The sequence below is a fragment of the Hetaerina americana genome, unplaced genomic scaffold (genome assembly GCF_022747635.1).
Source record: "Hetaerina americana unplaced genomic scaffold, ioHetAmer1.1.p SCAF_2, whole genome shotgun sequence".
Taxonomy (NCBI): Eukaryota; Metazoa; Arthropoda; class Insecta; order Odonata; family Calopterygidae; genus Hetaerina; species Hetaerina americana.
In genome coordinates this window covers 61,727,809-61,799,897 of record NW_027286763.1, presented here as the reverse complement: position 1 = coordinate 61,799,897, position 72,089 = coordinate 61,727,809, and the positions used below count along the sequence as shown (strand labels likewise).

General features: G+C 37.9%; 2 protein-coding genes and 1 long non-coding RNA gene across 4 annotated transcripts in view; 1 reads left to right on the top strand and 2 right to left on the bottom strand.

Annotated features, from left to right (window-relative positions):
- Nucleotides 1-12,739: 12,739 nt before the first annotated feature.
- On the top strand, nt 12,740-26,473 carry LOC139688005 (arylalkylamine N-acetyltransferase 1-like). 2 transcript variants are annotated; one of them, XM_071585404.1, is made up of 2 exons: nt 12,740-13,048; nt 24,294-26,473. In XM_071585404.1, exons 1-2 carry the CDS (start codon nt 13,001-13,003, stop codon nt 25,020-25,022), a joined length of 777 nt encoding a protein of 258 aa, XP_071441505.1. In that variant the 5' UTR covers nt 12,740-13,000; the 3' UTR covers nt 25,023-26,473. The 2 variants fall into 2 exon arrangements, with proteins under 2 accessions (XP_071441505.1, XP_071441504.1); XM_071585403.1 differs by having other exon boundaries at nt 24,291-26,473.
- Nucleotides 26,474-29,188: 2,715 nt separating this feature from the next.
- LOC139688027 (uncharacterized) lies at nt 29,189-37,227 on the bottom strand. The gene is made up of 3 exons (XR_011700716.1): nt 37,139-37,227; nt 31,787-31,858; nt 29,189-29,646 (listed from the first exon to the last, which is right to left on the bottom strand). It is a non-coding gene; the product is annotated as an uncharacterized lncRNA (long non-coding RNA).
- A 31,908-nt stretch (nt 37,228-69,135) lies between these two features.
- LOC139688114 (venom serine carboxypeptidase-like) overlaps nt 69,136-72,089 on the bottom strand; it is a 7,040-nt gene continuing 4,086 nt past the window's right edge. Inside the window, exons 3-6 of the mRNA XM_071585542.1 lie at nt 71,562-71,708; nt 71,396-71,470; nt 70,581-70,750; nt 69,136-69,663 (exon numbers count right to left, since the gene is read on the bottom strand). Coding sequence (XP_071441643.1) covers nt 69,136-69,663; nt 70,581-70,750; nt 71,396-71,470; nt 71,562-71,708 — 920 coding nt within the window. The remainder of the gene's footprint in view (nt 69,664-70,580; nt 70,751-71,395; nt 71,471-71,561; nt 71,709-72,089) is intronic.

Genomic DNA, 72,089 nt, shown 5'->3' with positions numbered 1-72,089 from the left:
GGCCCAGAGTTCGGACCCACATCCATCGCTCCGTTGAGGCTCTAAGGAATCAGTCACGATACTTATTGTACGGACCCTGTAGATAACACTTAAAAGGACACTCACATTGTAGATTGCTTAAGCTTTAACTTCTTACTTGAAGAAGGCCTCGGAAAAGGCCGAAAGCTCAAACAATCTACAATGTGAGTGTCCTTTTAAGTGTTCTCTTTTTTATTTGTGTTCTATTGTGCCAACCTATATATATATATATTATTATATATATATAATAATATATATATATATATATATATATATATATATATATATATATATATATAGGTTGCATATATATAGGTTGCAATATGCATACATATTCAAGGAAGCCATTCGAAAAGACTTTCGTTCCCTCTATCTATTTATCTATTTCGTCCCCTTCAAAGTAATCCCCATTAGAAATTATACACTTGTGCCAACGTTTTTTCCAATTCTCGAAGCAATTCAAAAAATCATTTTTTTTTATCTTTTTCAGCTCCTCCTTCGATGCAGTCTTTATCTCGTTAATCGTAGCGTAGCGTCGTCCTTTCATGGTCTCTTCTGTTTCGGGAGCAAGAAGAAGTCCCTAGGGGCCTCATTTGGGGAATACGGTGGCTGCGGCATCATTGGTGTGTTGTTTTTGGCCAAAATTCTGGCACAAGAAGCGATGTGTGAGCAGGGGCGTTGTCATGGTGCAAAAGCCAATTTTTTTACCTCCACCAATCCGGGCTCTTTATGGCGGATTGCTTCGTGAAAATTGCGTATAACCTGCAGGTAATACTCCTTATTTACCGTTCTACCCTGTGGCAAGAACTCATGATGCACCACGCCCCTGCAATCGAAATAACTGCAAGCAAAACTTTCACATTCGACCGAATTTGGCGCGCTTTCTTCGGTCTAGGCTCGTACTTCAGCTTCCATTGGGATGATTGATATTTAGTTAAACGTCATAACCATAAAACCATGATTCGTCACTAGTTATGACCATCTGGAGCAAATTTGGGTCGTCGCAAACAGAGTCCAACACCTCATTAGCAATGTTGATGCGTTGCTGTTTTTGGTCTAAATTGAACAGTTTTTGTACGAATTTCGCGGCGACCCGTGTCAGACCCAAATCATTGGGAATGGCGCGAGCCAATCGATATGTTTAGGTCCTCAGCAACTTTCTAACGGTAGTTCGACGATTGGTGAATACTTTTTTATTCACTCCATCAATGTTTTCATCTGTTGTTGACATGCTCGGGCGTCCGGCACGCTCTCCATTGTTCACATCTTCTCGGCCCTCTGACAAGTAAGAGTGAGTCATTAGCACTACATAACACCACAAAAATCGATAATCAAATAAACATAACGCACAAAAATTCAAAATTTGCGATACTTTTATAACAGACCTTGTATATATCTTTATTGCAGTATCTGATAATGCCACAAGCCGGTGAAACGCGTTGTACCTTCTAATAAAAGTCAGCGGAAAAGTACCAAGTCTTTTAGTATGGATAATTCATATCAGGATAGAGGTTAAACCACTACCGTATTATTGGAACTTTTAAATTCACATTGTTCAGAAACCACGTCCAGATGTGTTTCTTAATTAATATTTGTTAATAAATGAGTGAGAAAAGAGTTGAATTACCCTAAAAGAAGTTTTGGGAGTCTGAAGGCCACCTAGCAATGGGGCCATTCCAAAGTTAGCTCACCTTTCTTATACAAGTGGTTGTAAACTGGAAAGCGGAGGGTTGATAAACACTATCTTATCTAATAAAGGCAAACATTCATTTTTCTTGCTCAAGAAGATCTTGACGCAGTTGACGCTTATTTGTGTCCTACTATTCGAAATATGGAATTGTTTATGCGAGTTGTGAGGTTCCTTACCGCATTGCCTCATAAGGTAAAAGAGTGTTAGAATTATGTGAGCGTGTCCAAAAATCTTGGGTCTACTTAAAGAAGATCCAGGTGTTGACTTTTGGCACGCTGATAATATTTACGAGTACCTCATATCCAGCAGAAAAATTGCGAAATATACGTTAGGTCTCTTATACTCTCTAGTATGAAGAAAAAATTAATATTCCATATGGATTCAATGAGATTGCTTGGGAGTCACCCGAAGATTTAAGCATCTCCTCACTGGTTAGGTTATGAAAATACCTAAATATTAACATGCGATTAAAGATAATGTATATTTTACTCATGATCTACTATTATATTTTAATTCTGCTAACTCTATGGTATATTATATTGTAAATTGTGTGCTCAAGAATTCCACTATCAGCGGAAACTTTCATGGTGTGTCAAGGTATTTTCTGCGAGAAATGATCACACTATTGTCCACTTTTGAATATTGCAGAGTAAAATAGGTAGGTAAGGTAATAAGTATAGCTAAGTCCAGCTAGTTGAGTAGTAATGCTTGTTTTAAGTTTAAGCTGTGTTCAATAATTTAAAAATGGCCTCTTTGCTTCCGGCAAAGGTTGAAAACGTGATTTGATGCGGCAATTGGCTGTCGGTGGCCAATCATACAAATATATTTGAGTTTGAATGTGTGCTTGACATGGATATTATTATAATAAATCGCTTGCCACCAAGCGAAGAAAAGAGAACGCCGAGGCCCACGGACGACCGTCGATGGAAACAAGTCCGCAACAGACATCGACTGGAAAACTTTAGTAATTGTGTGTGCATACCGACTTTGCAAGATTGTCTTCGATGTAGGAGTTCTTAAGTTGGTAAAATACATTTGGAAATGGCCGCATAAATTAATATGTAAAACTATTTTCCGTCTCGTAGAGTAGATGGTACGCATGGAAATTAATCGGTTGAGCTTTTATCTGAGGACTTACATTCGAGGTCCTGTCTGAATACTTATATCTAAGGACTTATGTCTGAGGATTTAATTTATTTAACCTAATTCTTTCAGCTTACCCATCTCACTTAATTCTCTCCTCATTGAAATTTTTTGCCGATGTTGCTGCTTTTCTCTCAAGCTTTTCCAATTCCTTAGTTAACGTTTCCAAGTGCCTTAGAAGCTTGCTAAGTCTTCTAACGCTGCTTAATTGAAGTGGAGTCAGCTCGACCATTCAACCAGTTTTGAGATCAAATACTTGGGTTTAAATGCATTTTTTCCCCATTTATTTTACAATTTGCGTTTTGTTTTTCTTTTTTTATTACCAAACGTCTGTGCTGTGTGTTTAATTAAAATAATTTCAACCCCCATTTGTTACACTGTTCCGATAACTGGTCTGAATTTCTAAAGAGTAGGCCGCATTCCGCACGAATCCTTATTTCTCTTTAATTCACTGTATCGTCTGCAGAAAATCTAAGGTTACGGATAGCGTGGAATTTAATATCGCTAATGTATATCATCCAGAGTAAAACCCTTACACATGGAACCCTGCAAGTCACCCCTAGGCAGTGTTTTCCTTAGCAGGCATACAACATTATTGTCGACTAATTGAGTCAGTGTTGCTAACACATGAACAAACCATGAACCCCTTACAAGACCTACTTTAATTTAAATATATTATCAATGTCAAATCGTCAAATACATCAAAGCTAATATTAGCTTTGAAGATTTGGTGTAAGTAATCTCAAATCTGATGTGTAAGTTGTCCTCAATCTATAATGATTTTAGCGCGAGCTGTTGTCGCGGCTGGTGAATGCTTATTGATTATTCTTGTTATTTTTTGAGTAATTCATTTCTTATCCTCATTCCCTGAATGAGTCTCTTTCGAAGCCTCTCTTCATTACAACTTGAGAATATCATCATTCTCACTCCTTCCTTGACGGAGCAGCACACTGTAATACCGAACAAGGCAATAAAAAGCTCTTTTCCGAAGTGGATAATATTTTTTTTAATATCAAGAGTTTCCTTTGAGTGAAATAATGTTGTTGAAATTCAAATTTTAAATTTTGTGCGCGATGTGTAGCGTTTCATTGAGGTTTCATAGCTGCTGCGACAAAGGCCGCCTGGATTTCATGTCTCCCAAACTGGCTCTCTAAAATTTATCACAAGCATAATATTTGAAATAAGTGAATGCCCTACTCACCTCGGAGACTAATCTGGAAAATAAGATCTTTTGTTATATCGTCTGTAAAAATTCTCCCGGACAGCTGATGACCTTATATCGTGCATGTAAATATTGCAAAAAAATGCATTAATAAATAAATTAATGAATCGGATTCTCACTCAAGATGATGCCACTTATTTTTTGCCTATTCCTTCATTAAATTTGAACCTGTATTCTTCATGGTCGAATTTTAATGATTCTGAATACTTTGCTCGACGTACGTATGCATTTCTCTCTGATTTTAAATTATTTTCGTCTTCTTTTCATCAGACTGGCCGTCCGTAGGTTATCACATTCCAGACACAATCTTTTTATCTACACAAAATGGTTTTGACTGGCAAGCTGACGTAGCCATTACCTTTGGATCTCGCTCATAGTTTTATTTTTTATTTTGGGCACTTGAAATAGTCACCTTCCTATTTTCAAAAGGAAATTAAGCTCACTTTTACAAAAAAGTTATTATCTCCCAAAATAATCTAATTATAGTTTTCCACATGACACCCTTAAAGTCAGCGCAAGGGTGAGTGCCAGGGGGAGATCCACAGCAGGCATGCCATATCAAGGTTAAGTGTTGATTAATTGTCAGTTACCATTATTATGTAGAATAGAAGCAGCTACATCCTGTACGGTTCTTTTTTTTAATATTTTTTTCTGTGCATTCAACCTGCTACTTGTAACAGCTTTCACAATTAAATAAGGGTTAGATAAAAAAAATGACAATATACCTGGCTACCTACTATACTTTCATACTTTACTATCTTATTAAAAAATACTTTTCTCTGCCTTGCGTGGTTATCTGTAGGTATTTTAATCCATTATCGTACAAGGGAAAAATGGCATCTTCAGTCTTTCCAATGTACTCTGCTTGAAATCTCTAATGCTATTTTCTTTATTTCTCCTATCTAATAAACTGGAAATAATAAAATATTTTCAACATCATCGCAAGAAATACCTGATTACAATGTTTTCAAGAAATGTGTGATACAATGTGAGTTTTAGTTAATCCTATACTATTTCCTCAAAAAATCTGGATACTCTGGTAGGTTAATCATAACGAAGTTTTAAATATTAGTTCACCATCGTTGCGGTCACTCTAATTTGGCAAACTAACAGATTTCATGAGAATTTAACTTGCTAATATTATTCTACATTAGAAGTATATTCCGAATGAGGTTATTAAAAGAAAGAAAGAAATGAAACGAGTGAAAGATAGCAACGATTATTAACCCTTTCGTCGCATTTCCCCAATATCCCGCCGATAAATCTATGTAATAATAAATGGTTCGTATGGTATGAGAGGATCATTTTGGAATAAAGTTTCTCCTAGAGCGTGGATAAATTAACATAAGTAGTTAATTAATTTGGAAAAGAGTGTCGTAGTTAAGAAGACTGTTTTTCAAAATTTCACGGGATTCAGGATTACAAGTTTTTCAATTGACATTTTTATTCAAAGGACCCTAAAATGAGTGACTAAATCCTTAGTTATGGGAAATAACTAATTAAAATTTCGAATTATGAGAGACAATTCTAGAGGAAGTAATACAACGAAACGAATAGGATGAAAGTATATGATACTTTTATTACTATGAAGATATGAATCTCTGTGATGGAATAGGAAATGTTACAACATTTAGAACAGTGATTTTCAAGGTTTCCACATTCTTTCATCAGCATACCAAGGCCCCTAGAAGTCATGGACCTCCAAAACGTTTGTGAAACCATGGACTCCCGGTCTGACTCCGGAATTTTGAAGGTCGAGTGACAAAATTAATGGAAGGTGAACCGGTTGATTCATTTATACAATTCCATTTAATTCGGTGACGCACGTCTCCCATAAATTACGGTTTTTCATCTCGTATATATTACTCGAGATGTTCGGGAATTTTTCCATTGTCTGCTGATTAAGTAAGTTTTGAATTTATACAGTAGCGATAAGCATACTTAAAGCAGTTGTGCATTATTCATGAATAACCGAATAGAAGAAATTGCTTCCCATCTTATTGAACCATCAAAGGGAATATTTATATTTCTTTAAATGCTCCTGCATTTAGTTTCACTGGGGATTATTTTACAAAATGTGGCTATATTTGGCTTAAACGACAGGTTTTTCATCTTATCAGAGCCAAGAGTTATTTTTGATAAATGACTCACTGTGCTTGCTACTCTTCTCTGATTACGTCTCGGCAGAGGAGGTAGATGTGGATAAGTTTTTTTTTCGTTTTGCACTATTCGGATCAGTGTGTCCACGTAATTAATGCTCGAAGTTTTGCGTCGATGCAAATCTTCTCCCCCGAGTTTTAGTTTCCCTTTTGATTTACTCCCCATGACGGCTTGCATGAGGTTGTTCTAGTATTTACGGGAGATGTAATCAAAATACTCCAATTTCCTCGTCTCGAAAAAGCATTGGAACTCGTATGTTTTTTTTTTACTGCACGGCGAGGTACCTTCTGAATAATGTCGTGCTCTACCAAAGGGACCTTCATGATTCTGGGTTACATCCACATTTAGATCCCTTCCAAACGTTTCATCGAGGAAACCTTCAGCGTTCAACCTTCAACATCGTGTAGTAGCAGAGATAACAAGTAAGAGTTCATGATTAACCAACGAGTTTCGAATCGGAGATCACGCTTATACATGGAATGTTTGTTACTGGAGTATTCCCTTCGCATTGCAAATTCTATTCTGATTTCCACGCCTTTATTCCGCTGCTCCCTTAATCAAAATATCAGGTGACAAAATAGTGTCACACTTTCGAGTATTTTCTTTTTGAAAGGTGAATACAAATCGTGTAATTTCTGCTTGTTGGTAAACTTTATGTTATCAGAGCGTTTACTTGGAGGTCTGAGACTTGTGTCTCTTTGTCTTTGACCTAATTAGAAGTAATAGGCGGTTCTCTATATTATTCGCTGTTATCATGGCGTCGTCTACGTAGTGGATGTAATTGAGTCTCTGGTCATTGATTTAAGTCTCTGTGCCACCTTCATTGCGGGCCTTTTGCAAAATGGCTTCATAGTATGTGTTGATTTTGCTGAGGGTATAATACACCCTTGTTATACGGTTCAAGTAACTTAATCTCTTCAGTAACGTGATCTTCGATCTTGATATCAACGGTCTGATTCCAATTCAATTTTCTTCTAATATAAAAATATTTACTATCAAACTCAAGGTGTTTGATTCGAATTATTAAATTATGGGTTTTAATATTTTCAAATAATTTTTCGGAATCAGTAAAAAAAGGCAAATATTTACCTCTGTTCAGGAGATTTTTGAACGATTACTAGGATGAGGTAAAAGATATTCTTCGTACAGAGATTGTTTTTTAATGATCAAATTGAGGTTTATGGATGATTTACTTAGTTTGAGAGTTTGCAATTCGCATTGAGGTTTTCAAGTAAGCCAAAAACGTAGAACGGTCCAGTTAGTCACTTAAGTGTTTTGCATTTTACTCTCCGGCTGAAGGACTAGCAAGTATGCAGGTATATTCCAATTGTTTTAAAAGGGGTTCGAAGCTTTGAACAAAATTAATCATTATCGATTTGAGCAGCTCAATGTCTACTTCATCTGATTCTAGAATATATACAGGTTTCGATTATTTTCCGATGTTTCTCAGTTATCTCAGGAGGATTAGTGCAGTTTTATACGGTTTTTGTTAGTTCTTTCTCAAATCGTCATAAATTCAACAATCACCTCAGAATACGCCTATGATGTAATTCTTTCTCACTTCAGGTTACTCTTTCTTACTTGTGACAAGCTGCTGTCACGGTCTAGTAGTTTGTCGAGTGTTATTTTTTTATATGGTTGAATTTCTTGGCGTTTTTGTACTAGTTCAAATTGATATTTTGTCTCCAAAGTGTTCCAATTTCTTTACGGTTTTATTTAACCCTGCTTCTTTATTTCCATCTAGTAAATATATATTCGATTGCACGTATGAATTAATATTTGTGGGTGCATGTACTTGTCCTAATATCCCCGCCGTAGAGCTTTGAGGCGGCTTACAGGTATAATTTAGATTCAGATGGTACTTTTGGTAATGATAATTGGAGTTAACGTGTTTGTAATTTGAAAATTAAAAAAAAATGATATTATTTATCTTGCGAAGATAAAGAGCTTGAAATCACATTGTACACCAAGGTTTGTGAATCTTCTCGAGGTAGAAATGAAAAATCGGAATAAATGCTACAAACCAACCGTATTCACTACTGTATTTTTTCTCCTGCGTTGAACCTACAATTGCAGTCGCACCAAACACCTTGGAAGTTTATCAGTCTTTCGAAGTAAAAGAAAATATTGCTCTTACCATATGATTTACCAAGGAAGACTCGGTGAATGGGGTGAGCGACCGGAATGTTCCGTGGGACACGATTTTCCTGTTCCAGGGAAACAATTGCACGTCCATTTTAAGGAACGTTTCTCATCATGCTGCTGTGACATCGGTGATCAGCATGAAGTTTTACTTGTCGATGGATAACAGAAGTGAAACCTTTGTCGAGAGGAATAAATTTTGGGCGTGGAACAACTATTAATTATCCTCGCCTGTCTTTCATTAGGCGGAGGTAATTAATTTTCATCTCCCGACTCAGTTTGGCCACCGAGTAAGATAATGGACGTGGGCGTTGTCGATCACCTTGCACCCGCCTTCCTGCACATCTTCCTGGCTCTACTTTCCGCCAACGTGCCACTCACCGAGAGATCGATGCCGTCGACTCTTTGCCGTCTTTACGATCGTCGGATCAGAGACTCGAATGATCGGTTCCACAAACGTAAGGAGTAGGGAGCGCCGCACGTAATCTCGCTCGTGTTTCCTTCCCCCTCACGCCCTTCCATTTCCTCCTTCCCCTTCGCCCCCGCTGCGAAAACCCAGCGTCGCGCCACGATCGGCCTCCCTCCAAGTCTCCCCAATCCATCACCCAACTATTTTGAGGTCGCTGGGCAATGCCGAAGCACCCGCAAATTCCCTCTCACTGTGCTCGAGTCCCTTCCCTCCCACTCCAATGACGTTCCACACGTATCTGTAATATCACATATGCCGCCGTGAATGTTGCTTCGATCGGGAGTACAAATATTGACGGAGTCTGTCCGCCTTTTTAAATAAACATGAAATGAATTTATCCGTAAATATATCAATATTGCGAGCCCTTAAGAGAGCTGTGCGACAAATTACGAGAGTTTATTTGCAATAGGATGAACCTGCAACAAACCTCGTGTGCAAACTATGCAGCCATAGTCAGATTTGATCAGCTTTGAAAGGTTTGTTTCTAATAATTAAACATCTATTTTATATGTATTGCATGTGGAAGTCATTTGGGAAAAAGTGAAAAGAAAGTCAATGCGTGACATTTGGTGGAGAATCACTTTAAAAGAAATTTCTCTCCGATTATCCTGCATGCCAAAGAGTAAGGTTGAAAACTAATAGCATATGAGACTCGCAAAATACCTCACTTGATTTGCATTCCTATTTGATAAGCAAGTGTACCACTTTCTCCCACTTCTCACAGTGTTCAATCTTATGTGGTCCGACACGGTGCATAAGTCCTAAACAACGAGGACCGTCGAAGGACAACCCATAGATAATCAGTGGACAATGCCTCTCCCCACAGCCCACTCATACCCACACCGGTGACCGCAGTCACTCACACCTTCCATCCCATCCCCTCAACTTTCCCACTTCCTCAACTCTCGTACACACAATTATGTGTATATACAGGTATGTGCATATATATATAAATAATACACATACAAAATATATTATAAATGCAATATATATTTATATAATATATATATTTATTATTATATAATATATAAGGTCGGTTTGGTCGGTGATGGTAGAGTTTACCCCGTACTAAGCCCGGCGTGTGAAATTCACACATCAGGGTAGGGGAGCCAGTTCCATTCCCAGTGCCGGTTATGGTTCCACATGAAGATCTGGTACCCGAAAAATCACATAGCTCGGGTGAAGCTGCAGGTGCCCAGAGAGGCTTGACCGGGAATCGAACCCGGGCCCTCCGGTCAGTAGTATAATACTCTACCCCTGAACTACCGCGATCCATAATTATATATATATATATATATATATATATATATATATATATATATATATATATATATATATATATTTGTATATATATACATGCATATATATTTATTTATATATATAAAGAGCTAATAGTTTTGTAATTTGTCATCAGAAGGTGACTCAAGGGGTTGAACCTAGGCTGTAAAAATAAAAAAAAATATTAGTGGAAATCACAAGTGTTTCTTTCTGTCACTTTTTACATTTTAGGTTAATATCAAATACTTAAAAAATTAAAGAATTGGAGCAATTTAGTTGATAATTTCTTTTTTAACAATTTTCTATAGTTACATAAGCTGTAATACAATCGCGCACATTATAGTCAAGTTTTTCTGAGAACGATTGTATCTCTACACCATTAATCCATAACTCCTCTGATATTAGTTATCCAATGACATTAGGGCATGCATAAAATCTTGCATTTTTTATGCTTATTTCTATAAAAACTAATGCGGAAAAAACCCTGTTTTATCGTCGTTTTTTGTAAGAGTGAGAAAAATTAGAAAAAGGGAAGCTTAATGGGAACATGAAATTTTATCAAAATAACATACATTTGACATCTCGACGCAACGTCCTTAGCATTGCTGTTAGAGGAGGGACTTAAACATTTTAATGTTGGGAACTCTTATATCATTGTTTGTTTTACATAAGCTTGTTAATCATTTCCTACACGAGAAAAGAGGCGATGGAGATGGATAGAAGTTGCTATGTTTATCGCGAACAAATATTTATTTACTACGCCTGTTGTCTGTGTAGTTAATTCATTTCCGATCACTTGGGGTTGCGAGGATGGAAGACATCAGCTACGTGAATGTGTTAAATACTAAGTCGGATGAACTGCATTCGTCTATTTTCTCCATGGCCATTTTACCCAGCAACGATTAACGCTCTCTGCAATTCCCCCGGTGTCAAAAGCGTCGGACATGCGTGTCGCCAACGTTAAAACTGGTGTTAACGCGCGAACGCGAAACAAAGCAACCTCACCTCGCTCTCACCCTATCTCCCATCTCTCTCTCTCTCTCTTCCGTCTTCTACGCTCTTGCGCTCTTTCCACTTATTCCTCTCTCAGGTCCGGTGGGTCGCGCCATTCTGGATACGTTAGTCTCGTGGGGAGCCGAGGGGGGGAAAAACCAGATGCCAAAGCTATCGCCAGGCCGCTCGGAGAAACAACTCGGTGGGTCATTGGAGTTTCGAAGAAGTGACGTAGCGCCGACGTCACAGCTGCTGGAGTTCGGGGGAGGAGATATTTTTTTGGTCACTTGATAGAGATTTATTGCTCGTTTTTCCTGGTCGTCGCGGCTGGCGGTAGGTTGATTCGAAAACTCCCTGCTCCTCCCAAGGCCCCCTATCTCTTTAATGATCTCTCTCTTTGGGCATATCCTATTCTTCCCCTCTCCTCTCATCGCCCTCCACACTCCAGTTTTAGTCCCTCCCACACCTTCCTATCCGTCTCCCTCCACCTCTCTCTCCGCATTATACGCCTGCCAACTTGCTTTCGGAGTAGCCTCCTCCCACACTTCACGACCTCAGAGAAATACCCTTTCTCATTGAAGGAGAGGGGGACTTCTACACTCCTCCCGACCCCTCTACTCCCGCAACACAACCCCTTTCACTTCTGGTTCATGCTTGTAAATTGTGCCCCAAATAGGGCTGTTTGACTTGCCGTTGTATCGATATCGAGTTTGATACTCGGAAGGCGTCGAACAGCTGTGTTGCCAATGGTATCGACACGGATATGTTGGTATCGATACCATTCGATGTCCACCGATATCCTCCACGTCTCACGCCTGCCTCTATCAAAATCTCCCGGCATTCGATGCTCCAAAACAGGTGAATTCACGAGAGATGAATCGGCATGTCGATGACGAAATCTCACCGTATTAGTCCGTTCTCGCCATCAAAGTTTGCGCGTCCGTGTCCCGCCTTTGATTTCGGTTTAGTTTCAGCGCTGGTTGTGCGGCTCCAGCTAGCATGTTAGAAGACCATGATCTTGTCCCCTGACGCCGATAATCTAAATCGTTTATCAGAATCCCAGACGCACGCGGGTCACCAGGGGCGCCAGATAAACAAAGGAAAAAAATAAATGCATGAAGGAGATAAGATAACTCAGAAGCCAGAGTTGAGATTGAACTGGATGGGGTTTTGATAGGGGTGAAGTAGGAAGGAGAGGTAATCTCAGCTCTCTCCCTTCAGGAAACTTTCCCCGCGCGCCCCGTCGTCATCGTAGTGACGCTTTCATCTCTCTATATCGGGATCTCCGGTCGCTTTCCTTACGCCTCCGAGGCTTTCCAAGTATTTTCTTTCCTTTTCTGAGAGGGATGTGAACAACGGGCCCCACCTTTATCACCCCCCTACCAACCCCCTACCTTCCCTCCTTCACCTTTCCTCCACGGAAGACCTTCCTTCTCCCTCCCTCTTTTCCACCCACCCCTCACTCCCTACGTCCCTCTACCTCACTCCCTGCGTACGGTTTGTCCCCACTAATATTCAACCCCCCTCTTCCAGTTGTCTCCCTCTCCCCCCCACCAACCCACACCGCACGCCAGATCCTCCGCCCCGGTTGGTTTGTTGATGGCGAGACGCGTTAAATAGCCGCAATGGTTGAAGCTGGAGCACATTTGGAATCAGACCGTCGATAAGAAAGGAGAGGGTGTGTTTCATACTCTAAAGCATTAAGGAGGGTCGTGCGCGCGAAAAAAGCCACCACCAGGTCCATTGGAAGAAAAGTCGAAGCGGATAATAAAAACCTGCGAAGAAGAAGTAGCAAAGTTTTTGCGGGATAACAATCAACCCGTCTTTCAGAGCTCGCCCTTGAGCAGAGAATTCGAGGGCCAAGGTTTTGGGAAGTCGAGAGAAAATGGCGACGCAGTTTGGTGCCATCACTCAGGAGCCGTGGTTCGGGAAGGTAAGAGAAGCATCTGAATGCAAATTTTTCAAAACTGACTGAAACACCACCCATTAATAACCCCACTTTCTCGCTGTTCGCGTAATGATACGTTATCTTCACGAGTGAAGCAATCCTCATATCAAGTATCCCTGGCAACTGTCTCGCCGGAAATAAATCACATTGGCTGGTAATATGCAGTCACGTATGAGTTTTTAGGTGGCTAGGATGCTCAAGACGCTGTTTGTTTTGTGGCAAGGTTCCCAAGTATCTGAAGGGCACGAATAACTCAAATATTTTGAGCCTCAAAAATATCATGTTTGGTCAAACAGACAGAATTTACCGCGACTTTGACGTCAAACCTCGGTTCTGTCAATACTGAACATAATTTCGTGATATCTAGAAATAATCCTGAGGATGTTTAGAGAAGAATTGTTACTTTAGAGAATGATTCTCAAGTGCAAAATTCGCCTAATTACTTTTGAACAATGAAAATTTAGTAATTAAAAGTTTCCAATAAATGTATTTTTCAAGCTAAAAATATTATAATGATTAGATAACATAATATTTCAACCCATGATTTCTCGAACCAATCATCAAATTCTGTCATTCTATAAAATTAGATCTCTTAGTGATATTATGAAAACGATAATAATCCTGTTTTAAGGATAACTCTTGTAATGGATTTAAAATAAAATTTCAAAGATATAACATAGGAGCGTTTTCTCACATCATGGCAGAAAAATGTCAGATATTTAAGGTAAAACTCTCTTTACGGCAATTTTATCGAGAATAAAAGTGTAATTACCAATGACTTTTTATGTACACATCGTTCTGGGATTCATGCTACCAGGCTTTCGTGGGGCCTCATTTAGAGTATGCTTGTAGTGCATTGGATGTGACGGAAAAAAGCATAATTCGGGAAATAGAGGTTCAACACAGGATTCCCCGATTCGTAAAAACCATGGAATCTTTAGAAGAAAGGTGATTCATCGCCACATTTAACCTGTCAAATAAATTAAGAGTCACTTGTATCAGGATTGAGGTTTCGTCGATTATTCGAAATCAAACATACATTGGTAGTGTGGATAATAAATATGAAATCCGAGAAGTAGACGCCAGAACTAGCAGACTTAAGGATTCCTTCTTCTCACGGAAGAAGGAGTCCTTAACTGCCACTGAACTGCCACCTGCAGCGCCTAGGGCGGGGGTGGCAAACCTGTGGCACGCGTGCCCAAAGTGACACGCAGAGCTGGGAGGGTGCTATGGGCAATTTTAAGGCGATCACTCGTTGGCTTGAGACTCATGAGTATACTTTGAATTACGTACCGAAGCTTTGGAACTAAAACGCCAAAATTTTCGCCACCCCTTGTCTAGGGGATTAGTTTTACTAATATGCATTCATTTTACATTAATGTTGTGTGTTTTGCTGGAATATTCCTTCTCGCATGACCGAGTGGGACTGGTATACAATTAATTCAATGAATATCACCACACTCCCTTAGCGTCTTTTCTTCAAGCTCCCTCTTCCATTCCTCGTCTCTATCCGCGGGGATAATTCCTCACGAAGTCCGCTGCCAACAGCAGGGTGGTACATTTGCTACCTTTAACGTTGGGAGTGGGGACCATAATTTGCGTGGACAGGGATTAATAGAATATTCCCCTTCTTGCTTTTAGTTCTGCATGGCCTGTCATGGTATGGCGGTGTCCTATAGTGCTAGTGGTTCATTTTTATTCCCTCCTTGTTAGTAAACCCGAAAATGTGTACAGTGGGTGAAAGTAACACTAGTTTGAAACTAAGTATTCCAAGAGCATGTTTGGATCTGTACGTCTTTGCAGGGATAGCGTACATTTATTTTCCCTCTTCTTAACCCTTTAAACACCCTTCCTCTCTATTGCTCAACCCACAAGGTGATTGCACCCCATGCTGCAATAATTTTGATGAATAACGGCATACGGTTTATGTGTTCTTATGTGATTGTAGTTTCTATAAAATGAAATTATAGATTAATTTATAAGAGCCTGATGCATGTAATTATTAGCAAAAATACCATTTACTGTTTTCTTTTATCGATTCCATTGTTACATAAAATTTTTCTTATCATACCCAATTATTTTATGGCATTGTTATCTTTGAAGGGGCATTGTTATCCTGAGTAGTTGATGTATGTTCATACGAATGAAACTCACCCGTAAGAAGGCAACCTTCAATACTTGAATAGTGTTTTGCTAATTTTATAGTGTTTGAATATCATCCGTGCTTCACCTTCTCAGTTCAACTTCCTTAATGAGTTTCAGTCCTAGAACCATTTGTGAGCTTCAATGAGCTCAAATATTTTATATCGTCAAGGTGATCATTATAAATATTAGGAAAACATTCTATGAAGAACCTTTTGAACAAAATGGTTATTTAAGAAATTTTTAAAGATTATTAACGTTAAGATGGTTACAAAATGGCAGCAAAATATAAATTATACAAGTCTAGAACATTCATTTGAAAACACGTCTGCAGTGTCATTTTTTAACGGAATTATTCGTTCAAGGAGAAGTAAAAAAACACTGATACCATAAAACTTTTAGATGATTGGCAAGGAATGAGGAATGAATCATGCTTTTGAAATAGAATTAACAGATCTACTTAGATATGCTTTTTGTAATTTAAATGTAATATCGCAATGGAATCTATGAATCGATGTAAATACAGCTTGGGTTTAGGATTAGTATATATTGCAAAGAAGTTACATGTTTTACCTTCGTGAAATTCTCTCAAATTCCCGGAATATACTTTTTTTATTGCTTATTTAAGGGCGTCTTACGATTTGCCTATGATATTAGTAATATCTGTGTTAAAATTAAAAACTCTCATTGCTACCTAAAGATACATTGCTTTAGATTGACTGATTTACAGTACCTCTGCTTGCGAATCAAATTCTAGTTCATGTTTAAACTGCTTCAAAGAAATATTTTATTTGGTGAAATTTATGGGCATCAGTCAACCGTAACTGGAAATATAGTTGTCAATTACTGATTATACATATATATAAATTGCCATAAACTACGTGAACCCACGTATGAATATATTACAACTAAGGAATATTGATGCCGGTGAGGTTTTATGCTAATCAATGATTTTTCGTTATTTTGATAGTTGTGACTACAAAATTGGTACTAAATATTACATACCCAAACCAAAACGTTTCTCTGCAGAGAACTATTATTCAATCAATACCAGTTTAAGATTATTATTTTGTTTAAATTTTTCTATTATTTATGCGGTTCGTTTCAGCGGGGTATGGTTTTACTAGATTCTTGACCACCTTGTTAACCTCCGAACATTTTTCTTGTGATGGATTTCTCCTTGTATATCAATCTATCAATATCACTTAGATGAGAGAATCAATCAATTGGTAAATGAGAGAAAAATGTATTTAAACGTATTTTATTCTCTAATCAAATTCTAAACTTTAGGCGCTCACTGTACAAACACCGTTTGTAGGTGTAGAAAGAATCGACAAGCGATTTCCACAGGAGGCGGAAATACCTTGGCCTCTTTGTTTATTAACCTTCCATTGATAATGCGCCACCAGCATGTGGATAGTTTTTACGTAAAAAGATGACTTTTCTTTTGCAAGAAATCTGTCGCTCATTCCAAATCCAATGTCAAGTTTAACGATGATTAAATCTTTGTGTTCTTCGATAAAAGACTATATTTTCATATAATTTACATGTTTGTACCTAATACAGCAAAAAAGGTATTATTTCTTTTGTATGCATTTTTGAGTGATAATCATATTTTAATACATCGGTGCATCAAATAAAAAGTATTCAATTCTCAACTAATTTCTCTTTTACAAAAATAATTCTTGGCAAAATTTCAATCTGATTCAAACCATAGTGCACTTTGAACAATCAGATGTACTCGGCCGTAGTAGTCTATCTCAGTGAATTCTATGACATAGGAGTTATAAGTGCGTAACGGCAATCAGAAATTCCTAGTTGGCATCAAATGCTTTCGAATGGAAAGAAACCTAACAATCGGTAAGAAATTGAGTGCGTACACCGCTTTGTAATAATCAGAGCAGAAAGCCTGAGTTATTGCTCCTACTATCCGCCGTAATCGTTGAATAAGTTTAAATTCTAGATATAACTCTTGTGCGTTCACAACAGGCTTAAATATGTGCCAATGTACATCCCACGTCTTAGGAAGTGCTTTTTTTAAGGCAATGTGTTAGTCTCATTATCATGAAATTGACGTCAGAGCTTTCCTGGAATAGAAGTAATTAGGGAATGTTTGCAGAAATTACGTATATTCTACCATTTCCAAGTTTTTGGCCCGAGAACGCACGCTTTGAACGTTGGATACCACCTCAAACAAATCAGCACAGATGCTGACGGAAATAAAATTTTAATGAAGACTTGAGTGCAAGAGGGAAGCTTTGTGTGGCGTCACAAAACCCACTACTGTGCACTTTATTTGATTTGAAAGATGGAAGAGGTTAACTAAAATAAGCGTAGGCTAACTCTTAAATTCCGTTTCACGATTGGAAGGAGATGCACTGTGGCTGAGCATTTAATATCTCACACTCAATGGAGTCGGAACAAAAGCGATTTAAATCAATTATGCCGATGTAAAAGTTTTCAAAAATGCTCATATTTTTCAATAATTGATTTGTTACTTCTAGGCCTTATTACAGTTTATTGTTCGTTTTCGGCATTTGAGCGGGAAAAATCAAATTTATATTAGTACAAAATAGGAGTTCTTCAGGAAGTACTTCAGAATTTCAGAATAATTTTAATGGTCATTTCAGTAGTCCAACGGCCGCTGCCTCGGATACTGATATAGCATTGACCGATTGGCCTGAATATCGCTAGAACGCAAATGAAGTGATTGAATCTAAACAAAGGCTTTCATTTTTAGCTTTATTTGGTCATGGCCGTCCTTCTGATTTGAATATGGGAGAATTGAAACAATGCTGCTGAAGGAAATGCCCTTTCGATTAATTGCAACATATCAAAAGGAAAAAATGATCACTCTCGCAGATGATCTCCTGATTTATATACAAAGCAGAATCTAAGCTTCGAATTATTACATATTTGAGTAAGGCTGAAACAGTAGCATTTGGCAGCATAGGTTATGGTAGAAAAACTTGAATAATACGCTCCAATTGACAGCTTTAATCATGTTTGCTTAATGCGTCACGGAAAAGCTCTGGCTGCCTTTCGAATGTATTATCGCATCTGAGACTATTAAATTTGATCTTAATCGCCAAATGAAGACCAAGAAATTTTTTCCCTAAAATAACGTCTCCGGCTATTTTCATATTTGCTGCAAGCGTTGAAGTCTCCATGTTAGTTCAATATGGCTTTTAACATTCTCCCCGACGATTCTCTGTCATATATATTTGTATTTAGTTATTCACTCTTTTTGCATTGAATTTGGTTGTTAACTCAAACATGAATCATTTAGCATTTTCTTTCTATTCAATGGTTAGTATCCCCGATTCATGATCACATATATTGCCAGGAATATTTCTTAAAATTAATTACAAGGTTTCCGTAACTTGGTGGCTCTAATTCACTAATCGATGCGTAGATATACATTTAAGGAGTCACTGGATGAATATTTATTCGACAAAAGCTCCACGGGTGGATTTCTCATGGTAAATAAAACATGTAATCAAATTGTCCTGAAAGTAAATTTAAAAAGGGTAAACTTTTTAACGATAGTAATGGACACATTAAAATATATATGTATGTATATGTGTGTGGGTCACGGTAGTCCATGGGGCACAGCGTTGGCACAGGTCCCGGGTTCGATTCCCGGGCAAGTCTCTGGGCACCTGCAGCTACATCCAAGCTATGTGATTTTTCGAGTACCAGAACTTTCTGGGAAACCATAACAGGCACAGGGAAAGACTGGCCCCCCTACCCTGATGTGTAAATTACACACGACGTTGGGCTTAGTATTTGGTGAACTCTACCATCACCTACCAAACCGACCTTCGGGTTGATTACTGTGTATTTTATATTATACATTGTGAAATACGTACTTTTTGCAATTTTTCTAAATCTTTATGAATTGCCGATCCGGAACATTCCGGAAATTAAATTTCCCTAATATCTCCACAGGGGATTCTCCTTTGATGTCTTGAATTAGTGTGCACTTTTAAAAAACCTATCCTATAGCTACGGATTAACATGATGGGTTGAGGCATCAAAAAAGTCTTCTATTTTTGTATCACTTGCACCTGTTGGTGTTTATGTATTTTCAACTTATGGTTGTGAACTGGATTTTTTAAAAAGCTGCTGTGTAAATGCTAATTGAAAACAACCACTTGATAATTGATAATTCAATCTATCTGGTTTTATATTTTTGGAGATTGTCAAATGCGATTTTGTTTTCATTCTAAAAAACACATGAAAGCATTACGTAACTGATCGTGCGTGTTTCTCCGTACCAACACCTACCGATCTGTAAGTACGTTTCTTAATCCATATGCATATTAAAAATATTTCCAGACTTGCTCAAAGTATTTTGTGCACGCACCCTGCTATTTATATAAATCAGATAGTTCATTATACAGTCTCCTTTCATACTCGCGGTACGAAAATTGTATCAAGCCTATCCAACAAATCACGCTTATCCATCTGATTTGACAAAAAGAGTTGAAATTCCGGCATTTGATAACACGAACAGTTTAACGCCTGGCTTCTCGATTATTAGCAGCCCACACGTGGTATCCGTTCGCCACGCGTGAGTTATTGGCGATGGATCAGCCCTTGGGAGCCCGCAGCAGTTTGCGGGCCAATTCTTTTCGGACCGCCCCAATCAATCTCTCTTAAAAGCACCCATTTATATCTCAGCCAGGGGAAAGGGTTAAAAATAAAGCCTTTCACTGTGGCATAATGAAAGGAAGGTTTATGCATGGTGTCTGGCAACGAGAAGTGGGAGCAATAAAGGAGTTCTTTGTACTTCGTACTGTTCAAAACACATGAAAACAGGCTGCTCACGCCGTACTTAAATTTAAGGAACCAAATTCCAAGGAACCAAACTTTGAGGAATGCGCAAGCATTCCGTATTTGCTTGTTTCCATTGAGTCTATATTTTAAAATTCTTAAAAATATGTATATTTTTTTGAGGTTATTCAGGTTTGCGGTGAAAAAACTCCAGTATTATCCAGATATAATTGGATACAACGGAATACATTCGAGTAAAAACTGTTAAATTCGTATTTTACCAAATTTTTGCAAATTAAAATGTTTAAATATTTTTTCATTTCCTTGAAACACATGGAGTATCGTCAATGATTCTACTGATCTAATAGCACAGTAAATTTAATATCTATGTGCTCTTGTAAGTTTCTCCATCAGTCTCGTGTACAATGAAATTAATGGAATTCCCTTTAACTGCAATGCGTTTAGATTTTTATTTTTACAGGTGACCTTGCCGCATTTTGTTTTAAAATTCTTTCTCGGCCACTCACTCTTTAAAGTACGATCGTACAGCTTTGATAAAAAATATTAAAATCTAATATCATTACTTTTTCATGTAATGCCACTATTTCTTTGCAACATTTTTTGAATGCATATTTTGTAAGGAGCATAATTTTACAATTGTAGACATTCTTTGTATGAAAATAGGAATCCGCCTGCTTCCACGTTGTATATCGAATATCTCAAAATTGATTCAAAGAATAGCTAATGACAGTTTTGATCATGGAAAGGCAGTATTTCTAGCATCACTAAAATCTAGGTAATTTTGGCGCCTATGGAAATTATGTTTGGACTTGGGCACAGATGATTGGCAACTAAACTCGCAGCAAATTTCGATTTGCGGGAATTCATGCTAAGTACAAGTGCAGACTTTCAAATGGTTGTTCACATTTTTGCATAATATCGAGGAGAAGAATAGCATGCCAGTGAAAACTTTTGGTATTTGTCACACCGTCCGGACAGATATGCGGGCATTATGAGTCATAAAATTCACGTATTTCGTTGTAAAAGCGACGTGTGACATAAACTCAGACACCCATTTATGTCGGATTTATTTATAGTCAATGTTGCGCTGGATCACTTTACAGCGCTCTCTGACATTCAGAATCGGGCATGGAGCACATAGCCTCGTCCCCGGGCTGATCACGCAAGTGACGAGTGGGAAAGGTCCGGCGCGGCAATCGGGGAAGGAACACGCCCACCTTCCGCCATTCTCAAGGGCGGCCGAGCGAGCAAAGGAGATTCTGACGATCTAAAAGCCTTTACTCGATCGCGGCGTCGCCCATTTTTGAATGCCGTCCGTCATTGGGCAAGTCGGTTCAATGGCCAGCGGACCTCGTCCTCACCCGCCCTCGCCTCTTACTATTCCTTGAATGGTACGCTCTGGAGTTTGGTACTGTAGACCGCAGCGCTGCCGCCGCTTAGAGAAATAGAACGGTTACGGCATCAAGAGGCGTGGAGCTGACCTTCGGCGAAAGATGCCCGTTTGTTCCCATGTCTTCAGTGTCGTGGTCAATATTTTTCTTCCTTTCGCGTTCGTTTGTGAGTCGGGAGGCCAAACGACGTTCACTTGTTACACGTTTTCATGGTCTTGAGATGGTAATCCGTGCCATAGATCAGGTTCTATTCTCTTGAATGAGTTATATATGCCTCAAGTCGAAAAAAGTAATGCATATGGAGTTGAATCCTTGACCGTATTGCTGAAGTAAAAAATATAATAGCTCCTTTTGATCAGCACCTATGAAGAAATATAATTGGAAATGTTTGACAACGATAGGTTCTTAGATATTAATTCATAGAAAAATGACCATAATATTCCGTAGTAGAATCGGACTAAACATTATTTTCTGCTTTGTCCTCTGACGCTCAGCCTCTATTATTTGAAAATTACATCATCATTTTTACGACTAATTTTGAAAAACTATTTTCTAAATCGTTTAAACTGGAGGGCTCTAACATATATTTTTTAAATAATTCTCTGTATATTTTTCGCGTAAGGACCAGCATTTCTAAAGTTCTACTTAATTACTTAATTCAGGATGGTGAGGACAAGGAATTTAGAAAATATTAAGCGGCAGATGGAGAGAGGAAATAAATAAACAAACAAATTAATACACACACATCAGCGAGCGAGAGTTATAGGGTACTATGCAACGGAGTGGAAGAGTGCTGGCGAGAATTGGTAATAAAATTGGAATTAAGGTATGAAGAAGCTAGTGAACTTAGAGCAAATGAGTGATATAATATTATTAGATTATTAGGAGAATTAAATATGAACCAACGACCTTGGTCATTGTCCAGGTCTAAATGCGATGAGCAATCATAGGAATCGGAGGAAGAAGTCAATAGGGTATACGATCAATTTGGAGAAATAATTGCTGATGTTCCTGGCGGTAAACATTTAGAGTGATAGGGATTGGAACTCGCCGGTATGCGAAGGGAGACATAGTAGTAAGGCAGGGGACTACGGTAAAGGAATAAGGAATGCCCGAGGTGATAAAGTAATGGTGGTGCAAAATGACACTTTTCAGGTGCGCTCATCAACACACAAATGAGTGCACTTTCGGGAAGTAAGAAGGGAGAGTCCCTGCGCAATGTCGAAGATTAGTCAGAAAGAATTAAAAATAGGACGTGAACATAATCAAGAAAGATAGGAGGGTATAAGAATATATAGAGGAACAAAAGGTAAAGACTAGCTATGATGTGGCCGGAAAGCTTAAACATAGAAAAGGAAAAACTTAGGCTCAAGGACAGTTATTGGCAAGATAAAAACGACATTTAGAGATTTGAAATGAAATAAGGTCGAGAAGGTTGATAAAACTCCCGCACAATTACCTACGATTTTAGGAAAAGAATTGTTATGGAATAATTCGTTTGATTGCGCAAGCTACTAAAAGATTATGTAGGATCATCAATAAAATGTATAGGATAGCAAAAGTTGAACATTTTGGGTTCCTAAAGGGGATAGGCAAATTTAGTGCTATAGGAACAATGTGGTAACCAAGAGAGAAGAACATGAAATACAATCAGAATGTATTTGTTTGTCCTGTAGATTTCAAGAAGAAATCCGAAAGAGCATATTTTGTAGAGTTAATGATATCAGTGTTTTTCAAAAAATAGGAACAAATGGGAGGGCCACTTATGCGCAACTTGTACGCCTCAGTTTGCTCAGTAATGGATGGAGAGAAGAGCAAGGCAGAGGCGTCCATTATCACACGCGCTTTTCAAAGTATATGTGGAGGAAACTTTTAAATTATTAGGAAGAAAGAAGAGATAAAGATGAATTACCGGTAGAGAGTTCGTAAAATCAGTTAGATTTGCAAATGACCAAACTTCATTTAGCCAGCCAGACAAGCATTGCTGACAAGCTGATTGCAAGCTTTACTGAGAGCATGGATTCAGTGAGATAAGTATTGGATGAGATATAATATAAACAAACCAAAGGTTATTCAACTTTCGATAATGAGGAAAGCTAATTCAAAAATATCAAAATAAGACTTCATAAAGTAGAGCAGATGGAACAGTTTACCTTTCTCTGAAGTGGTAGTAGGAACATAAGAAGAATTGCTTTAGGTAAAGAAGCTTTCACAGGGAGGAGGAAATCAATTACAGAGTAGTTGATTAGGTTATTACGTAATAACACGTTCAATTTTGATATGAAGAGTGGTTTTGTACGGCATGGAAACATAGTCGTTGAAGAAAGGCGGTGGGCGGAAATTGGAGGCTTTTGAAATGTGGGTTTGGGGAAGGATAGAAAACGCAAAGTAATCAGAATTGAAAGCAAACGAGGAAGTGCAAGGCATGGTAGAGGAGAAGAGGTGATTTTTGGATGAATCCATGGGAGACAGAGGAGATGGACGAGGAGAATTTTTATTGGCAATGGGATATTAAAATCTATTATAGCGGGGAGAACGTTAGGCAAATGAGGGCCGGGAAGGAATAGAATAGGCATGTTCGAAGGAATGGAGGATATAGTATTCAAAATATTTTAAATGGTAGACTAGTAATCATAATAATTAACTAACTTGACTTTGATAAATTAGGATTGTTTTTTCTTTACTCAAAAAAGCTAGTTGAAAACCTATTGTGGACCTTATTATTATGAGAATGAAAAATGTATAATTTTGAGTTCAACGGTTTTTTTATTTCTCTAATTATGAAGAGAGTTCACATCACTTTAAGAGGTTGACTTTCTTTAAAATACATTTACTCGCATATTTGGACACTTAGTTTTCATGATAATTAATTCTTCTTGTAACATTTCCCGTAGAAGCTGTTGGACGCTACCAAAGAAGTTTCGTTAGCCTCCGATTCCGGATATGAAATCTTCCCTGTTGCACCCGGCGACGCTGAGAGGGTCATAGACTTCCTCCGGAGGTTTTTCTTCAGGGATGAGCCAATCAATCGCGCCGTGGACCTCGTACCAGAGGACGGCTCTGGAACCTCTCTCTTCCTCGAGGCCCACTGCCTGTCTACCCTCACCCATGGCCTCTCCCTCATGGCCGTAGAATCCGGGACCGGCGGCGCTGCTTCTGGCCGAATCATCGGCGTCTCCCTGAACGGGGACGGTAAGCCCGGGGACGCGGACATCCTGGCGACTGAGGCGGAGCGCTGCCTGGATCCCAAGTTCAAGAGGATCCTTCGGCTCCTAGAGATGGTGGAGAGAAAGGCCGACGTGCTGGCTCTGTACGGGGAGGATAGGCAGTTCGAGTTGAGGATCATCTCCGTGGATGACTCCTGTAGGGGGAGAGGCATAGCGACCGCTCTTCTCCAGCAGTCCATCGACCTAGCCAAGCGCAAGGGTTACACCATCTTCCGGGTGGATTGCACATCCGCCTTCTCTGCCAAGGCTATGGAGAGGGCAGGACTCTCCTGCGTCTACTCGCTCAGCTACGAGGATTACTCGGCCATTGAGGCGGAGAGACACGGGGAGGAGGCCAGCCCGCCAATACGGCCGGAGGACCCTCACACGCACATCAAGTGCTTCGCCCTGAGGATATGAAGGGATGATCTGGAGCCGCCGACATTCCGAAGAGAGGGAAGGGAGGGAGGGAGACGGGTCGGGATGAAGGAGGGGAGGATTGACGAAGATAAAGAGAGAGATAAACACTTAATTATATCCAGGAAAACCGCCGATGGAGGAGGTCGCTGGAATGTTATTGAAGTGATGTCAAGGACGGGAATTCGCTATACAAAAAGAAATGCGCCATTAATGCCAATCATGATACCGCGCCCAGCATCTTTTATTTTAAATATGATTTACCTTAACCTCCTCGTTTAAGAGGATTACGGTTTTTTCCTCATAGCTTTATGCGAGTACCGTTCGCCAATGGCTTTACCATGGCGAGTGTCGCATTGGTCGTAATTTATTTAAATGACATTAGATCCACTCTCTAAAGCTAAGTTAACAATCATAACAAAAATATTTTCAATATTTATTTCGGGAAATATTATTTTCCGTTTGGTAATGTAATCAATTTTATTTCGTGAAATACTTTTTCCTTTTAGCATTAATTGGTTGTTTTTTAGTAAGGTGGTTGATTTCTGCAAATTTTTCCTCATATAATTAATTTATGTTGTATAAACACAAAGATGCAGTGAATTTTCGGCATTCAAAGAGAGTACGACGCAAATCGTTTTGGCAGCGGAATATATAAGCCATATATAAGCAAAAAATGGATAAATAGATGGAGAAAGCTGGAGAGTCGAGATGCTTAATTAGTCGGATATTTCGAAAAATAAATCCGCACATTATTGATCAAGCTCTACCAGAAAAAAAACTCCGTATTTTATTTCTACATTTTAAGATTATTAAAGTATCTTCGGATTTTCTCAACGTTGAAGCCTCGTCATCAATATCTAAATGAATGGATCTCAATGTTTACAATTAATAAAAGACCGATTCAGCGCTACGAATCGGTAGGGTTTTTAAGTGACCTCGATGCTATCATGCATAACCTGATGCACATAACAGGGTTCAATGTTTGTGCATAAATTATATGTTTATATTATGTTTCCCATTTGTATTTGTGCGGGTCCAAAATTTCTCAAAAAAAAAGAGAAAAAATTTAAGGATATTATTTTCATGGGTTCAGTTACTATCATCAATCAATGATAAGTAGATCGGTAAGAAAAAATATGACAAATATGATGTACTTGAGTAAAAATTGACATAATTGCTATATTGGTCATAAGCGACCGAAGCAATAGCAACCCTATGCCATCTCCTTGGTTGAAGTGTTAAATATGATGTTTCACGCTATGCAGGTGTCCTGGTGTTTATGTTTGCTAAACAGCTTTTGCTTAATTTCCTGTGTATTTATATTTTTTAGATTTTTTTCAATGTGATGATCGCAGAACATTGTGAGAAAGTTTCTGTAAAAACAATCTTCTTTCCGATTCGTACACTACTGTACATGATGACTTGCTGATAATACATTTCATTGAAATATATTATGTTTTATTTTTCCAAGAACTCGTATTATAAGTCAGTAAAACATCAAACTATAAAGCTAAATGAAACATTTCGTTCATCTCATACCACAACAATAAAAATTTCATTTTCTCAGAAGTCCGCTGGTCAGGTTTGCAGTAAAGAGAATTTCAGTAAAGGTTTTTTCTTCCATTTGCGTAAATATTTTCCACTCTTTCCATGACTTACTATTCTTTATTCTGTGCATTGACAAAACTTTCATATATTAATGTATAATAGTGTATTCTACAATTTTCTCTGAAACTTCATTCAGTCAATCGGTTATCAGTTCATTCAGCCGATGAAATAACATAACTCTTTAGTATAAGGCCTGTTCATCAGCATTTTTCACGCTGCCATTTTTAATGCTATATTCAATAATGTCATAATTTTACATTGATAAGAGCGACGGTAAATACTAGATAAATTGCATTTAAGAAATCGAGAAAAATAGTCTGGAATCCTAATTATCTTTACACTTGTAAATGAATTCTGTTTAGATTTTTAATGCTTAAATAAATAAGTTTTAATTATATCGTATTATGACTGAAAGGGGCAATATTAAATGTTTATGAACACCGCGGATAAGTGGCGGAGATATTAATTAAAATGTTAAATGATAAATTTATAAAAATCGAGGTCAATCTTATGCGCCGTCAGTTTTTACTTGGGACAAAATATATTGTCTCGCAAAGGCAGTCTTTTACCAGTGTTGAATATGGCCGAAACTCTGGTTGGTTGCGACATACTCATTACAGAAAGATTCTTTGAGCCAAAACCGTCGCGCAAGTGGGTCAAGGCTGAATTGGTTTTTTTTCTGAAACGAATAAAAGCTGAAATAAAATTCAAAATTTAACCGAGATGGCAAATCTCAGTGTGTATCGTAAATATAGTTTCTTTCGTTAAACAAGAGACCAAAACAATGACTCTTATATGAAAATTTGAATAACTACTTGTTAATTTTATAAATACACAGTAAGTTAAAACATTGTGACAATAATGTTCATTTTTATGCATACAAATCCTTCATTGCATTCCCATTGAGGGTAGGTGCAATATAATGAGCCTGATTTAGTTTTTTTCGGGGAATTACCTTACAAGGGCCAAACTTTTCATGCTTGAGCATTAACTGGCCTTATCATTCATGCTCATTTGCAATTTCCTCATTTCTCTCCGTATCACCTCTACTTTTTTGTAGGCACTATCGTAAACCCACCGCATTTAATTGGCATCTGTACTTTCCCTGGAACAACCAATTTTGTTTTCATAAGAGTTTGTGATCAAGAGTACATTTTTGTGCTCTTTAATTTTTGTTCCCTTAGAATCATATTAATTTTTTTTAATTTCCTTCGCATACTACAATTTTTCTGTATTTTGCGTACCCTACTGTTACATCTTTCTCAAACTTTCTGTAGAGTTATTTAAATTAATCTACTAGTTTTATTATTCCTTCGTTAGTACTCACTACGCTGTCGTTCTGACCCATAACTGACTGTGTGCATAATCTTCAATTTCTGGTCACATGCCCGTCCATCTTCACCAAGTTTCAAATATTCTCACGCTCCTTGCGCTTTATTTCACGTGCATTCATTATAACAATTATTTTGTCAATCATGGCTTTCAGTGACTCAATTGTCCTTGTAAATAACTTGTCTTGCATTGAAAGTGCCCATTAAGGAATGTGTAATGGCTAAATTAAACAGCAAGATATAGTAACACTCTTCGTGTATTCGTATATATTCCGGCTGGCTTTCGATATTACACGTTCCTTAACTTTATAAAAACAACCCGCTCTCCTCGTCGTTTCGAGTACTAATTTTTCAGGTAATATCACTAAAGATATTTTTAAATAGATAATATACTTACTATCCCGGCCCATCATAATTTTGTTTAAACAGGTTAAATTACTCTGGCTGTTAAAAGTGAAATGTGGAAGAATTTATCCTGATCTTAAAATAATTCAATAACATCAAAACAACTAACTATTTAGGACATTAAGATAGAAATATTTTCCGGACAAATGAATATTATAGCTTATTATTTCAACTAATAGTTCCACTATTATATTCATGCAATTATTTATTATTATGACTACCACTGATACTTTAACACTATTACCACATTAACATTGCTCAATATTAATAGTATTTTATTATTACGATACTTCAATAATAATTAAATCTGTTTGGAAAAAACAATTATATGTACAGTACTTACGTAATGTAAATAAACTTATAATCGAATCATACATTACAGCTATGTTACCCAAGAAGATTTTTAATGCTAGTGCATGAAGAAGAGTCTTTTGACTATAGCACATTTTCACATTCTCACCCCGTTAATCTAAATGGATTCCCACATACTTATATTGTCTCGTTCCTGAACGATAGCAGTTGTGCGGAAGCTACACTGTCTTAAATAAGTTTATTAATATGCCCAGTAATTAAGGGAGGTAATGTGCTCAATCTGTTGGTTATGAGACAGTTTATAAATGTGTTAAGAAAAACCTTTCATAATTTGACGAAAAAGTATGCATGCATAAATATATTACAAACAAGTAAATATTTATATTTGAAAATAAGTTGTTTTTATTTAAGTTATGAGTAATTTTACATTTAAATTAATTGATATTAGCTTAAAACTATAACATAAAAAGGGAACTAAAAAAACAGGATATTTAAATTGATCATTTTTATTTTTGCGTATTTTGTGAAGCATAACTTTTGGACGGTAGTCCTCATGTTCTTTATTCTTAGACTTTATTTTCAAGCCCACGAAAAATTCTTATTATAAAATCAAATAGAACATTAATTCCTGAAGTATTTATCAATGGATTCCAGAGGTTTTTTTATTTTTAAAAACATTCAGCGTAAAACTTGGAGCGGCCACACGCCGATGAGATTTGGCGAAGATAGCAAGATATCCGGAAGGATCTGGCGCAGCTCCAAATGGGACCATATGGTCTTCTTGCACAAATACATTTAATGATTTCTTCCTTCCCCACAGTGCAGCAGGAGCAGAATCCAGGAAACATAACGTCATGAACTCGAGGCACTGGAAGCAGGACGTCCTCTGTTTATTTCACGTTTCTGCCCAGATGGGATTCTTCCCTGATTCTGTTACGACGGTTCGCTATCCCCGCTCTCAGCGTGAACTAAAATAGACGAGACAATTAGTTTCCAGTTTTTTTCTTGGCTAAAGGGGTCGCTGGTAGCGCTAAAAAATTTGACTTGCTAGATAGTGTTAGAATGCCCCGCTACTGACTGGAGGCTGGCATGTTCACATAGAGTTGATTCTCGAAAACCTCAGCTGAACACAGGCTGTACCTTTTTATTGGAATCATATTTTACTCATATGTGAGTGCAGTTAAAGGAACTGTCTCCCGACTTCTCCAAGTTTATAATAAATGCATATACATTTTTCATTCACCTCAGGGGTTTTCTTCAGGTGCTCTTTACCCTCCCCAATCGAACTGACCTTCATGCCGAAACGTAGCGAAATTTGGGTCAACACAAGCCACCAAGGCCTCTTCCTTCATCAATTTTGATTATAGCAAAAAAAAAGCAGAAGAAAATTTAAATGAACCGGCTCTATTTGAAGGGTTATTTACATCAAAAAATCAAAAAAAAAAACAAGAAATAATGATGGGCGATGTGGAGGTCTAAATAATGAATTGTTAGGTTAAGAAAAACGGGCACTATAGGCTATAATTGCAATAAAAGTGAAGTGTAGAGTTACATGTAATGAAACAGAACCTATCATATTAATTTAATGATATTACATGCGCAGAAGAGATTTTTTTTAAACTTTTGTAGGAGGAAGAATATGCTATAGTAAATGTCAGAACTATTAAGTTTCCTACTGGGATCTAAAAAACAAAATATTTGTTTGCTAAAGACAATAACTAAACAGCATATATAACAAATAATATATATGAATAAAAAATATTGGAAAAGGTTTTGAAATTTTTCATAATTCAAATACCAATGCCTACACCAGTGATACGAATGTTGACAGAACAAATGTCAACACAAAATAAACGAAGTAAAGTTAAATTAATGATTCTTAAAATGGAATGAGGATTTTCTTGGACTTGGAAGACTTTAAAGAAGTTGCAGGCCAATAGAGGTGATAAAAACAGTTGAAAATTATCAAAAGAAATTTTTGGAGAATAAAGAAAACATTGACCAAACATAACGACTGTCTTATGAGTAAACCCTTGGATTTTGAAATGATTGTTGGTGCCAGAGGTATTATCGATTTTTATTCTCTTACTGCAGAATTCTGAGCTGAAGATAAACGTTTTCCCAACTATTATCTTCATAAAAATAAGCTCATCGGTTATTAATTCATTTAGGTAGGTGGAGTCACGTTCAAATAAAAATTGAACATAATTAGGTTGGTCAATCTATCAGAAAATCCCGCAAACAAGATTTGAAATAATTAATTTGTCTATAGTGTTTTAGCCCGAGTAATAGGAATATCTTGACTGCAAAAATATGTTTCCCATACTCTTTAAAATCTCTTGCAATCTCAATCATAAACTCCAGAAAAGCATTCTTAAACCTGAAATGTAAATTTAACTAGTGTTGGAAGTGATTTTATGTCAGTAGAATGATTTGAATGAGTAAACTGAGATCTTTTTAAAATTAATTTGTAGGTTTAAAAATCGGATTTCAAATCCAATTAGAGAAATCCATACTCTGTTCATTTGTCTATACTGCCTGCATTGCGTCATTCAACATCAAATCAAGCGTTAAATATTGATTGATTCTATCCTGCTACTTATAAGTTTAGTGATCATTCCCCTGCACATTCCTTTAAGGCATTCACAAATCATAAATTGAAAAAGAAAATATTTTAGATATTGGGGAATACTTGCTCTTTATCGGCAATGATTATGAGATGACGAGAACGAACATTGGTTAGTAAAATATAGATCAGGTAAGCTTCGCCCAGAAAAATCATATCTATTTGAGTACGGCAACCGCAGAATGCCTTCAAATGTATTATAGATAAGTGAAAAACCATGCAGAAAAACTGGGAATTAGAAAAAACTTCTAAATATGTGTTACAGTTCTAGAAAACTTCTACAGAAAACTTCTAAATACTAGTTGCAGTTAATAGTTCGCAATTAACAACACAATTATCATAGAATACAATCAAATTTGCATGAAGTGAAAGGTAATATTTTCTTTTATTCCTCAAATTATCCATCTGGAGCTAAAAATGCCTTACTTTTGTTTCCTTGAAGAATAGTTAAAGTGACTATTAGTTACTGCTAAAACACTTACCGTTGCAGTTATATTTGCTCCGGTTGCTGGGAAAGCGATCACTGGTAGGAAGATACTTTTATGAGTGTGGCCCTGAAAATCATTGGACAAAGGTTAAATAATTTCACAATGTGGATCAAAATTAATAGTAAAAAAACAAATTAATTCCTCCACATCACATCACAAAAAATGATTGGTACCTATGACTGAAGCATAAGCAATTTGAGGCTCTTCTTTTTAATTGTTGGAATAAATAAAGAAAACCAAATTGTTATTTTTTCTCATCATCTTATTCTGATACTGATTCGAAAAAAACGCGGGGATGGTATTGATAGGGTTTTTATAGCACAGACCAGAAAGGTAGCATGCTTACTAAAGGTGCAAATAATTTATGAAAAATAAATCAAAAGAACAAAATGAAAGAAGTGAGGGAAAAAATGATCATAAAAAGTCAAAAACCATGTTATTCTATTTATAATTTCCTATAGGGTTCTTATAAAACGGTTTATTTATATGTTTCACATGAGAAGGGTAGTCGATTATTGATTTCATCGACTAACTTCACCTCAGCCGTTTTCCGAGGCCCACTCTACAATATAAAAGTCAAGATTTTAAAATCCTCTCAATAGCACACGCACATTCATGAAGTTCACAACTTGGAAATGTTGTTACTACTTTCCATCAAGCCTTTCCACATTATTTTCTTTATCTATTGGTAAAGTATCAGTGACGATCATGCAGCTCTAATTACGAACTCGAACAGCCCTATTACCTTATGTGAAATCACTTCCATTTTTCCATCTTCTTATATGTAGCTGGTTGATGACAGTGAAAAGCGAAATATTTTCACCAAAATCCTTACAAATTAATATAAAAAACAATGAAGTAATTAAGACTAAGGAAATCTCTTGAAGCAATTTCAGATGAAAACATTTATTGGACTCATTAAATGACAAGTTCTTAAATTTTTACAACGAGATAATACAGTGATAAAAGAAAACTATCATACATACTAGTATATTATAGATAGGATGAGTGAGTTAATGACAGGGATGTTTAGTAAGGATATTAAGAAGACTCGTAAAAACTTTGATATGGAGCGTAGCTATGTACGGTGCGGAAACGTGGTCATTGAAGCAGGAGGATAGACGTAGATTGGAGGCTTTTGAAATGTGGGTGTGGAGAAGAATGGAGAAGGTGAAATGAACCGAGAAGAAAACAAATGAGGAAGTGCTTGGTATGGTGGGCAAAGAGAGGGATTTGTTGGGAGAAATCCTATGGAGGCAGGAAAAGTGGATGAAGGGGGTGTTGACCGGCAGTGGGATGTTGAAGACTGTAATTGAGGGGAGAATGTTGGGCAAACGAGGAAAGGTAAGGAAGAGGATAGGGATGTTGGACGGGATGAAGGGAGGAAGAAGGTATTCAGAGATGAAGAGGGACCTGATGTAGATGTTTCGCTAGGAGCCACAAAGTATTTATTTAGGAGCTGTGTCCATCCAAAAACCTACCTTAACCGGTAGATTACTTAGTAAAAAAATATTATGCATATAATATTATCTTTTTACATATTTTTTAAGTTAAGCATTCACTTTAGTGAAACTTGAAATCTCTCTTAAGTTTATAAAATAAGCTAACATCCTTAACCCTTCCCAAGAGGGTGTTTTTATTTCTGAAATCGGGATATGCTGATGGTAAATTAACTTTATAGAAAAATTTTGTATTGTGCACGTTTATTGTAATGCACATTATGCCACCTCTTGATAATGCATTCTGGAAAACTTGAAACAAAGCCATAGGGGATGGGAGGTTCTCAAAGTTTAACGTCACACCATTGAGAAGAATTGTTATCTCTATTCACTCAGAGCTACTTTATACGAGTATGCGAGATACAAAGGATCCAACCATGCAATATTTTGAGAAAAATAGTCTACCTACAGCTATGAGGCCTTAGTCCCCTTCAAAGTACTCCATTTGGAACCTAACACCTTTATCCCAGCGTCTATTACACTTAAAAACAATCAGCAAGTGCTTTTTCAGAATGATCATCAGCTGCCTCGTCGAATTCTTTTATATCTCGCCATCGTCAAGAATTTCGTGCAGCAGTTGCAGAGGACTTGCTTCAAGCCGCAAAAAGATGAACCAGGTATTATAAAAAAAAGTCATCTTTGGAGATGAGTCATAGGTCAACGGATATGTCCCTAAAACAAAAGCCCAGAGTTCCCAGCAGTCGGTTGACGAGATAATTTATTTTATTTATTTATTCATCGACTTAATTAGGCGAGGTTGAGACTTGCAGTCCCTTCTTCCACCTAACCCTTACATTGCAGATATTACATTGAAGATAATTACATACAGCCAAGCCCTAGATGGGGGAAAATCCATCTAAGAGTGAATCGAACCTGCAGCCTCTGGGTTGGTAGACGAGAACGTTACCCTGCCGCCACCAAGGGCCGGCAAAAGAGAGATATCGTACAGGAGAATGCAACGGCGCAGCTGATGACCATTTCGAAGGACTTTTAATTGTGTTAAAGGAAAAGACGGTGAGATGTGTGTGAAGTCCCAAGGGGAGTATTTTGGAGGGGACTAAGGCTTCATTGTTCTAGGAAGGCTATTTTTTTCAAATATTTAAAGACTTGATAACTTCCTGAGAGACCTTGTAAAATAATTTCAATACCATTTACATTTTTTTAGAATTGTACAATTGTACGAACCATTTCGTATTTTAAAACATTAATTAAACTCTCCTAGGTAAACGAATAAGATATTATTTTTATTTAAACTTAACGACTCTGACAGGTTACTATTTCTAAAATCGGCGATTGAGTTCTTCTATACTCTTAAAAAATATAAAATAGATTATCTGAAAATTAAATGTGAGGGCTAACAGCACATATAACTCTGATCGAAATCTGGTGTTAAATTTTTATGAACCTGCGAAAAAAAAAACGCTAGATTAACATTTGCTGCGTTATCCTTGGTTTATTGTGCTAAAACATTCGGATAATGTTGCTTCAGGTGTCCCTCTACATTTCCGTCTGATTGATGCCTAAACCTAATTACCCGACCACGAGATTGTAACAAATAACCTCTATCATTACATATCTCTCGCAAAAATTTCTATAAAATATTTTTTTAGACTCCAAAAAATTAATCACATTTATTACTCTTAATTTAAAAGTTGGTAAACCATTGTTTCGTATTACATTAAAACCGTTCCTATGAAGCCCATTAAAATCTTCCTGTTTTGATGTTTCTTTCATTAAACTGTAGATGCAACGTATTTTAAAGAACATACTACCTTGATCAAAAATTTCCCGGAATTTATTCAGAAAATTAAAAATACAAGTTTATTCATCTAAATCTATATTGTCCCCTTCAAAGTAATTCCCATCGACTGCAACACACTTATGCCAGCGCTTGATCCAATCCTCGAAACATTTTTTATATTCGGTTTTCGGTATGTCCATCAGTGCTTCCTGCGATTTTTCCATTACTTCCTCTCGGCTGCTAAAACGCGTTCCCCGTAATGGTTTTTTAACTCGATTGAACAGAAAGAAGTCACAGGGAGCCAAATCAGGTGAATTCGGTGGCTGTTGGATGGTATTTGTTGCATTTTTCGTCAAAACATTACGAATAATGATAGCACTGTGCGACGGTGCGTTATCATGGTGCAAAATCCACGAGTTTTCTGCCCACATTTCTGGTCTCTTTCGGCGAATTGCTTCACGCAAACGTCTCATAACGCCCAAATAATACTCTTTGTTTACTGTCTGGCCTTCTGGCAAAAATTCATGATGCACTACACCGTTGTAATCCATGAAAACCGTCAGCATTGCCTTCTTTTTTGACTGAAAACGACGTGGTTTTTTTGGTCTCGGCTCATTTGGTGAACGCCATTCACTTGCCTGATGTCTGGATTGCGTGTCGTACTCATAAACCCACGTCTCGTCTCCAGTAATGATCCTTTTGATGAATGTGGGATCGGATTCAGCCTCGCAAATCATGTCTTTTGCGACGTCAACACGGTCTCTTTTTTGCATGAAATTGAGGTCTTTTGGCATGCTATACGACGGAAACCCAAATCATTAACCACAATGTCTTGGGCGGATCCATAGGCAATGTTCAAGTCCTCCGCTATTTCTCTGATGGTTAATTTGCGGTTATTGACCAACATTTCTTTTACTTTATCAATTTTTTCACCGACTTTCGATGTCGATGGTCTGCCACTGCGTTCATCATCTTCGATTGACTCACGACCACTTCTGAACCGCTCGTGCCACTGGTAAACGACCGTTTTTTTTTAGAGAATCGTTGCCGAAACACTTTTCCAACATTTCCAACGTCCGTGCGCCACTAAATCCGTTTTTTACGCAAAATTTAATACAAGTTCGTTATTGCAAATTTAAATCCATTTCTGCAATTGTAAAAAATCGCCAACACACACAGAGATAGATGTACTCTTGGCTACGTAACTTTTGCAAATGTCAAGTTATGACACTAAGATTTAAAGGGAAGATCAACAACAGATGTACCAATTTAACAAAAAAAACAGAACTCAAATCGGAACGATGGGAGCGCCACACGGTGGTTATTCCGGGAACCTTTTGATCAAGGTAGTATTTATCTACAATTTTCGCATGCAATAACGTTTTTCAGCGCCATTTGTTGGAATATCTGCTAAGATAAAATAAAATGGACTCTAAGAAAATTCAAGAAATGCCTGTAGGCATTTGGTATTTAATCAGGCTCGCATGTTATAACATCGTCGCGTGCATGAAATAACACGCTTCTCTAAAACGTAATTTTTTCCGAAACAAGAAAAACCGGTCGTTTACATAATAAGGCAATTTTAGGACGTTGTACTTGTTGTATCATTTTTTCACTTAAGTATGGGCCGTCAAGAAGTAAAGTTATCATTAAAATTTAGCATAATCACGGGCCGGAAAAAACTTAAAATATTCACCCTAGAATCAATGAATTTCTAACTGATAAAGAAACCGCCATGAAAAAAATCCTTAAGATGTTAACTTCTAGAACTATCTATCCGTGTGTTTGAAACTTAATACTCAAGGGGGATTAGTATTTCTTGAGGCAATACTTCTAAATAGGCTCTAAGAGGGATAAATATATTCTAAAATAGTAGAATAGGATAAATATTTCGACTATTTTTTTAATTTTTCACCTAATCTTGCAGCACTTTGGCGTTTTTTAACAAAATTATGTGTATAAATCTATAATTCCCGCAGATTCAAACGTAATGGATCAACACCAAGTCTTTGGGATGTATTAAAATACTCTGATATCCCAGGGAATCCAGGAATCTAACACCAGTCCAATGAATTTTAAATAAGGCGGCTGCTGGCTCCTACTCACGCTTATGCTCTTTCCATCACAGTCCACGATGGACGTGGCGATGAGTAGCGCTGCAAAGAAGACTAACTGCAAGTGGCGTTCCATTGTCGTGTCTGTTATCCGATTCGGAGCAGGAATGATTTTATATACAAATCAAAAACATGTCACGCAATAAGATTTTTAACCCTTCCCCCATGAGAGAAAATTATCGGGGGATGTTTGCTCTGATAATCGGGGATAATTTTTTTGAAAGGGGTGAAGGACGACTTTCGTTTAAGTGCTTCCGTTGGTGCCGTAATGTTTGCCTCAAAGTCGTGAAAATGCCATTCTTGTCTATTGTCACGTCAACCTGTCAGACGAACTGACATTACCTTTTTGTTCACTACTAAAATTCCGATGGAAAGAATGAAAAACCAGTCGTCATCGTAATTAGCTCCGAATCAAATCTCTGTTTCAATCTGAATCAAAGCTTTTCCAGCGTTGAATACCGAAGAGGGGCTAGGATTACAAGAATTATTGGCCATGCTTCCAAGGAGCTGGTGAATAGCTGTTTTCAGCAAAAAGCTTATTAGGAAGTATAAACCTTTCTATTTACAAAGTTTTATATTGCCATTTTTCATCATTGAACAATTCCACGAAGTTACGCTAGAAACGATTAATTATATAATTCTTTCCCAAATTGCGACAGAAAAAGGATAGTGTTTTAAGAAGATATGGGGTTTTCTGAATCATTGTCTTAATAGTCAATTCAGGGAAATAAATCTAATGATTCGGGTAAAGATTCGAAGCTTTTGAGACGCAACGAATTTCATCACCCGTTTTACCTGTCTTTCTGTCGGCCCATATATGAATACGGTCTGATTTGTACCAATTATTGAACGATAAAACCACTCTGCTGTCACGATAGTCTTGAGATTTGTCGTTGTCATGGATAGGACAATCTTTCATCTCCAAGTATATGTGATCATTAAAGTTTACATTTACCGAGAGTTAAATTGTTTTCTGTTCGCTCACTTTATTTTATTTGATTGGGAATATATACTCTTTTTTCGCTTGTTTTACACTAAGACACATAATAATTCTAAATTTTATCATTGTTTCTACAGTTTTCACCGATTTTAAGTAGTATAATCCATTGACATTATTATTTTATATGATCTGTAAAATATATTTTATTTCTTTTCCTACCAGATATCACTACTTCATTAACCTTCACATGATTTGGTCACCTCTTTTTCGTGTATCACTAAAAATATTTGCATTTAATTTAGAAGATAAATATTATTGAATTTTATCTGTTATGGAATATGCGAGTTAAATAGTACATATTGAAATGTAATGAAATAATTGACTTTGTAATTCCACACACTTTATTTAAAAACACGACCCAGGTTTCGACGTTGAACGTCATCATCAGGTGGTCCTCATAGAAGCACGCTGGCTATGTATACCTTCTGATCATAGGAGGGGGGGGGGGTTGGTCAGAGAGGGAGGTTGGAGGGGTAAAAAGGTTACAATGTAGCTGGGAAGAAAAGAGAATTACATTTTTGATTTAGAAGAGTGGTCGGTCTAGGAGTGGGGAGTGGGAGGGATACAAAATTTCGTTGGCAAGATCATCTTTCCAACGGACACATTTCAAATTTTCTAACTGCTCCAAAGCATCGAGCCTTTGACCTTTTTCTTCAAAATGAATAATTTTTGTCACAACGTCACTTTTGTGATCACTTTCGATGAGGTGTTTTGCAAAGAGGGATGTTATGTTCTTATTTTTTACACATGTTTGGTGTTCTTTAATCCTTTCTTTAAATTTCCGTCCTGTTTGTCCAATATACTTTGTGCTACAATCCGAGCACTTTAACTTATACACTCCACTCCTCTCGTTTTCGGGGACTTTGTCTTTAGTGTGAGAGATCAGGTTCTTAAGGCATGAACGACTGTAAAAGGCACATTTAATTTTTTTCTTTAGGTAAACTTTTAATTACTTTTTGAGAAATAGTCCCAAGATATAGTATTCTCCGCCATTTGGCAGTGGGATCTTTTACATGTTCGGGGTTGTAAATGTGGCTTAAGGCTATTTTTGTAAGTTTATTCCGGTAAAGTTTATGTATTAGATCTTCTGAATAACCATTGTTTACTGCTAACGTTTTAACTACATTAAGTTCCTTATTTACATTGAATTTTGACATAGGGATAGCGGTCAAACGGTGGATCATTGCATGAAATGCCGAAAGCTTTTGGGTGAAGCAATGCCTTGAAGAGGAATTAATTAATTGGTCTGTATACATTTCTTTCCTAAAAATGGAATACTGTAACCCATCTTTGTCTTTAGAAATGGATAGGTCGAGGAAATTCAGGGAACCTTTTTCCTCTTTTTCACACGTGAATTGTACATTAGAATTGATAGAATTGACAGTATTCCACACAAACAGGACGGAAATTTAAAGAAAGGATTAAAGAACACCAAACATGTGTAAAAAATAAGAACATAACATCCCTCTTTGCAAAACACCTCATCGAAAGTGACCACAAAAGTGACGTTGTGACAAAAATTATTCATTTTGAAGAAAAAGGTCAAAGGCTCGATGCTTTGGAGCAGTTAGAAAATTTGAAATGTGTCCGTTGGAAAGATGATCTTGCCAACGAAATTTTGTATCCCTCCCACTCCCCACTCCTAGACCTACCACTCTTCTAAATCAAAAATGTAATTCTCTTTTCTTCCCAGCTACATTGTAACCTTTTTACCCCTCCAACCTCCCTCTCTGACCAACCCCCCCCCTCCTATGATCAGAAGGTATACATAGCCAGCGTGCTTCTATGAGGACCACCTGATGATGACGTTCAACGTCGAAACCTGGGTCGTGTTTTTAAATAAAGTGTGTGGAATTACAAAGTCAATTATTTCATTACATTTCAATATGTTATGCAAATTCCACAAAGTTACGCCTGAGACAACAAATTTTTTAAATAGTACAATTTTACTATTCGTCACTAAACACTACGTTATTCTTGCTGATAATTATAATAGCTGTCACCATCATTACTATATCGTAAAGATAATCACGTAGGTTCCTAGAAATATTCTATAACAGAGAGACAATAAATCATGAATTATATTATTTAATTAATTAAATTGAACTATACCTTTCCCTGAAAAACAGTCCATAATTATTGTAACTTACATTGTTGTTGTTTATCAAAATTTGGAAAATTTTCTTTTGTTCCTCTTATAATTTTACCATATTTGGAAGTTTTAATCTGATTAAATCGCAATGCATCCAAGATCAAACTGAATAGTACCTGTTCAAATTTATTCCTTGTTTAATAAGATCTAAAGGACGTTTATTACGTTGATTCGTATTCTGAAACACATTGTTTGTTAATTACCTTTATGAGATATAAGAGCCTTATCAGATTTGCATAAAAATTTCATAAACGGTTTGCAAGTATCTTATTTAGCAGTCTACATACTCGTATGGACCAGTTTTAGCCATATTTTTTTCCACATCATTTTATCTCTTCATTGGTACCAGAAATATGACTTCCGGAACCACCCATGCTGGAGGAACGATTAGAAAGAATTTAATAATGCAACCTACCTATCCCTCCAAATCGATTTTTCGAGCTGTTGGTTAAGTTAACGGTGTATCAAGACTTTTTGATTATCTTTTTTTCACCTGAAATCACCTTCCAATCGTTATCCTCTCGTTATTTAAATTTCTTACTCAGGATGATTGGTTCTTTGAGATTTATGATAATACTCAAAATAGTACATCCGTAATTGCTTTTAAGTGCTTGCATTATATGATAAAAAAGCCTCAAATAATAATAGTCAATTTTCATATGGTTAACCTGATAGGTTTTTTTAAACGATCCACCCATTTACAGCCAATAATGCTATTCAAACACGATACCCATATTGCCACAGGTAGCTATGTTAAAAGTTTTACTACTTTAAGTAATCAGTTTAGTTTTTTCTAAAAAAGTTTCCGTTTCCGCAAAGAACAGCGTGGAAGCAAATCTCATCAAACTAGGCTAGGATTGCAAAATTCTCAAAAATCTTATCAGTAAATCAACGTTAATGAATATCTCCTTCGATGGAAAATAAATTATTAAAGTACCATTTTTAATTTGACATGATCGTTTAATGCCAAAATTAATGAAAGGAATAGCAATAAAATAGTTACCATGTTTTAAACGATGGTTAATTTTAGGCGTTTTTCAACATTTTTCACTATTAATGTTGGGTTAAAATTTTTATTACTCATTATGGTAGTCCTGTATTAAATTAAAAGGCCCAGTTGGTTCACTGTTCTACTCTTGAAAATGATTCTACCATGTCGATTTCTTGTAAATTTTTATTCGTAAGAGAAACGCGTCACTTTCCTTGGTGGGAGATGAGGTTAGCATAAAAAATGCTGCAACGGAAAAGAAAGATACAACTAGCCTTGAAATAAGAATCTGTCCTGTATCTCTCACTGAAGAATGTGGCGGCTGATTTTATTTACTGAGCTCTTTATTTAACTTATTTTATTGTTTAAGGGTGGTTAAGCATTCAAGTTACGTGGCTAATTTTCTTCACTGTTGAATATTTGTAAGATATATTATAACTCTAAATACAGGGTTCGTCCGGAAAATAAGTGTACTGATTTTTTCCCGCCGCTCCAGGCGCGCCCAGCACCGCTCTGACGGGCTGCGATTGGAGGGGGGTATGTTGGCAAGCGACGCTGAAAAAGGCAGTCGGCTCTGAGCTGTGGTGTAGTGAGGAGCTCTGTTAACGCGAACCTCCACGCTCGACCCACGTCACGGAACGCGATGCCGAAGTTTTTGGAGCAGCGTTATTCCATCAAATTTGCGGTAAAGCTTGTGAAATCGTCTACCGAAACTGTCGGTATGATTAACCAGGCTTACGGGGAGTCAGCCATGTCCAGAAACATGATCTTTCGGTGGCACAAGATGTTCGTGGAGGGCAGAGCAGAGGTCGAGCAGTGTAATGTGCCAAAAACAATAGTGCACGAGATTATTAGGGAGCAATTACAGATGCGAAAAATTTGTGCAAAGTTGGTGCCGAAAGGGCTCAGTGATGATCAAAGACTCAATCGTTTGGAAATCGCGACACAACTTGCGGATCACTGCAAAAATGATCCACATTTTTTAGAGAACGTTGTTTCGGGTGACGAGACGTGGATCTTTGAGTACGACCCGGAGTCGAAGAGACAAAGTGCGGAGTGGCACACTCCATCATCACCCCGTCAAAAGAAAGCTCGCATGAGCAAATCTCGGATCAAGGCGATGCTCATAGTCTTTTTTGACAAAAGGGGAGTCGTCCACTACGAATTTGTACCTGAACGACAAACTGTAAATGCTGCATTTTACGTCCAAGTGCTCGACAGGCTTCGAAAAAGAGTCGCCCGCGTCCGGCCATCGATCAAAAACATCTGGCGGCTGCATCACGGCAATGCGCCGTCTCACACCGCGCTTGTCGTGTCGGACTTCTTGGCCAAGCACGGCGTGGCAACACTGCCGCACCCGCCCTACAGCCCGGACTTGGCACCACCGGACTTCTTTCTGTTCCCGAAGATAAATAGGAGTTTGAAAGGAACGCGATACGGGACTTTGGACGCCGTCAAAGAGGCCGTGACGACGTGTCTTCGAGAGGTTCCCGATGATGCCTTCGCGGGAGCGTTCCAGGAATGGGAACGCCGCTGGAACAAGTGTATGGACTCACAAGGGTCCTATTTTGAGGAATATTAGCTTAAGATATGTAAAAGTGTAATACTTTTTTTTCGTGAGCTCAGTACACTTTTTTTCCGGACAAACCCTGTATATACCTTTATAAGAGTCAATAAACGTCTGGTATTTATTTCATTAAGTTACGCCTCAGACGACGAAGATTTTTTAAATGCATTTAAATCAATACAACAAATGCTACTTCGGCTATTTCTCATTTATAATAATATATGATTAAGGCAAAGGAGTCAACGCGTCGTTCTGTGTTTATTCTCTAGTGACAGTAATTTGTCTTGAACAGTGTAATGACCCATTTATGTTGAGAGAAATGAACCTCGAGAACCTTATTACAATTATAATGCATATTATGACTATGATGCATACATATTTCATTTTTTTATTGCTGAATAAGTTTATCAAAAGAACACAAAGTTCATTTATATGAAAGAGTTAATTCAGTTCACTTACTGCTTTGTATAAAAGTACAAAGTCATCGAGATTTTTAAATTTTTATAGGCTCCAACAAAGATCACATTATAAAGAGATTATTTTATTTATTACCGTTATTTCCAGCGGTCAAATATGAAAATATATTCTTGATGATTCAATAAGAGCTTAGGGCATTTTAGTGACACAGTAATAAATTTATTTCAAATGAGACTTTGCTCTTTTGCCCACTATTAGTGATGAGGGTAAAAAATAACAGAAACTTTACACTTCCACACACTTTAAGTGTCCTAAGACCATGGTTTTGATCTGCGCATCATCATCACCTGATGATCACCAAGTGTAAACTTTCTGTTATTTATTACCCTCATCATGAAGGAATTCCACAAAGTTAAGCCTGAAACTGTTAACACTATTAGTGATAGCGAATTTTAACCAATTAACCTTAGATTTGCGTGGGTGAATTATGCATCAATTGCATTAAAATTGGTTACTTTATTTTAAATTTGTGAAAGTATGCAATGTTCATCGTGAAGAATACATTTTCTGAGATATTTTTCAATTAGGATACCTACCAGAAGAAAACATGAGGAGATGTATTCTTCTTGTAGGTCTCCTGATCGAAATTAATTATTTTCAGTTTATAACATATCAATTAATGGATCTTCTGCTGCCACATTGGCTTTATTCTGGCACCTACACTAATAATTGTACACAAATGGAATCGAAATTTAGATAATGAGCAAAATATAGTTTAAAATAGTGCATATTTCAATAACTATTTCTATGAAGTATTCTTGAAATATTAGAAAAAGCCTTAGTAGGTTTCATTTGCCTTATTAAATCTCAAAGGAAGGGAAAATGTTTGACAAAATTGGTTTCAAAGACAAAGTCTTTACTCGTAGGTTGAAAGCAGATGATGATTGAGGTGATAAGAATCATAGAAATCAAATATGAAGGGATCAAATCGGTTTGTAAATAATTTCAGTCAAAATGCCGCTTTTAAATTTGAATTTTAATGAGGAGTATCGTTAAATGAACAGATTATATACAGCATCTCAACGATCACCTACTAATGTATCGCCGAGATGAATACAATTTGACATGTTAACAACAATTCATTTAACCGTTGAACTGGCACTTGATGTTTTCAGATGTTTAATTGAGTGAGATTCATCATCCGAAGAGCAGGCAGGTGAGGCAAAAACCAGTATTCGTTCCAGCAGAAATAGCATTTGTCGCCAGCTGCAAAGCAATCTGTGAAAAATGAAATTCAGGAACATTTTGAAATTTCACTGTATAATTGTATGATCAATAGGCAACTTACAGAGTATTTATGTGTTTATTAGGAGGTGCTCTTTTTAAAAATTCTGAGAGCTTAAAATAGCAACATAAAATTAGTTGCTTTTCTTAAAAGTTACTTTTCTTGATTTTTGTTAACGAATCGAACTGCGAAGAAATATGTAAGATTAGGATGATTCCGGATGACAAGGTGATTTATCGGGAGATATCTGGGGATAAGGATCGTTTTATTCTAGGTCAGGATCTAGATTGAATTACTAAATGATGTTCAAAATGGGGATTGTCATTAAACCTTAATAAATTTTCGGCGGTAAATTTCTTTTAAAATATTAACGGGATTTATTTACAAATTAGATGGATTTGACCTAGAAGTAGTTGATGCTATAATGTACCTAGTTGTTGCAATCACCAAAGACTTAGCTAGGGGGACCCACATACGTAAAGTCTGCGGGCAAGCATACGAAGTGTGTCCGAAAGCTATCCGACCCGCGTCCATATCTCTTTATTGGTGCTAATCTTCGTAATCCGGGTCGTGGCATTCTTCGAAGTTGTCCCGATTTGATTGAACCACACGCTCCTAGCGGTGCTTCCACATCTGAAAGCACCTCTCGAACGCAGATTTTGGAATGACCATCAGCTCGCGCGTCGCATTACTCTATGTCGTCTAAGCGCTTTCCTTTGAGCGTCCAAAATTCGCAGGGAGCTATGTCTGGACTGTACGGAGGCTAGCGAAGCTGTACAATCTTGTGTTTCGCCACAAATTGCTGCACAAGGTTCGATGAATGCACTGGGGTGTTAACGTGGTGAAGAAGCCAGTACCCGCATGACCAGAGACACGGTCGTTTTCTTCTCACGGAATCACGCAATCTTTTCAGAACTTCATCGTAATATTTTTTGTTGGCATCTGACTTTTTGTAGCAAATTCGTAGTGCAAAACACCCTCCCAATAAAAAAAATAAAATAAAAAAACGCAGGTTGGATGCTTTTCGGATACATATCGTGTAAGAAATTGGGTTTTGTTAGACACATTATTGGCAGAATTGACTCCAAGGTGGGCACGTTGTTACCATGCTCTTGTAAGGCCAGATTTAGAATACGCATGAAGTGGGGATCCGAGTGATAAAGGCCTCATTCGGGAAATTGACAAGGTTCAACGTTGGGTAGTCCGGTTCGTTTAAAACTTATGATAAAACGAAAAGCGTCACGGAAATGCTTCTGGAGTTGGGGTGGGAATCATTAGATGAAAGGCGATTCCATACTAGGTTGAACCTACTAAATATATTCAGATCCGTATGTTTCAGCACCGAGGTCTCGCAAATTATTCGCACTCCAACATACATTGGTCGCTTGGAACATGTATATAAAATTCGGGAAATATATACCAGAACTAGCAGACTCAAGGACCACTTCCCTCAGAAAATACGGGATAGCAACTGTAGGGTTATAGATAGCAAACACTTCACTCTCAGCGCCTTGGGGAAAATTAGTTCCATCCAATTGCAAGCACTTTCACTCTTCTCATGTTTGTCAAAACCCGTCCGGCATGACCACATTAGAATGCCTTTAAATAATGTACTACTCTTAACAGTATTGCTTGCTCTGCCTTGTTTGTTTTTAAGTTTCCCCTTCCATCCCTCGTCTCTCTGAGGGGGCCCCTTCCGGTACCTGCAGCGTTGGGTCACATTCCCTACCGGTGTCCTTGGGGGAAGAGACCACTGAATGCTGCATGTCCATTTGGTAGTGGAATGTCACTTCTTACTCGTCAAATTTTAGCTTGAACGTTTTTGGATAAATTTTTTACTGCATCCTAAGGTGCAATTGTTTGTAAGTTGGTAGTATATGCATTTGTATGCGTGGAAGTTTAAAGGATTTTTGCAAGAATGTACAGGCCACTGTGGGTATTGGTTTGCATGGATATGTTGATTTTGCATGAGGTTTTGTTCCCTTTTTCAGGTGACCTAATACCCCCCGCTACACGCCATTGCGGCGGCTTGCGGAGGTGGTAGGTAGATGAACTCTACTGTCACCAACCAAACCGACCTTCGGGTTGATTGCTATCTATTTTATATATGTGTGTGTGTATATATATATATAATATATATATATATATAATATATATATAATATATATTTAATATATATATATATAATATATATATATGTATATTATATGCATATATATGTAAATATAAATAACAAAGACGCTAAAAACTACCATTTATCTCACGCCCTACATGTATCCAACAACAGCAAAACAAAAAAGCTGTTGATCTACGGGTTAAAAACAATTAATTTATGTTACAAAGCATTGATAATGGCTATTTTATGCTTTATATTTCTCTCTTTCACTCTTCATATGACAAAGTGAGTAAAACATTCTTGTGGGATAAGTATGGCAAAATGGTTAATGTAAAATCTTGCTGGGACATAAGGTGTAGGGGCAGACCCAGCGTTGACTTACAGCGGAATATGAGATGAAAAGAAAGTCAAGTCATCACAAGCCGTAAAAGTTTTGTTTGAATCAATTGATTTGATAACGTAGTGCTTGATAATTTTACAGCAAAACAATTATTTCCAGGCGTGCTATTGTGGTGTTTGAACATAATATTGAGCAAATGATAACACCTTTCCACTAAATATTGATTAATCATACGGTCAGTTTCGATGTAATAAATAATCTGCATCTAATTACATCGAAATTGGTTGTGTATTAAATCAACATACAGTGGAAAAATTCTATCATTTGCTCATTATTATCGCCCTTAGATAAATTTTTTGTGCATTATTGCCCAAATACTGGATAGGTAAACATTTTGCCAGTCCAGTTTCTCTACCAATTAAAACTTATCAGGCGGTGCATCGAATTTTAAAATTAGTACATTTGAATGAGTCCTCAGTTCATTAAAAAAATATATCCCATTTGTGCTGAGGAAATCAATAAAAACCTGTGAAAAATATGATTTCACTTTCTTACTCACATATCGCCTCAGTTGATGTGTGTACCACTGTCAAACATGAGTCGTGTCGAAATGAAGTCAAGGAAAATTTAACCCGGAAAACGTAAATAATTTGCGTCTCAGTAATTTAAACGTGGATATCTGAATAGTTGCCCAAGGGTGAAGACTGAAGTGAGTTGAGGGAAACCCCGAATAAACCTATTATAGAAGTTAGAGGTCATAGACAGTAGGCGTTTGCTCTCGTTGACTGCCTCTCAAAACGCCGCTAACGCTGCTGCCATTGTGGATTGCGCAAGCTGATAAACCGTCAGAGGGATTGAGAAGACGTAAATACTTACCGAGGCATTGGCTGTTAGATTTAGAGACTTTTGAGGAAACACTCCAAAGATGATAGGGAAAATCAGTCCTTTAGAATTCCCACCCTGTCGGGAAAAAAAAGATTAATTGAATGTTGAAACTTTAACATGGGACATTTTGCTTAGTTTAAAGTTCAAATTTATGTATAATTTCAGTTTTTTACTAAAACAGTACCAGAATTATTAAGAAATATTGCAGTAAATTGAACTTAGTTTTGCGCTAGCGTTGTATTAAACTATTATCTCAATATTACATTTGACTGCGTATAAGATGGATGAGATGTAGATGAAGTAGATGTAGGTGTAGATGAGGAGGAATGTTTGAGCGAAATCAAATAGCAACATAAAATACTAGCGCGAGGAAGTTTATGGTGTTCACGCTGTGATTCTCAATCATAGAACCCACAAGGAAACTTCGGGCCCAAATCTAAATCTCTGTTAACAATTACGGCAGTTCGTTGATATTTTTAAATCTCCCGAGTCAAAGTCATATCTCCACGCATATGTAAATTTTCACCCACCTCAGTAAACCAAGCCGAGCCGGTGCCAAAAATGTTGACAGATTTTCATGTCATTCCAATCATTTTCCTGTTTGTAATAACCAATTGAGAGGCAAAAAATTTAGCTGTACCCATAAACATCCGACAAATCCGGTTAGCGGACTAATTTAGGTCGAAGTTAGTGGTCATGGCCCTGATATATAAAGGCCCTTAATGAAAGGCCTCCAGAGAAATGTGCTTAACCTTGACCTGGTGGCGTATATTTAGTATCGTGGTGTTTTTACTTGGATCTTCGGCCCCTTGAGATGTCGATACGACGCAGTGCCACTAGCCAACCTTTGGCATTGATTTCCTGAAATTGTCATAACTCGAAGGAAATGAAGCATGGTGAGGCCTAAATACCATATTTTTATGGAAACCCTATTTGGCGTTGATCAATCAGGAATTACTATCGAATGGGAAAGTTCTCGGTCTTATTTGAAGCCTTGGCTCCATACGGTCTAGCATATTTTCGAGGGAATCCTAAACCAACTGTTCCAGTGAATCGTCTTCATATTAAAATGCTGTATTCCGGATGATGATATTACTAACCTGAGTGATGCCTTTGGTAAATACTTTGTTCCTCGTTTTTTCAATTATACTTAGTTTATTAACAAACTTCTTCGAGAAAGGCAACCTTTTCGAGAAATGTCCATTGACAATGAGTGCCTCTCACGCAGAACTAAGGCTTCTATGATAACGCGTCTCCTATGTAGGAATGTCTTACTTTTCGGTCCACATGGTTTGCATAGCGAACATCTTTGATCGATAGTTTCGTCATGAAAGTATCGTGAAATATTTTACATCAGGAAAAACTGAAGATATTGAATAATAAGTTGGAAGTAGCTCCCTTCACTATTGTACCACTAATTATTTAGGCTGATGCGTTTTCCCCATGAGGATGGATTGAACTTTGGCTGAGTATAAAATAGTTTTTCAGTATCAACACATCCCATTGGTGACTCAAAAGATAAGAACCCGACACTTCGACGTTCACAGCTGCGATCCTATGGCCTCTTTAACAAATTTCGTTTCGATTTTGGACACCATGTAGAATAGCGTCCCATTATATCAGTATCCGAATCCGAAACGCAATCTTCGAAAGGTCTTTTAAGGTATTTTGTCCTTCATTTACAAACACTTAGAAAAAGCAAATTCGTTCAGTAGAGGGGAACACTTACGCGCAAACTGCTAGATTCCACATGGTGTAGAATTGACGTGAGGGCTGCCACTAGGAGGAGAACCTTCGTGCAAGAAAACATCATGATGGATTGGCGCACTCGACGCATTCAGACTGTTTTATAACTTCCCCAAAGGTCCCCTAAAAACCGGAAAATTCATTGCGCACTGCTTAATTAATGTCTGAGGTCATGCTCTAGGCTGTATCAATCAATCATCGATACTTTCGCACCGGCAAGGAAGGGCATGCAGAGAGAACAATGAAGAACTGGCGGCGCAAGGCTACCTATGAATTCCATTTGGATTCGTAAAATGAGGGGGACAATGCCCTTTAGCCACTCATGTTATATCATCCGTCATTTTTCGTCCTTCACTGAAACTCGGATGTTTCATTGAACTCTTGTTTTGAGACGACGTCCACTTCCCGGGGAAAAAAATACGCTCTGGGTAAATCATTTCCGCTTGCCTGAATGACTAAGCTCGGGAGTCTAGCGATGAAAATTGCCAAAGAAAAGTTTTGAAAGAGAAATTTTGAGCCATCGTCAAGTTCACTGTGACATTGAAATGCTCGAAGGGACAAGGGTTTAATTTCTGAACCGCTTAATGATATACGTCATCGCTGGCATTCAGTTTGTAAATGTTAAGCAGCCAAGAACGAGGATATCACATTTTGGAGTGTAATGGGAAAGAGGATCCCTATTCCAGTGATCCAGGCTCCAGCCGTATTCCATGAATTCTTTTCAGGTAATGAAAACCGTTTGTATAAAGGTTAACAATCGCTAATTTTACTCGATTTCGTATGCAAAAGCAATTGAAGCCATTATTTATGCATTTTTATTGTCATATTAAATGTTTAACAAATTTCTCGGAATGATAATTGAATGCGTCATCTGTATGCTTCGCCGCTTCTCTCTACACCTGACCTAGTTTCCTCGTTACCCGATAGTCAAATGTCACCTCTATATGTTATCTTCATGGTGTTTTTCAATGACTAACAGTTAATATTTGAGCAATGGAAATCCTCCTCCACTTGCTTCGATAATCAGTTTTGTATTTCAAATTTCTCTCTAATGGTTTTTATTCCCTTTTTTGTTTTGCGTTATATGTTACGCACTCTTTTTTCTTCCCTTTTAATTTTAGACTTCGTTCTAGCATGAAGGGAGTATCATCCAATTTCAGCTAAGTGATGATAAAATAATATTCAACAAAGTGGAGTCATTTTATTCGAGAAATAAATTATTAATACCTTTATATGAATTGATTTATCGAGTGTTCAATACGGTTGCAATGGTAAATTACTCGAGAAAAAGGCTTTTTTTGTCAAATAATCCACTTAATGAGCCACTTGCAACTCAATTTCTGATCCCATTCCCCTCATAGTAAAATAAAATTGCATTAATTTAAACTCTTGCAAATGATAACCTTCTTTTCACATTGAAATTTCAATCATTTGATAATGTTTCGCTGAAACTCTCAACTATAGATTATGTGGAAAATGTCTATCAGCCTACCAGTTAACTATTGGGTCGTTATCTGCTCAGGCTTGATGCGCAACCCCACACCCCCACCTCCGCCAATTTTCACAACTGTACACAACATCCTGTCAGAAAGCTCTCATCAGGTGTTTACTTTGCGCGGGATTTCCAGATTAACTGCAGAGGGGCCTTCATCTGCCGCCTCTTCCGTACTTAGCCATTGTACAAAACGTGACATTCCGGTGTGTTTTCCCCACCCGACAAGGTTGAAGTTTACTGCAAAGAAATAAGGCACTCCATGGACAATTCATTTATTTTTATTTTATTATACGCAAGGATGACATTGTGTTTATAAATATGCATTCATAAATTTCAGGAGTTAAAAATACAAATTTCTCTTATTAAAAATGAGCCTCGCCATACTGTTCATGAAACTAGGACGTTTTAATATGGTGTAATGACCACACTCATTTGTCAAAATATTACGCGGCTAATTCAAACACTTACCTTTAATACCTTGACAATATTAACTTTTTAAGTGACAATAAACACGGATTCAGGAAAACCCGCTCCTGCGAGACCCAATTAGGATTATTTACACATGATTTACTTTTATCGGGTGAGAGAGGTAGGCAAGTGGATGCCATCTTCTTAGATTTTCAAAAGGCATTTGATAAGGTCCCACATGGTAAACTCATTCATAAATTAAAGGTCGCGGGTATAAACAAGGGCGCCATAAGTTGGGTTAAAGATTTTCTTTCAGAGCGGGAACAGAGGGTAGTCCTTGATGGCGCTAGTTCCGACAGCGTTCGAGTCACGTCGGGGGTACCTCAGGGAAGTGTGATCGGGCCGTTGCTTTTCTTGATTTTTGTTAACGATTTGAACCGCGAAGTGAAAAGTAAAATTAGGATGTTCGCGGATGACACGGTGATCTATCGGGAGATATCTGGGGATGAGGATCGTTTTATTCTAGAGCAGGATTTAGGTTGCATTACTAAATGGTGTTCTAACTGGGGATTGACTCTAAATTATAATAAATGTTCAGTGGTAAATTTCTTTAAAAGATCAACGGGATTTGCTTACAAATTAGCTGGAGGTGACCTGGCAGTAGTTGATACGGTAAAATACCTAGGTGTCACATTCACAAAAGACTTAACTTGGGGGACTCACATACGTAAAGTCTGCGGTCAAGCATATAAAAAAATTGGGATTCATTAGACGCATTGTCGGCAAAAGTGACTCGAAGGTCAAGGAACGTTGTTACCACGCTCTTGTAAGGCCTCATTTAGAATACGCATGCAGCGTGTGGGATCCGAGTGAAAAAGGCCTCATTCGGGAAATTGAGAAGGTTCAACGCCGGGCAGCCCGTTTTGTAAAAAATTCCTACGATAAAACGCAAAGCGTCACCGAAATGCTCATGGATTTGGGGTGGGAATCATTGGCTGAGAGACGATTCAATGCAAGATTGAAATTATTAAATAAATTTAGATCCGCATGTTTCAGCACCGAGGTCTCGCAAATTTTTCGTACTCCTACATACATTGGTCGCTTGGATCATGCATATAAAATTCGGGAAATAGATGCCAGAACTAGCCGACTCAAGGACTCCTTCTTCCCACGGACAATACGGGATAGCAACTGCAGGGTTATAGATAGCAAAAATTCCACTTGCCACCCTCAGCGTCTAAAAAAATAATTAGTTGTATTTAAATGCATGCTCTTCCACTAACCTTATGTGTTTTGTTATAATAACACATTCTTCCCGAATGACCTCATTCATGTTCTGTTCATCTGTTTTTAAGTTTCCCTTTCAATCCCTCGTCCCTCTCCGCGGGGGGAAATTCCTGCTACCTGCAACGTTGGGTCGCATTCCCTGCCTTTTAAAGACTCTTTGGGGGCAGAGTGTTTCGTGGTGCATTTTCATGTGGTGTTTCAATTTCTTGCTTGTTGTGTCCTGGCTTCCGTGTTGTAGGATGGCTTTCGTGCTGCATCATGGGGTGCAGTTTTTTAGTTGTTTTGCGGTATATGTGTTTGCATGAGTATTGGATGAAGGGATTTTTGCATGAGTGTGTGCGCTGCTGTGGGTGTAATTTTCCGTGTTGTTTTTTTGCATGTGGTATTTTTCTTTTTTACGGTTGGTGACCTAACACCCCCCGCCACACGCCCTTGCGGCGGCTTGCGGGGTATTATGTAGATGTAGATGTAGATGTAATTGATAGCTCAGTCCACATGAAAACCTTGAAAACTACTGATAAAATTTGTTGTCTCCAGCGTAACTCAATGAAATTTGTACAACATATTGAAATGAAATTATTTACTTTGTAATTCCATTATTGCTATTTAGCGCTGTAGCGACAAACAAGGCGGTTCAAAAATCCCAGTAAAACAGTCACGAGCGTTTAATTAATTGCTATTGCTTTTAGCTATACCACGGTGGGTAATGACGCATAATAATGATCAGTATTCCACCCTTTAATTAGTAATTATTTCAGGGAAAGGAAAATTGGGAACTAACTCAAACCGGAAAAGAAAGATTTCCTCCGTATACAATTAGCGTCAGAAAGAAGATCGATTGAAAATATCAAAGTAATTTGATGAATACTTATTTCACTTTGTAAAAACGAAATTTAAAACGGAGAATGGAAAAATAACGAGAAAAATCCTCCGAAATATAGACTGGAATAAAATTAAGAACTGAGAGAAAGAAGTCAGAAAAATATACCGATCACAGGAGCTCACCTAAAAGAACATTAGGAAAAGTAATCCCTGTAAAGGCACATGTGGAAATGGAACAGATAGAATAGAGCCTCGGATTGACAATTCTCTGAAATGGAATTAAGGGAGAAATAAATTAGAAGAACAACTACGCGAATAGCCCTCGGCCTTAGAAATTATATGCAGAGCACTAATGAAAATCCAAGGATTATTAAAATGGTTTTTCAAGGAGGTACACCGAAGATAGAAAGAGCGGAAGTAAGTTTAAGGTATGGCGGTGAATAAAAAAATTGTACAGTGGGAACAAAGATACGATAGCACAGAGTACGTAATATAAATGAAAAGCAAGAAAATAAGATTCCATCAATCTGAAAATGTATTCAATAAAAATTTCCTCAGTCAAATTTTCTTTTAAATATAAGTAATTAAAAATAAAATTTAGAAAATTAGATAATTAATAAATTGCGGTAATAGATAATTTTCTCCAGTACCCCACTAAATACTCTAATGCTTATACTGGCGATACTGTATTACATTACTAAATAATTTTCGTGGTTGGTCTCCTAACACCTGTTGTTAGACGCATTTTTGTCGGGTCGGAGAATATTATCCTAATGAATCTCAGTATGGATGAAGTTCCATCGGTCAGTGGATAAAATCTAGTAGATATATGCCCTCTTGATAGTTGACGAAAGAAAATAATCCTAATTGTGCTTACTTCATTGCTACGGTTGCACTAATTGCTCCATTTTTGATACCCCATCTAAATACTCGTGAAAATCAGTGTTTCCATAGTGAAAAATTTGTTGTAATTAGTTCGCCGTTATGTAGCGTTAAGATGCCAATATACTTTTTGTCAACTTTTTCCACCACTGGGCTTAAGCAATACGCAAAGGCTTCTCACGGTGGAAAGAAACTTGACACAAGATTTATAATGATATCGAGTTTGGAGGCTTGACCACTCGAAAATGGGCGAACCTCCCATCTCAGGCCGTGAGTAAGACAAGATGAAAGCACTTCACATGTTGCTTCACCAAGCGATTGAAAATTATAACTCAACCTCGAGAAGCAGTGACTGTTCAGGTTTAACCACTTCTCACCAACCTTTCATGCATATGTCACTGCAAATTAGCTTTGCTTTCCTTGGGCAGCACAAATTTCTTTCTTTATTTTCAAAAATGATCCAAATACGTGTAAACATATGTTTCGAAAGTTTTAAATTCCCTCGTTTATCTTCAAATACAAGGCTATTATTGAGGAAAAAGTCTAAATTCCTTTGCTAATTGACATGTAAGGATTTCAAGTCCGTAATTAGCAGTAGAACAATGGACTAAAGATAAAAAAGATAGTATCTTGACTTACTCTACGGTAAATCTCATTCCTCTCATTGCCAAGCGTCTCTTGTGCAGATTAAGATTTTTTTTAATGGCAGGATGGCACTGGCCAACATTAAAAATTTAATAATTGGCAATCTCCGCAAAAATGGCAGTGAATTCTTCTCGGGATTTCATCCGGGTAATCTCCTCCATCTCCATCGCTGCCGACGTTTCGATGAAATCCTTTTCCATCGTCATCAGGGCTGACTTACTCTACAACAGCCCAGATGACGATGGAAAAGGATTTCATCGAAACGTCGGCAGCGATGGAGATGGAGGAGATTACCCGGATGAAATCCCGAGAAGAATTCACTGCCATCATCCGCCGGGAGAAAATGAAGTCCGCAAAAATGTTCCCAAAAATCAATTTTAGAATCATATCTCTCCCAGTTTGGATGACCTAAGTTTTAATTAAATGAAGAATACAATGTATCTTTCCACTGTCTTTTATTCACGTACAACCAGTTTCAACGCTCAAGCGTCATCAATCTTTTTTCTAGTTATCAGCCACAATCCTTGAAATAAGGTATTTTCAAAAGATTGAAACCGGCTTAGATCCGCCCATTCCTTTTGTACGATTGGAAAAAAGGGTTTCGCACATGCCATATTAAATTTCTTAAGCATCAATTCAGTGGTGCAATCGATTGGACAAATTAAGCAGGCATTAGAATCCATTACAAATGCATTAAAGGCTTTACTTAAAATAAAACTTTTGCAGTCGTGCCGGGGTAGCTCATTCATTAGAGTTTCAATGGTTCATCTTGTTTTTCCCGCTTACAATTCATCCCAATACGCCAAAGTCATGGAAAACTACAAATTGTGTAGTTAGTTACGAATAGGGATCATATATTTTTAAGTCTAAAGTCAGTTACGAAAATTTTTACTATGGTTTATAGTTTGAAGTAGGTTATTATCGTTTTTACATCGTTAACAAGTGTCGCTTCCAACGCTATTTAACTATTTAACATTATCCATGACTAAAAATTACAATAAAAAATCTAAACGACCAAAAGTGTAAAAATTATGAGTAAAACTGGGTAAGTAGCTTTCTTTCGCGAATTAGTTGTGGAAATAAAAGCAATTTCATGTTATCTTTTCTGTTGGTTGACATCTTTAATATCTATGCACCTGCAAAAGTGATAAAAATTATTGGTTTTCTAGGGCTGGTATTAAATTCATCACTGCTTTCTATCTGGACTTTCTAGACCCAAATTATTTCTCAAAAACTCAAGGTAGTATTCATTGCTGCAAAGTTATATCTTAGTAACCAACGATAAAAATGCGACGAAAATGACATAGAAAGCGTTTGGTACAGCAGAAAGGACTACTACGACAGAAGCCTATTCATTCGTGTGCTTATTTTACAGACCCCCAGATTCTAATACAGATGTTCTACACAAGCTCGACGACCAAATATCTACTCTCAGCAACAAATACAGCAACAGTATTATTATAATCGCTGGTGATACAAATCTACCGTCAATTGATTAGGACACTTACTGCGTCGGAAAATCTACCTAAACAGATACTCATGCCAAGAATTCCTTCATATATTCGCTAAACACTCATTAGAACCTACCCCGTGTCCCATCTCCCAACGAGGGAGTGTCTCACGTCCGTAGGTCGGACGATTGGAGGGTCGTCTCTCGGGGCAAGGGGAAGGTAACGCTGCGGCGTGGATTGGACTCTGCGGAGGCAGATACCATCCCCGTCTCCAACAGGTACCAGGTGCTGTCGGATGACAGCACCACCGTACCTGCAGCCCCTATCCCTACTCCGAGGGCACTGCCTAGGGTAAGACGTCAGGGAACGGGAAGGGAGGGAATTGTAGTAATAGGTAGCTCGAATGTCCGTCGTGTAATGGTTCCATTGAGGGAAAGGGCGCGCCGCGTAGGCGCCGATCAACGGGTGACCGCCTGGTGTATACCAGGCGGAGGAGTCCCTCAGGTGACGAAGGCGATCGAGGCGGCGGTCAAAGGCACGAAGTGCTCTAGGCTGCAGGTCGTGGCCCATGTGGGCACCAACGACGTCACGGACCGTGGATCCGAGGAGGTCCTCCGTTCCCTTAGGGAACTGAGCTCCGAGGTGAAGCGCGTCCAGGGCGTCGAGGGGGTTCGGCTGGGACTAACGGTCTGCAGCATCGTTCCGAGGGAGGATCTCGGGTCTCTGGTTTGGAGCCGAGTGGAAGGCATAAACCAGAGACTATCGAGATTCTGCTCGGACATAGGAGCCTCCTTCGTCGACCTAAGACCAACCCTCCGATCTTGCAGGACTCCCCTTAACCGATCTGGGGTCCATTACACGGCGGAAGCGGCGAGTAAGGTGGCGGATAGGATACTCGACCACTGTAGGCCTTTTTTAGGATAAAGGGCAGGTCACTTAGTGGGTCAGTAACATCTGGGGATAGCGCGTATAATATTATTAATAAAAATATAAAAGTCACCGACATCACTGGCATTGATTTAGAAAGACATGTGACACGCACTTCCCCACAAAGGCGTCCTAAACTACAGTCAGGCACACATAAGGACGTTATTCAACATCAAAATAATTTAACTATACTTGTTATAAATTGCAGAAGCCTCAAGAACAAATCAGCGGATCTAGAACACATAATCCAAACTCATTCCGCTGATATAGTATTAGGCACAGAGAGTTGGCTGTGCAATGACATAAACAACCAAGAAATTTTCCCAATAGATTTCAAAGTTTACCGACACGATAGAGATACAAGACCCGGAGGAGGGGTTTTCGTGGCAGTTAAAAGTCATTTTGAAAGCAGGCAAGTTTCATTTGAAAATAATAACATAGAAAGTGTTTGGTGCACCTTAATACGGACCAATCAACCCAACATAAATTTATGCTCTTTCTACAGACCTCCAGACTCAGATTTGAAAACACTTCACACCCTCAACGATCAAATTTACAATTTTACACGTAAATATAATAACAGCATAAACATAATTGGTGGCGACTTTAATTTCCCTGGTATAGATTGGGACAACAATATCGTTAAATCTGGGACCCGCGATCGCGAATCTTGCAATTCCATGATAAAATTGGTTCAAAGAAACTCCCTCCATCAAGCAGTACGCATGCCCACCCGTGGAAAGAACATATTGGATCTATTTCTCACAAACACGCCTGAACGGATTATCAGTGTATCAACTGATGAGGGCTTGAGTGACCATAAAGCAATTAATGTCCACTTGGACATAGAAATAAAAATGATTGTTAAACCAAAAAGAAAAATTTATAATTACCATAAAGCAGAATTTGAATCTTTTGCCAATCAATTAAACTCTTCACTACCCGAGTTCAAAACCCGCTTAAGTCATGTCAACGTGGAAGAAACTTGGACAGAATTTGTCAATATCATGCAAAAAGGAATCGTAGATTTCATACCTATAAAATACGTTAAAGCAAATCGCGACCCCAGGTGGTACAATAAAGACGTTAGAAAAGCCCTTCGAAAGCAGAGAATGCTACACTCTAGGGTAAAGAGGGTAGGCGTGAACACATCATCCCCTGAGAATAAACAATTATGGGACACATATAGATCCTCTAAAATTGAAACCAAAAAACAATTACGTAGCGCCTTACTGGACTTTAAACGCAAAGTACTTTGCGAGCACTTGGACACTGACCCCAAAGCTTTCTGGTCATATGTTAGGGAAGTAAATGGGAGTAAACAAACCGTGGCTTGCTTAAGGGATTGTAGCAATGTAATTCATACAGACAGCGAGGTTAAAGCTAACATCTTAAATTCATTCTTCCAAAGCGTTTTCTCGAATGATGTTGCCACCGCACATCTCCAAGAAACAATACATATTCCACCCATGGAAAAAATAACAGTGGACCAACAAGGAATTCTAAAATTGCTTAACGAGATTAAACCCAACAAATCCCCGGGTCCCGAAAATATACCAGCTAGGGTGATAAAACATTTAGCTCCAAACATTGCCCCGTACCTTGAGTTTATATTTAAAAAATCCCTCAAGGAGTGCAAAGTACCTAAGATTTGGAAAACCGCGCAAATAACGCCTATTTTTAAAGGTGGTGACAGGGAGGATCCCAGTAATTACAGACCTATATCTCTCACTTCTATCTGTAGCAAAATCTTAGAGCACATAATTGTCAGTTCAATAATGAGACACCTTGACAATATTAACTTTTTAAGTGACAATCAACACGGATTCAGGAAAACCCGCTCCTGCGAGACCCAATTAGGATTATTTACACATGATTTACTTTTATCGGGTGAGAGAGGTAGGCAAGTGGATGCCATCTTCTTAGATTTTCAAAAGGCATTTGATAAGGTCCCACATGGTAAACTCATTCATAAATTAAAGGTCGCGGCTATAAACAAGGGCGCCATAAGTTGGGTTAAAGATTTTCTTTCAGAGCGGGAACAGAGGGTAGTCCTTGATGGCGCTAGTTCCGACAGCGTTCGAGTCACGTCGGGGGTACCTCAGGGAAGTGTGATCGGGCCGTTGCTTTTCTTGATTTTTGTTAACGATTTGAACCGCGAAGTGAAAAGTAAAATTAGGATGTTCGCGGATGACACGGTGATCTATCGGGAGATATCTGGGGATGAGGATCGTTTTATTCTAGAGCAGGATTTAGGTTGCATTACTAAATGGTGTTCTAACTGGGGATTGACTCTAAATTATAATAAATGTTCAGTGGTAAATTTCTTTAAAAGATCAACGGGATTTGCTTACAAATTAGCTGGAGGTGACCTAGCAGTAGTTGATACGGTAAAATACCTAGGTGTCACATTCACAAAAGACTTAACTTGGGGGACTCACATACGTAAAGTCTGCGGTCAAGCATATAAAAAATTGGGATTCATTAGACGCATTGTCGGCAAAAGTGACTCGAAGGTCAAGGAACGTTGTTACCACGCTCTTGTAAGGCCTCATTTAGAATACGCATGCAGCGTGTGGGATCCGAGTGAAAAAGGTCTCATTCGGGAAATTGAGAAGGTTCAACGCCGGGCAGCCCGTTTTGTAAAAAATTCCTACGATAAAACGCAAAGCGTCACCGAAATGCTCATGGATTTGGGGTGGGAATCATTGGCTGAGAGACGATTCAATGCAAGATTGAAATTATTAAATAAATTTAGATCCGCATGTTTCAGCACCGAGGTCTCGCATATTATTCGTACTCCTACATACATTGGTCGCTTGGATCATGCATATAAAATTCGGGAAATAGATGCCAGAACTAGCCGACTCAAGGACTCCTTCTTCCCACGGACAATACGGGATAGCAACTGCAGGGTTATAGATAGCAAAAATTCCACTTGCCACCCTCAGCGTCTAAAAATTAATTAGTTGTATTTAAATGCATGCTCTTCCACTAACCCTATGTGTTTTGCTATAATAACCCATTCTTTCCGAATGACCTCATTCATGTTCTGTTCATCTGTTTTTAAGTTTCCCTTTTAATCCCTTGTCCCTCTCCGCGGGGGGAAATTCCTGCTACCTGCAACGTTGGGTCGCATTCCCTGCCTTTTAGAATCTCCTCGGGGGGTAGAGTGTTTCGTGGTGCATTTTCATGTGGTGTTTCAATTTCTTGCTTGTTGTGTCCTGGCTTGCGTGTTGTAGGATGGCTTTCGTGCTGCATCATGGGGTGCAGTTTTTTAGTGGTTTTGCGGTATATGTGTTTGCATGAGTATTGGATGAAGGGATTTTTGCATGAGTGTGTGCGCTGCTGTGGGTGTAATTTTCCGTGTTTTTTTTTTTGCATGTGGTATTTTTCTTTTTTACGGTTGGTGACCTAACACCCCCCGCCACACGCCCTTGCGGCGGCTTGCGGGGTATTATGTAGATGTAGATGTAGATGTAGAACAAGTTGTTAAATCACCAACACGGGGCCACAGCATACTTGATATCTTCACGACTTCTAAGCCCGAAATCGTAACAAAAATTGAAATAATAGATTGTATTAGTGCCCATAAAGCTATTTTAGTAGAGTTAAAAACTAAGTTCGTGACAATAAACAAAGAAAAACGTAAAATATACTAACATAATAAAGTAAATTTTGACGGACTACGAGGACATTTAAAAAAAGAATTGCTGAAATACAAGACAAAAACACTGATAACCGATATAGACAACACTTGCAAATATTTCTTAAATATTTTACGCAAAGGAATGTAGACGTACATCCTATCCAAACTCAAATACGACAGAAAGGAAGCTAAATGGTACAACGGGGAAGTCAGATCGGCATTAAGAAGGCTACAGTCAGGTTTTAAAAAGTACCTGATGATGACTCTGTGAGTTGAAACGCGTCGTACGTCAAATAAACTGTGGAAAAGTGCAAATTGTCCTTATTTCATTATTTCATTTTAAAAAGAGTTTAAAAAGTGACGATATAGTTTATTTGAATACATTCAAACAGAAACTAAAAGAACGTCGTAGCAAAACGAAAAGTATCATGCACACAGTGCAACACTCTTTTAAATCTAAAATGCTAGGCAAATATTTTGAGGAACATTCAAAGACATTCTAGTCCTATGTTAGGGAAATACAGGGTAAACGCCTAACTGTACATCTTTGAAGACGGAAAATGGAGAAATTATTACAAGTAGCGTAAAAACGGCGAATATTGGAAACAATTTTTTCTAGAGCGTCAACAATAAGGATACAAACGCGCCAAACTATCTTCCACACCCACCCGGGGAATACATGAGCGATATAACATTGACCAAGAAGGGAAAAGAACATCTGCTCCGTAGTATCAAAGAAAAAAATGCACCTGGTTCAGAAGGAATGCCTGCTAGAATTTTAAAGGAAATAGCTGATGACATTGCCCCGTTTTCAGAAATTATTTTTCAAAAGTCGATAGATAAGGCTCAATACCTCGTGACTGGAAGCTAGCCCATCTAACTCCCATCTATAAAGGCGGCAATAGGAATAAACAAACCCATTTCTTGTGCATCGATTTCTTTTAAAATATTAGAATACATTGTTGTCAGTAACATTATGATATTTCTTGATAGTAGGAAAATACTAAGCCACAACCTGCACGAATTTCGGAAGAGCAGATCTTGCGAAACATAATTAGGTCTTTTCATTCATGATATACTTAGATTGGGAGAAAAAACATGCAAGTTGATGCATTATTCTTAGATTTCAAGAAAGCCTTCGATAAAGTCCCGCCTAGTAAATTGTTCCGCAAACTAAAATGCTGAGGTGTCAATGAGAAAATAATTAATTGGATAAGAGACTTTTTGTCAAATCGAAAACATATACTATAGTAGTCATCGACGAATTGTGCTCAACTGATACGGATGTAACTTCTGGCGTCCCCCTGTGAAGTGTAATAGGACCGCTTCTATTCTTAATATACATTAATAACTTTGGCTACTAAAAAAAGAGTCCACGTTAGGCCTCCCGCTGTAACTTTAACTTATCCATTTTATATGATTACCTTAACCAACCCTACCGTCAAAGTTTTCTTTCACGTACATACAAATTTTGAAAGCAAAGAAAGTGGCAGACAGGAAATAAACTATGAAATAGATGGTATAGTGCAAACTAGGGCCAGTTAAATTAAATATTTGGGGGTTGTTCTAACACCACGCCTTTCGTGGGGAGCACTTATCAGGACAATATGCGGATCCGCTTTAAATAAACTCGGCTTTATTAAACGAGTGGTGGTGAAATGCAATGAGAAAGTTAAAGAGAGGTGTTGTTTTTCTCTAGTTAAACCTCATTTGGAATATGCTTTAAGTATTTGGGATCCTTGGGAGAAAATTTGGCTAAAAGAATTCAATAAAGTCCAGAGAAAATCCGCCAGATTCGTTAAAATTGTTATAATAAGAACACAAGTGTGACAGGTCTCTTAGGGGATATAGGCTGGGAGCCAATGAGTAACGAAGAGAACAAGCGAGACTTAGACTTTTAGAAAGGTTCAGAACAAACTAGTTTAACTATGACACTGAAGGAATTATAATGGCCCCACACTAATTAGGTAGATTAGACCACAAAAATAAAATCAGGGAGATAGATTCCAGTACAGATAGATACAAATACTCATTATTTCCCCGAACAATCAGGAATCATAGTAGTAAGAACCCGAAGTCACTTAAGCAGTATTGAAAACATTTAATTTACCAGTCGGAACAAAATTAAACATTGCAGAGACAGGTATATTAGTAGGTGCATGTAAATGTTTGTTGTTATTTTGTGTCTTTAGATGAGTGTGGGTTGTAAGGGTTTTTGCCTGAATGTTTACCAAGTTTTTTTATGGATTGTATAAATTTGTGGCTATTGCATGAACTTTTTTCTTTTTTACGGGTGGTGCCCTAACACAAAGATAAGAGAGTAACGCCACACGCCCTCGCGGCGGCTTGCGGGGTACTAAGTAGATGTAGAAATGTAGATGTAGATGAGAAAAGGAGTAAATAAACGAGTTAGGTGTGTCTCATAAGACTTAATGATTGGATGTTCAATGGTAGTCATGCATGCCCATGTAATAGTGGAATTTTGCCTTCTTTCTTTTCCAGCTTGCACGTTATTGGTTAATTTTTTACTGCATCCTAAGGTGGAATAGTTTGTTAGATGATAGTATATGTATTTCTACATCTACATCTACATCTACATCTACTGAATACCCCGCAAGCCGCCGCAAGGGCGTGTGGCGGGGGGTGCTAGGACACCACCCATAATTTAGAAAAGAAAAAGAAAAAAAAACCGCATTCAATAACCACAAAATCATATATAAAAAAAACATGGCATACATTCATGCATGAACACTTACACCCCACACACATGCAAACACACTAACTACCAACTAACATACACATGCACCTGAAAGTATACCTAACATCTCTATAGTGTTTAATTTTGTTCCGACTTGTAAATTCAACGTTTTTAATATTTCTAAAGTGACTTCGGTTTCTTGCTATTATGATTACTGATTGTTCGGGGAAAGAATGAGTATTTGTACCTATCTGTCTTGGAATCTATCTCCCTTAGTTTATCTTTGTGGTCTGATCTACCTAAGTAGTGTGGGGCCATTATAATTCCTTCAGTGTCATATTTAAACTCGTTTGTTCTGAACCTTTCTAAAAGTCTAAGCCTCGCTTGTTCTCTCCGCACTTCAAGTGGTTCCCAGCCTAAATCCCCTAAGAGACCTGTCACACTTGTGTTTTTATCATAACAATTTTTAACGAATCTAGCGGATTTTCTCTGGACTTTATCTAATTCTTTTTGCCAAATTTTCTCCCACGGATCCCAAATACTTGCGGCATATTCCAAATGAGGTCTAACTAGAGCAAAATAACACCTCTCTTTAACTTTTTCATTACATTTTCCCACCACCCGTTTTATGAAGCCAAGTTTCTTTAAAGCTGATCCGCATATTGTCCTGATATGTGCTCCCCATGAAAGGTGTGGTGTTAGAACAACCCCCAAATATTTAACTTGATTTGCCGTAGTCAATACTGAACCCTCTATTTTGTAGTTTATATCCTGTTCCTCGCTTCCTTTATTCCAAAATTTCAAAACTGCACATTTATCTATATTAAGTGTTAATCCCCATTTATTGCACCATTCCGAGATATTGTCTAAGTCTCTAGAGAGTAGCTCGCGATCTAGTTGGCTCCTTATTTCCCTGTATATCACCGTGTCGTCAGCAAATAACCTTAGATTGCTACTAACGTGTGTGCTTAAGTCATTTATGTATATTAAGAACAGAAGAGGCCCTATTACACTTCCCTGGGGGACGCCCGAAGTAACATCTCTCTCCGTTGAGCACAACCCATCTATGACTACTATTTGTTTGCGGTTTGACAAGAAGTCTCTAATCCAATTAATTATTTTCTCATTGATCCCATAGTATTTAAGTTTATGTAACAATTTATTGTGTGGGACTTTGTCGAAGGCTTTTTTGAAATCCAGGAATACTGCATCGACTTGGGTGTTGTTTTCTCCCGATCTAAGTATATCGTGAATGAAGAGACCAAGTTGTGTTTCGCAAGATCTGCTTTTCCTAAATCCGTGCTGGTTGTGGATTAGTATTTTCCTGCTATCAAGAAATTTCATAATGTTAGTGACAATAACGTGTTCCAATATTTTACAAGAGATCGATGTTAAAGAAATGGGTCGGTAATTGGTTGGTTTATCCCTATCGCCGCCTTTATAGATGGGAGTTATATGGGCTAGCTTCCAGTCGCGAGGCACTGAGCCTTCTTCTATCGATTTTAGAAAAACAATATGTAAAAATGGGGCAATGTCGTCAGCTAATTCCTTTAATATTCTAGCAGGTATTTCTTCAGGACCAGGTGCCTTGTGTGCTTTGATACTACGGAGCAGATGTACTATTCCCTGCTTGGTCAGTGTAAGATCGCTCATGTGTTCCCCGGGTGGGTGTGGAGGATCGTTTGGTGCTTTTGTGTTTTTGTTGTAGACGCTCTGGAAAAAATGGTTTAAAATATTTGCCTTTTTCACGCTATCTGTAATGATTTCTCCATTTTCCGTCTTCAAAGAGTGAACAGTGGGACGTTTACCCTGTATTTCCCTAACATAGGACCAGAATGACTTTGGATTTTCCTCAAGATATTCGCTTAGCATTTTAGATTTAAAAGAGTGTAGTGCTGTGCGCATAATACTTTTCGTCTTACTACGACATTCTTTTAGTAGCTGTTTGGTTGTATTCACATAAATTATATCGTCACTTTTTAAACTCTTTTTGAATTTTAACTTTAGCTTTCTTTGCCTTCTTAATGCCGATCTGACTTCACCGTTGTACCATCTAGGTTCCTTACTGTCGCATTTGAGTTTGGACGGGATGTACGTCTTCATTCCTTCGCGTAAAATATTGAAGAAATAATTCCAAGTGTTCTCTGTATTTGTTGTCAGTGTTTTTGTCTTGTATTCTGGTAATTTTATCTTTAAATATTCTCTTAGTCCGTTAAAATTTGCCTTGTTGTATAGGTATATTTTACGCTTTTCTTTGTTTATTTTGACGAACTTAGTTTTTAACTCCACAAGAATAGCCTTATGGTCACTGATTCCGTCTATTATTTCAATGTTAGTAATGACTTCGGGCATAGAAGTCGCAAAGATGTCTAGTATGCTTTGGCCCCGTGTTGGTGATTTAACTATTTGTTCTAAGGAGTGTTTTGTGAATATATGAAGGAGTTCTTGGCATGAATCTCTGTTTTTGGCAGATTTTCCTACGCAGTAGTTGTCCCAGTCAATTGACGGTAGATTTGTGTCACCAGCGATTATAGTAATACTGTTGCTTTGTCTGCTGCTGATAGTGGATATTTGTTCGTCGAGCTTGTGTAGGACATCTGTGTTAGAATCTGGGGGTCTATAAAATGAACACAGGTATAGGCTTCTGCCGTTGCAGTCCTTAATGTTGCACCAAACGCTTTCTATGTCATCTACGCCGCATTCATATCGTTGGCTACTAAGATGTGACTTTACTGCAATGAATTCTCCCCCACCCAATCTATTTGGTCTGTCCCTTCTGTAAATTGTGAAACCGTTTGGAAAAACCTCATTGTTTGCTATATCTCCCGTGAGCCAACTTTCTGTTCCAACTACTATGTCTGCGTTTGTACTGACAAAAATATGTTCAATATCCGATATTTTGTTTCTAATGCTACGGCAGTTTAATGTTATAATTTTAATATGGCTAATAACTTCTTGTTTTTCGGTTTTATGTACGCTAACAAAACTGTTTTGAGACGATTCGTGGTGAACAGAGACAAAAGAATTACATTCACTTGCATTGCTATCTGTTATGTATGTAGAGGCACCAATTTTATTAAATTTACGTGGGTTATATGTTGTTTTAACGCAAGTATTTGTTTGTTCAATTTTTTTGGGGATATGAGAGGCAATACCTGAACTGAATTGACAAAAAGCGCTGGATTCTACTTTATTTTTCCGAATATATGACCTACGCTCTTGCCTACCAGCTATGCTAAACCCTCGAAACGTGTTCGTGTAACCTACGCGCTACCAACTGCGATGCCTCGGCAGTATAATGGACCCCGGAGCGATTAAGGGGTACCCGACACGATGAGAGGACGGGCCTCAGATCAACGAAGTCCGCTCCGATTCCCCGGCAAAGTCCCAGCAATCTCTGATTTAAACCCTCAATGCGGCTCCAAACGAGCCTTCCGCGGTCTACACGCGGCACAATACTACATATACTTAATTTAATTGGGACCTTCAACTCTGCCTCGACTCGTTTCACCTCCGAGTGCATCTCCTTAAAGGAGCGCAGGATCTCTTCAGATCCACGTTCCGAGGCGTCGTTTGTCCCGACATGAGCCACAATGCGTAGCTTGGAGCAGCCCGTATTACTGACGGCCGCCTTCACCGCCAGCGTCGCCTGGGGTACCCCGCCGCCCGGTATACACCAGGACGACAAGAATCCAACACCTCCCTCCTGTTGGACTCTGCGGCGCAGCGGGTTCATTATACGCCGGACATTTGAACTACCTAATATAACGGTTCCCTCCCTCCCCGACCGCTGATGCCTTACCCTAGGCAGTGCCCTCGGAGTAGGGATAGGGGCTGCAGGTACGGTGGTGCTGTCATCCGACAGCACCTGGTACCTGTTGGAGACGGGGATGGTATCTGCGGGGGATGGTATCGGTGCATGTAAGTTAAAAGGGTTTTCGCATGAATGTATACGCCACCGTGGGTATAGGAATGTATGGGTGTGTTGATTTTGCATGTGGTTTTGTTCCCTTTTACAGGTGGTGATCTAACACCCCCCGCCACCCACCCTTGCGGCGGCTTGCGGGGTATTATGTAGATGATTATGTTATTGGTATAAATCTGGTTGTATCCGGCTATAATTTGGAAAAGACTGCCTAAAAAGCGTTCACTTAGGATCGTGTCCTTCGAATTCAATGAAAGGTAACGAGGATATGTACTCAATTCGCTTATTTGTTTCACATTTGTATTAGGTATATTAGGAAATATTGAGCTGAAAAACGATCAGAAATGAAATATAATGCCAGTCATATTCTCTAAAAAATAGCTTTATGCATTTAAAATATTTTAAAGGAAACAAATATTAATTAAACAAAAGTTAAAATAATGGTATGTTAAATAGGTTCTGCAAATATTTTGATGATTTTAAATTAATACTGGAATTTTCTAGACATTTAAGAGGTCATTCTTGTGCTTCAATACTCTTCAGGTTGGCGTGGGCCGAAGGAAATTTCACCAAGGTTACAAGAGCCCTTTCTCCTTTGTCCAGCCTGACAGCGGGCCGGATTTAAACGTATCATCCGCCTCACGCTAATGGATTTTGCTCGGTTGCCATTGGTTCGTCGTTCTCCGTCCAGGTGTTTCGTTTATTCGAGTCTCCCCGCCGCCTCACGCCCTAACTTTAATCTGAAAGGACAGAAACTTCTTAGCCGCTTACACAATATCATGAGTTACCGAAGAAGGAAAAAAAACTTGAAACGAGCTGATTATTTTGTTGGAGACTCAGGAAACTAAAACCCTGGGAAAATGGTAGGGTATGGTTACGTTGGAAAAATGTCGCTATCCTTGAGCGATGCATATTATCTCTGACCTTCATAACATTTTTCATTTATTTTTTCCCTTATGGGGTTTTCCCAAAAACGAAATAGTTTTTCACTCTCCCCGAAAATGAGATGCCACTCACGGCTAAGTTTAGTCCGACGACCGCTCACATTTTCCTCCACGTGGCCACTTATTTTTTTGCTACCCAATGTTGTTAATCACTGGACCTTCTAATTATGTCTCACAAATACCTACTTGTCTAGCCGTTAACATCGAACTTTCATACGGCAGCCGTCGTTAACTGTGTTAACATCAAACGGCCTCATCTTTTCCTTCATAATTTTTTTTCTCCCTCCAATTTTGTCACCTTTTGTAGTAAAAGCGGAGGTTCTTTCCTTGCCGTGCACTTTTTTCACTTTTCTTTCACTCTCAGCTGGACAAACTCATATTCCTTGAGAAACGAGTTATTAGGTCTAAAGCCCAAACCGGCTGGTCCGTTGGCACCATATGCCCCGCGTTCCTGACCATAACCTCCATGAAGGTCCCTCCCGTCTTGTAATAACCGGCTAAATCCTCTCCAACCTTCCACATTTGCCGCTTGGCCATCCTGTATTCATCGGCTCCGTTGAACTGCAGTTTCCTGAACATTCCCCTGGACAGAGGATAACCCACACTCACGTCAAAGTTTCCATTGTAAAACATTATCCTCAGACCGGAGTCGAGGAGTTCCTCAACCCAAGGCCTCACCGACTTCATTATATCTGGTTCCAGCTTGCTGTAGACGGTTCCGACATATGAGTACAGCGTGTCGCCCACGTGAATGGCCTTCCGCGTTCTCTCGTTCTGGACAAAGTCAGGAACACTGCCCCCAGTAGAAGGGTCGTCCACATAATATATGTTGTAGATGAAAGAGTACCCGCTGAGACTAATGAAATCGTTGAGGATTGACTCCCAATACTGAAATCAGTAAAATTTTAATCATCAATAATAGTTCCGTTTGCATGTCTTGTAGTAAAATTCATGGAAATAATAATATCAGCGAATAAATTTTAAACCTATTGAGATCTAAATGATAGCGATTTTTCTATTTAATTGACATTTCCACAATGATTTCTATGGCCATCAAATTATCGTCTCATTCGAAGAAAAAGGGACTTGTAAGCAATACTATTGCAAAAATAAAGGGAACCGCTTTAATGTTGAGACTACATGTATTCATGCTTAGTTTATTTTAACGTTTTATATAAATATTATAAAATGATGAACTTCATTTCTTAGATGAATCCGACTAATGATTATTTTTGGAGATATGGTAGAATAATTTCCTGTGGGCATTGAGAATTTAATACGTTTTTTTAGTATTCCAAACCTAGGATTGGTTTACTGTAGCACATATATTTTCCATTCTACTTTATTTGAATGCGAGATAAGGCTGCATCGTCTAGGGAGAATAATGTGGTGGTTTCTAGTTAATACTTGCCAAAGCTAATACTTGACAATACTTGCAAGTTAATACTTGCCCAATAGCAAATTGGCAGCGATCATCAAAGGTAAACAAAATTCCAGAAGACAGGCATGGTGACTGACTTGGCATATATTGATTACATCGTGATAATATAATTTATGATAGAAGTATTAACTGTCATATTAGATAATTTCTGTATCGCAGCATTTTGACTGAACATTCTAGCGTGTATATTTTCTCGAGTTAAGTGAATTATTTCATGAATTAAACCAATACGCGTTCAATGGTCTCATGCTGACTATGATATTACTAATATAAATATTCTTGAAATAAAATAATAGTGACAGGAAATCAATCATCCTTTGGACGAAAATAGATTTTCTCTCATTGAAATGCTTCCCAATCTTACCCCAAAGGCATCCATCCACCTTCCATCATGAATTGCTTGAGCACAGAGTTGCTCTTGGCTATGTATGAAGCTTTTTCCATTTTCATCTATCAGGCCCACCTCGTACATTAGTGAAGAATATTCGGTAACCATCGACTCCGGATCAGTCATGCCGTTTCCGATGGCCAGTCCTAAACGAAGTGAGGAAGAAGTGGAAACGAATATACTATATTATCATTAAAATGTAGCCAGTAGTGAAATTCAAGTTGGGCAATGGTAGAAATGCTATTTTATTCATCGCAAACTTATCACATTTTATCAATAAAATTTCCAGGTTTAAACATTTGTACTTTTTTTATTAAAATATAGGCATGAATGGCAACATAGGAAGAAAACAGAATAAAACGTATTTGACAGTTTGAGTCGCCGCTTAGCTATTTTTCTTCCATATTTTTCTAAACGATAAATGTATTATCATATCGTTTAGCAGAAATCATTCTTCCAGCACATTCTCCTTAATATATTTCGGAGTACAAAGCGACTGCGTAATGATAGTTTATTTCATAATAATACTTAACGGTATTTAAGATAAAATGTTCCAATAAATATATAATTTTACTCAAAGTGCTTCTAAATTATGATAATGTCATGTAGAGTGTGAAAGCAACCGCTAAGATGTAATGTGGCTTTATGGCTTACTATTTCAAGGTTTTCCAAATATCTTATTGTACAAATGATCTACAATATGAGTGCAATGAAATTTCTTTCAAATTTTTATTTTTGTTGCGGACCAATTCACAGTCCAATTTCAAGTTTCCTTAAGTTTTACTATTTACCTTGTAAATTAATCTTCACTTCAGAATCTGGATTTCTTTTATAAATACTGTATCCCACGGCAGGAATATATTTACCTGAAAGTAAGGAAATATTGAAGAAACAATCAATTTAAAAAGAATAAAATAATTAAAAACAATATTTTTTGTCGAAGTGATAGATGTTTACCCGCATATGATTCGCCAGTGATATAAAACGAATTCTTCTGGTATTCCGGGAACATTGTGAAAAATTGAACCAAAGCTGTGTGCATATCCCTTCCCACTTGGTCTTGACCCGTCGCATATCCGTCATCAGAATCCGTGAAACTGAAACCTGTTTTAAATAAAAATAGAGTAATTAGAACTTCTGGATAATTCGTCTATTTTGCAAAGAATTCTAGACATATTTAACTCGCTTGACAGACATTACAGCTCTTTATTGAGTAGTTTAAATAGATTTAATATCCTTTTCATCTACATCAACATAATACCCCGCAAGCCGCCACAAGGGCGAGTGGCGGGGGGTGTTAGGTCACCACCCGCCTTTTAAACAAATTGATCTGATTGTAACGCAATTTTAAGAACTTCTTTGATAAGTCAGCGGATTATACGTATTTTGTGATATCTAAAAACATATCATGACACACTCAGTACCTTACAAGTTCATGATTTATTCAAAAAACCGCATGCCACAATTATAAAATATTTTTTAGTT

Excerpts from the sequence above, each read along its gene's own strand:
- LOC139688005 (XM_071585403.1), top strand. The coding sequence starts at position 13,001 with ATGGCGACGCAGTTTGGTGCCATCACTCAGGAGCCGTGGTTCGGGAAG. Across the intron at positions 13,049-24,290 it reads AGGAGCCGTGGTTCGGGAAG|AAGCTGTTGGACGCTACCAA; the intron begins GTAAGAGAAGCA and ends CATTTCCCGTAG.